Source organism: Rhamphochromis sp. 'chilingali' (genome assembly GCF_963969265.1).
Source record: "Rhamphochromis sp. 'chilingali' genome assembly, chromosome: 6".
Lineage (NCBI taxonomy): Eukaryota > Metazoa > Chordata > Actinopteri > Cichliformes > Cichlidae > Rhamphochromis > Rhamphochromis sp. 'chilingali'.
Genome location: NC_137933.1, coordinates 36683226 through 36755314, shown reverse-complemented (window position 1 = coordinate 36755314; position 72089 = coordinate 36683226). Strand labels below are relative to the sequence as shown.

Sequence of the window (72089 nt, the reverse complement as noted above, 5' to 3'; positions counted from 1 at the left end):
CACAGCCTCCCAGACACTGTTCAGAGATGTGTACTGTTTTCCCTCCTTGTAAATCTCACATTTGATGATGGACCACAGGTTCTCAATGGGGTTCAGATCAGGTGAACAAGGTGGCCATGTCATTAGTTTTTCTTCTTTTATACCCTTTCTTGCCAGCCACGCTGTGGAGTACTTGGACGCGTGTGATGGAGCATTGTCCTGCATGAAAATCATGTTTTTCTTGAAGGATGCAGACTTCTTCCTGTACCACTGCTTGAAGAAGGTGTCTTCCAGAAACTGGCAGTAGGACTGGGAGTTGAGCTTGACTCCATCCTCAACCCGAAAAGGCCCCACAAGCTCATCTTTGATGATACCAGCCCAAACCAGTACTCCACCTCCACCTTGCTGGCGTCTGAGTGGGACTGGAGCTCTCTGCCCTTTACCAATCCAGCCACGGGCCCATCCATCTGGCCCATCAAGACTCACTCTCATTTCATCAGTCCATAAAACCTTAGAAAAACCAGTCTTGAGATATTTCTTGGCCCAGTCTTGACGTTTCAGCTTGTGTGTCTTGTTCAGTGGTGGTCGTCTTTCAGCCTTTCTTACCTTGGCCATGTCTCTGAGTATTGCACACCTTGTGCTTTTGGGCACTCCAGTGATGTTGCAGCTCTGAAATATGGCCAAACTGGTGGCAAGTGGCATCCTGGCAGCTGCACGCTTGACTTTTCTCAGTTCATGGGCAGTTATTTTGCGCCTTGGTTTTTCCACACGCTTCTTGAGACCCTGTTGACTATTTTGAATGAAACGCTTGATTGTTCGATGATCACGCTTCAGAAGCTTTGCAATTTTGAGACGGCTGCATCCCTCTGCAAGATATCTCACTATTTTTGACTTTTCTGAGCCTGTCAAGTCCTTCTTTTGACCCATTTTGCCAAAGGAAAGGAAGTTGCCTAATAATTATGCACACCTGATATAGGGTGTTGATGTCATTAGACCACACCCCTTCTCATTACAGAGATGCACATCACCTAATATGCTTAATTGGTAGTAGGCTTTCGAGCCTATACAGCTTGGAGTAAGACAACATGCATGAAGAGGATGAAGTGGACAAAATACTCATTTGCCTAATAATTCTGCACTCCCTGTATAAGCAGAGTGCTTTACTCATTACCCTCGGTAATGTCTGTGGTTACAAGCAATGCCCAGGATATATCAGTGTTTTTATCCTTGGCATTAAAAACACAGGAACATTGTCTTTCTTTATACTGTATCTCTCCTTCATTTCTTTCACGTATTTTACACAGGTTATGAAAGTAGGGTATAATTTCAAGCCATAGAACTGTAGCATATCTGTATTTGGACCTGCGCTGCATCTTGTTGAATTAATGATTCCTGTGTTAAACAAGGGGAAAATGCCTCTCTGCAGAAGTGAGAAGTAATACAATATTTTACTCCAGTAATCACAGAAAGATCAAGTATCACTTGGCAATCTTAAAATCTCCAAATCAGAAGCACCCAGTACATACTATTGATTAATTCTGATACATTTGTGTCATCGCATAGTTCTCAAATCAATGTAGTGGAACAAAAAGCTGCTTTGCTATACAGCCGAAACAAAAAAAGAAAAGAAAAAAAAAAGGATGGATTAGTGAGAATGAACGTATTTAATTTTAAAAATCATGGCTACACAGTAGATAATACCTTAGCCAGTCAAACCACTACCTACCTCCTGGAAATGCCTTTCAGAGATGTGATAGAGCAGTTTTATCTAAATTACTTTTAAAGGCTGGAGGAAGTAAAATGTTTATACAATGTCTGGTTTTCTGCAATATATTTTCTTTTTTAATTTTCTGCTCATTGTTCATTTTTTTATGTTTGGCTCAAGCCAGTGTGTGATGGATTCTGGAGTGCTGGAGGAGGAGGAGGAGGAGGAGAGGGAAAAGGGCAGAGTATTAGGTCAGGTTGATAGAGATGTCAGCACTGCTTCAGTAATCTTGTGACGCGCAAGAGAGCGGCAAAAAAAAAAGCCGGGAGGGAAGCGATCGGGACAGCTGAAAGACCAGCAGCTTGGTGACAGTAGAAGCAGAGACCACCCCAACAACAGCAGCAGGGGAAGCTAGGAGGGGAGGGGAGAGGAGGGCTGGGATATGGGGGAGGTGGGTGTAGTGGTGGCGGCAGTGACGGGGGGGTTGGGAGGGTGTGAGGAGTAAAGCCGGGGGGTTGGATCTTCAGTTACACATCATAGCTGATGGTTAACCCGCCTCCTCTCAGCAGTGTGTTAGAAAGAGAAAGGGTAGTGTGCCAGTTATCAGCACAGTGAAGGATTTAAGCCTTGTCTACCTCATTTAACATCTCCAACAGACTGCACTTATTTACTGTTGTGCCAAATGTAATAAAAGCAAAAGTACGCGCACTAATGGAAAGTCCTTAGGCGATCCTTAAAAATAATGAACATGGATTTCTTACTTATCTATGAATTAAATATATTCTGCAAATACATTTTACAGAGCATACTTATACGCTTAGTTATACACACACTGTTGCCCTTTCAATATGCACACGAACAGTCAAGTTGTTACCTATGTCATATCCACTCATAAACGTTAAATCTACTTACAATGCCATGTTGTGTATTAGGTTTAAGTGGAGCTTCTGGCGTCCAGGGTTCTGCTCAGTGGGTGACCCAGTAATGAAATGTGATTCAGGTGGTAGATGGATATCTATAGTGAAATATCTCTCCCAGCTCACTGGCTGCAGCCCAGACGTCGCCTTCTGCTCGCTCCTGCTGTAAAGTGTGATTTGTGGTGTTTGGCCTTTTTGTCTAGGACAATTATGTTCACCATTAACAAGCTTTCTTCTGTTATTGTTCATATCAATTAGAGGTGGATGGTAATTTGAGCTGATGGTGGAGACAGTGCTGAGTGATTTAGTGCTGATGTTGTGGGTGTATGGGGGGCAATTAGTGCCGCAACAAAGTCCATCTTTTGTTCAGCTAGTTTGTGGCAGCATGTGGAGCTCAGAAACATTCCTCAGTGTTTTTTTCTTCCTGTCTTGGCTGTTTTTGGAGGCAGTGCACCATGTAGATAACCACAGTTATCTAAGGTCCACACACTGCTTTGACCTCTGGAATCATGCACTTAGTTCTTCCTTGGTAAATTTGTAACAAGAGAGATACTTTGTAGCATAACTATATTCAATAAAATTCATATTTGTGGTTCATCTAATTGGACGGTCAGCTGGGACATTATTAAAAACATTCCGTTAGAAGATAATATTGTCAGATTTTTCAAAATATTTTGGGGCCTTTTTTAGCCCTTGCTATAACAGGACAGTTGAGAATACAGGAAAGCTCAGAGAGACCAGGGGAAGACCCACAGCACACAGCACAATCAATTTAAACCAGGACCTCTGTGGGTCGCGTGCTGTGCTCATCCATCTATATCAGGCTTTGTTTTCAGATTTGAATAAAGTGAATTGTGAAAATTGACAAATGCCTAATAAACAATAACTCAGTAACTTGAGTGAACAAAGCTGGTCAACTGTTGGGTTTGCCTGCTGATTTATTAGGCAAGAACCTCCTTAGTGTACATTTGGAATGGACCAGTAATCCCAAGACCAACTTTTCTCTAGCAGATCATGTAAAGTCCATTTCATCCAGCTCAGTTAGGCACATGTGAACCTGGGATTGCTGTGAGGGGCATTACCAATTAGCTAAACTCACTTAATTTTTATCTCTATAAATGTATTAATGTGGCCCTCTACAACAGTCCTAGTTTTTCATGTGGCCCCTTGGGAAAACTAATTGCCCCATGTGGAGTAGCATCTCCGTTAATTGCAGCAGGTCTGGGGTCATTTTGCCAGTATGTCCGATACTCGAGTTGATCAGGATAGACCAGAGCATACTTCTTTCATATTACCTTGTGTTAGTTCAGAAGGTTATTTTAAAAAATTATTACATTTTTCTTATTTTTTTAATGCAAATTTTATAAATTTAATATACTAATTTTAAACTAATTATTTTAGGTCCGGTTACTTCAATGCTGTTCAAGATGCCATGGTGGGAAAGAACAATTAACTAAAATCTTAAATGATGTGCATCACAATGCTTCCAGTCTGTGTGTGTCTTCTCTTTAGATGTGTTCAGGCCCTCCCCAGATTGCTTGTACTTTATTTTCTCCTTTTATTGAATTTGTACAGGTTCCTGTTGGATCTGGTCCAAAATTATGCACTCACAAAGTCCAAAACTGCAAATCTGCCAGAAACTTAAATTCACATGACACCTTGTATTAAAGACGCTTTAGAAAAATATACAAAAACCTGCAGACTGCATCTCATGTCCAGATATAAATTTAACATTGCATATCTACCTTGTGCATATAGCCAACAGTCTCCACCAAGAAGCTGAGAGAGCATTCATGTGCATGAGAGCTCATTTTGAAAAAGAAAGAAGCCACTTGCTGCTGCTCATAAAGGTTTATTGTCAGTAATAACCGAAAGTGACTCAGACGAGTGTGTCAACATTTTCATAAACTCAGAGCTTCTCTTGATTATAGTCACAGTGTTTAGAGAGATCTGGCTGAGCAAACAAAACTGAAGCTTTAAAAGTGGGCAAAGGCACAAAAGTAGGCTTTTGAAAATGAGAGGGACCTGTCCCCCATCCCTGTTAGAAATTATACCTTTGTCTTGGATCGTGCTTCCTCTTCAGACCAGAGCGTGCAAGAACACACCAACACATTCCATTTTTAAATGGAGTGCTAATTTTAGTCTGACAAGCTCTCTTATGGCTGCAGTGGTGCTGCTTGCTGCTTTTCTTTGGCATGAATGACTCCTCATACACGGGCAGCATTCCAGCACTCAAACCTGCTTGTGCCCTCTCCACCCTCTTTGTCGGAACTGCAGAGAGGGCTGCTGGACGCCCATCAGTGGAATGGCTTAGATAATGACTTATTGATAGGAAAGGATGCTGGGTGCCCTGTGCATATTAGCATGACGCCAGCTGGTCGCGGTGCTGCTGCTGCTGCTTTCATCACCCAGAGCATTGCTAATGTAATTACCTGTGGATGGTCTGCATACGAAGGTAGCTTTGATGTTATTATCTGTTTCTATAAAATTGTGTCATGCAGTGTTATGGTGGTATGGTTAGATCTCCCCCACCCCCCACCAAATTTTTAAAATAGACATCGACTGCATATAATCTAAGACAAAAGCAAGGTGTAATATGTTATATGTCACCAAATAAATAAGTTACAAATAAAAAATTGGTCAGTATAATGATTTAATTTACATTCTTTATCAATCTTTAGAGTACTTAAAAGTGAAACTGATGATTCTGCAATATCATGACATTGTATATCTGGACAGGCATTACAGATGTATTCCTCTTTGATGCTTTATGTCTCATAATGATAACCGAGGCTCAGTAAAGCATAAACGTGGAGTGTTCCCACATGTTACGCAGCTGACATCTTTGTACTATACTCTGAGATGAAAAATGTCTCTAACTGGGCCAAAGAAATAATTCTGGCATATCAAGGGAGCTTGAGAGAGGGGAAGGAGGGGAGGTTCCCAGCATGTCCACATATGACAGGCCTTTACCCACGGCTGGCCGACGCAGCGACATTGTGCGCCTGTCATAGCTGCCCTTCAACAGCAGATGAAGCTGTCAGCAGGACGATGACTTTATTCTGACAGCTGCTCCACCCTCTCTCTTCAGAGCGTTGCAAATAAATATGTTGGGTTTCAAAGCTGCCAAGGCAGACGTTGGACAGTGGGTCAGGGGGCCAAACGCAGAGCAAAAGCATTCCCTTCCCCTCGTAACCTGTTCTCAATGAGCTTGGTCACCTCTCCAGGGCACCCATTCAGCGTGAGCCATCCAAAGGGCCCCAGGGCCCCAGATCTCACACACTGCCTACCGAGAGAGTCCTGTGAGCCTCTCTCTCTTTTCTCTCTCTGTGCATCACTCTGTTTGCCACAGCAGAGTGCCAAAAATATCCTCCACTGCGAGAAATCAAGAGTGTACCAAACAGTTCAAACCATTCATGACAGAGTGTGAGTCAGTCTGATGAAGATGAAACGACTCCTCAGTCAATCAGGGTGAAAAGAAATATTTATTCAAAACGTTTCCCTTGACGATAAAGTCAAAATGTCATAATAGGGGCAACATACAGGTAAGATAGAAATGCTGTTTTGTGTTCTGCTGCTTGAATGGAGTTGACAGATCTGCTGTATGGGACCTTCTGAATCTTTCGCCACTCTTCTCCTTTTTTTTTTTTTTTGCTTGAATATAATGATCATCATCTTGTCAGCTCGCTTCGTTGTGTCGAGCTGTTTTGTAAAACTATTCACGCTTATATTTACATTTAGAACAGCTTCATATTGTTTGTATTACATCATGAAAGTTTGCTATAGTTATGTCCAGTTATGTTTATTTCTAAACACTGAACTATAGCTTGAGGCCTTTTTAATTTGAAAATTCTAACATATTTGGGGCTTGCAGCTGCCTTCGTCCAGCTTCTACAATCAACTGAATATCTTTGCTTTTTATAGACTTTTGGTTAAACAGAACAAGAAGTTTCATGATGTTACTTTTGGAATATAATCAGCCGTTTTAAAGGAATTTTTTGAGTATATGGTTTATAAAATAAGAGGAAAAATTCAGCAGGTTAATCAATAATTGTCAGTATCAAACTTAAAAAAATAGAAAATTTCCCCTTCAAATATGTTTCCATCAAATTATTGAGCTCTCAAAGTAGGTTAGACTCTAGCTTTTTAAGTGTCTGTAATAAATGCTTATACATTATGATGAAGGAAAAATTTAGTGCAGTTTTTTCTTAAATGTAATCATCCCAAGACTAAATTCCCTGACTGCAAAAACCCAACATTTAAGTTTGTTTTCTCTACAAGACCTTCCTTCAACAAAGAGATGGATCAAAATCCAACACAATCAATCCCAGTGATTCCCACTACACCCTTTGCTTTAGGTATAAACCACATTCCAAGCGCAAAGGTTAACGATATTTAAGCAATATTTCAAGTTTTAAATATTCAAAATCTTACAGATGTTGGAAAGAACAAGAATTCTGTCAGAGGTAAAAATCAAATGCTGGAATCTTCCAATTTAAGAGTGTTACATTTCACTTTCTCTATTGTTATATAACAGATTATAACCCCCCCAATCCCCATTGCATAACACATCTAAAATGCAAGAACCCTCTTTGCATGCAGTCACATGCAAAACTGATGATAGTTTATTGATTAAGATTTAATTCATTAATTTAAATTGTGTGTGTGTTTGACATTAAGACTTTGTTGGCAATACCTAGAAAACCACTGTAAATGAAAAGTTACCTATGGGACTCTAAATCTCTAAATGTACTTTAAACACAAACGATCAATGAAGACTTTGCAAACACAAAATAAATCTACAGTTTTCTGACTTTTTTAAAACTTTTTTCATTTTCACATTTTTAAACTTAAACTCTTTATGTGTCATGTTTTAACTATAACGCATACTGTTGTTAAAGTAACCCTGATAGCACATTAAATAAGGCCTATACCAAGCTAATGTAATGTACGTTAACTATGTAATGGAATTACAAAGCTCAGCTCAGAGGACTAATGCATCAACTGGCACTGCAAAGATGCAACATGTGAGTCTTGAGCTAATCTGTCTCACTCAAGTGACCATTATCCCCTCTGGGTTCTCTTACACTGCAAGTGCGTGTACAACTCTAATGTGTTTACTCGTGAAACCAGCTACTTTCACGTTTCTCAAAAAGCCATGTTTAAACAATGTTTATTCAAACCAATAATTATGTCAAGAGGCCACTTTCATGAGAAAATCGTACTGTAACATTAACATTTACAAGTTTTTTCTCTCTACCCATCCCCCATATGGACATGTCTAATACACACTATAGACTCGTACCCTTTGAAATAATGGATAACTTTTTTGAGTTATATAACTGTAACATAGGGAACAAATCCAGCAACAATCAGACAGTTTTGTCTTCCAAAATTGTGAATGATAAACCAGTGGTAAAACATTTTGTCTACATTTCATTGAACTGAAACTGGATAAAGACTTCATATAATCTTATGAGCAATGGATACAGAACATGGCAGGGTGCAAAAACATTTGTATTAAAACAAGCAAAATTTTAGGAATTCCAATGATTTCATAATCCGCTGTCATCCAATTTCCTAGATCAGCAGATTACAAACAAACAGCAGTCAGGAGATCAAGAGGTCAAAGGTCACAGCACACGGACAATATTCCAGTGACCTGTGAATGATGATTAAGAAGTGCTAAGAGAGAAATCAAAGTCCTCTTATCTTTGTTAACAGCCATACAACAAATAGGCAGAAGGAAAAGCATGGGAGGGATGTATAGTAGTATTTAACAAATTATCAATGTTTAATTACGCAGCTTTATGTAGCTAGTGAGTTGTCAGGCACACAGATAATAATATGAATAATAAAATAAAAATAAATAACTGAAATAATAAGATTATTAGACTCCTCTTGGGGAAGCAAATGCGTTTAGGACAGGTGTTAAAAATAGAGAAGTTAATCATCAGGCAGCGCCTTGTCTCAAAATCTATGGACTTTTTTCTGAAGCTTTCAGCAAAGCGCTATATGTGAAGTACATAACATTTAAAGAATGCTGAATGACATACAAATGTAGAATGTAGACTGGGGAATTTATACTCAGGTGCCTTATTGTTGATGGTACTGTACTGTGCACAGTGTGAGCAGTAGCGAGTTGTTAAAGCACTTTTGACTCATCACCATAGGAATGATCGAAACCTCTATGACCAACTTGTAGATATGTCTAAAATGTGCAGTGCTGTAAAAGTGTTCTCAGCTTTGTTTTGAATTTTCACAATTTTCAAACAATAATCGCTATAGTGGACCATCTACCTGCATCTTATCCTATCCCTAGCATCCTCCTCGGCCACACCAACCTTCTGCATGTACCAGCGCAATTTTAATGGAATCTGGATTAATGAAAAAATGCTCTTTTTGTCAAAATGCCAACATCAGTGAAAACAGCTGAAAATGATGCTAAGAAAGCAATTAACCAAAATAGTGAAGTTGCAGCCCAGCCAGCAAACCAATGATCTCACTAAAGCTTTGTAAAGCTCAGAGGATCTGCTTAATGCAACTATTTTTACACTGACATACATTTTTTTACACTATTAATTAAAACTGCTGTAGCTGAATATTTCCTTCATCACTCTCGACGTAAAACAGTTCGTCTTTATCTTTATTTCATCTCTTCTGTACAACCTTGCAAGACTGAACTATGCAGACTGAAAAATCTGAGAGACAAAACAAAATTGAGATATTTGAAGTTTCCTGATCCTATGTAAATCCTCTAAGACTTTCATTTGTGTTTGGCTTCGTCTTTGTGCCATAATATCTGCTTTCTTCATCCCAGTATGATTTTTTCTTTTGCCCCTGTTGCCTTTCCAGTAAAAAGGAAAAAAAAACTTTTTAAAAGGAAGATTTGCATGTTAATGGATCTTAGCAACAGCAGAGGCCCTCTCAGCACTGTGCTTTTCAGTTTCCCATGCTCTGCTGCAACAGTACATAATAAAAACAAACAAAAAAGTAGTATTTCACATGGCCCTAAAATTTCTTCTGCCCTCAGTCAGATTAAAACCCATTCCAGGAAGCTTGTTTGGATCGGGTTGTAAAAAGAGATCACTGATAGCAATGTATTAGTGGAGGATTAACATGACTTTCACCCTGGTTTCTGTGCACAATAAAGCTTTAATCTAGGCTCTGCTTGTGAGGCAGGGCTGCCGGTTGGGCCAATGAGACGCTGCCGTGTCTGCAGAATATCCCCGCACATGGGTGTTTCCTGTGGTGGCGGAGGTGCTGGGGCTGGGCCTGGCAGCAGACTGCGGTGACAGACGCGCCCCTGGGATTCCACCTGTCAGCCACACAGGCACTAATCGACAGGCTTCCTATAAGCTGAACTCTCTGTCACCTCTCTGTCAAATCTTCACCATCTCATTTGTCTGATGACTTCCCTCTGCCCACCCCCATCCTCTTCTTATCCAACGCAAACTCCGCCCATCCGCCTGCCTGTATAAAACACACCAACACCAATCCTCCATGCCTGCTGCTCCCAAACAACATTCAGTCTCATGTGTAAAAATAAAGAAAATTGGTTTCTTTTTGCTTTAAGGAATAATCCAAAATCTTCTATGCAGCTTCTTATTAAAACAAACCCCATGAATCCCGCCCCTCCCTCAACATCCCTGCTTTTCAGCTTTAATGTGACAGAGGTGGGCTTTAATGTTTGGTAGTAATTGGGTGGGAGAGGGAGAGACTGTTTGGGAGGAGGAGGAGGCGGAAGGGTCATGGTCAGGTTTCTCATGGAGGTTATTCTGCATCTGTCTCTTAGCAACGACAGACCGCTCTTTGTACAGTCCTTGAGTTGATTGGTGTGTGTGTGTGTGTATTTTTTTTCCCTCCTTGGTCGCTGAAATGTTTTGCGAGGGGGGCTCCTCAGCAGACAGGCTTCCTCGCATATTCAGTGCTTTTAAGATTTTGTTTCCATGAGCGTCAGATGGGCTCGCTGAGGCGTGGCGCTTGCTGTATCTTCACCTCCACGGGTTTACATTTGCATTTCTCAAGTGAGGGTGAAAAAAAAAGACAGAAATTGAATTTTTTCAGTGAGCATTTGAGACCAATGCTCCTTTAATGATGATTGTGCTGTGAATCTTAATAACCTTTGCCGGCATAAGTTTTGGCAAACGGTGTTAAATGATATGGCTGCACGGCTAAAGTTTGGTGGTTTGATGTTGTCATGTCTGCCTTCTCTTTAGCTGGTATAAGGTGAAAGGGCAGACCGGGGTCAAAGGTCATTGAATGGATCCAGGGGAACCTCTTGAATCTTGCCATCAGCTTCAAGGCATCTAAGCAGGGAGCTGGAGTGGCATGATGTCAGTCTGAACAGGATTAGTAGGGCAATTCGGGGACAAGGAAAGGAAATAAGAAGGAAAGCCAGAACTTGGCCCCTTCTTCCCACAGCTTAGCTTTGCCCACAGATAAACAAATGAGTACAGTAAGCAAAGTTCACCCATTTCCATGTGTAGAAGCACAAAATGATGTCAAAACTGTGCTTTAGTTTGACCTAATTTACTGACCAGAGGGAACAAACATATCTGAAACAAGGCGTTTTTCACAGTATAACGTATTTCTGGGACTTTATTACAAACAAAAGTAGCAGCAATTCTAAACTGCTGCTTTTGATCACTTGCAAAAGATTTAAAAATATGTTTCTTTGATCCGACGGGGCTTCCGTGTTAAATGTGTCCCAGAAACTTCGCTTTTGAACAGCTTTTCCGCGCAAAATGTGAAACTTGTTCTCAGATGTTTCAGGTCCCTTTAATGCCAGTTTCCAGACAGATGGAGCCCCATTTCGGAAACAAACGTGCTTTTAAGTCTTCCGATCACACTTAATCTCTGTACCAAGCCAATGGACTCTTTACTGACTTGTACAATCATTTATGTTCTGTTAGCCCACTGTATGGGAAGACGTTTGTATTTAGAATTAAACACCTTGCTCTCAGTAGAATATAAAAATGTCCTCAGAGAAGAGGAACTGTTTACCTTCACTCTGAGTCTCTTTGGCGGTATCAAATGCAGCCACTGTATGTACGCTGAAAACAACTCTTTCCTCAACGGGACAAAGTTCAAGGCTGCAGTTCTTTAAAATGCTTCACAATAAAAGCACAAAGTTACACTAAATATTAGGGGGAAAATGGATATATCTCTTACAGAAAATAAGATAAAAAGTTCAGGCGCCCATAAATAAATAAAATGAACGACTGAAGTAAATATACAGTAAAGATCGAAAGATCGATTAAAAGACCAAGCTTCCTTTACTCGCACATAAACCCTGCCTCACTGTGGGAGCATTTGTTTCTTTATTTTTCTTGTTGTTTTCCTGCTCTGAAACTTCTTCTGCTCCCTTTTTCGTTTCATCTAGTATTTTGCTTTGTTGTTTACAGCGTTATCACAAATACACAATAAATTTTTTTTATTAGGATATTTTTCCAAAAGAGAATTTTAAGCAGACACGTTCAAAAGTCTTGTATTTTATTTTCACATTATTATTAAAATAAAATTTAAGGAATGGTCAAAATTGTTTTGTTTTTATGTGGCTAAAAAAGTCGGTGGAAGTTGATTTGAGAACTGAAGGTTTTGATGTGAAATTTTAACATAAATATGTAGAGGAAATATATAATATAAAGTGTGCTGTAAAACTTGTCAACACATTCACCTGTAAAATGTTTAAATGCACAGAGATAACAGTTATTAACTGGGCTCCGTTTCAAGAAATATTTGAATTATCAAATCATTCCAATAGTTAATTTAAGTGTCGCAGTTTCTTCCCGTTCGGCGTAAGAACCCACTGAAGTCCCACAGTAAGCGGTTCAATTCAACCAACGCAGAGAGACACAAAAGAAAAATATTAGGGATCCAACAGAAAGGCGCATTCCATAATATATTGACAGCTTTCCGTTTTTCAAAGTAAAACCACTTTAAAGGTGCATTGCCACCAAAGAAGAAGAGGAAAAAATACAAAACTGAATATATTAATTGTTTGTTTCTGGCGAGAAAACACAGGTGACAAATTTTCTTTAAAAGAAATAATATTTCAAATATTTTCTGGATTTCTATAATGTTAATAATATATCGATATTATATAAAAGTTAAGAGATACATTTAAATGTTTAACTTATAAAATTCAAAACAACATGGTAGCTTTGAAAGTGAAATTTAAAATAAGAATCCCTTCAAAATCATAGTTGATTAGAAAGATAATTAATTTAAAGCGCTTTTATTTAGAAAATAAAGGCGCAACGTTCCAGCAACTCAACTGAATTTCTCAGGAGTTGTGTTTTGTACTTTTATTAAATCAACCGTTTTGTCCACCAGGCGTTCTAAAAATAAATAAATAAATAAATAAAATGTGAGAGGAAAAAAAGTCAGTCTTGGTCTTTTCTTTAAATAACACAGAGCGGGTGGAAAACTTGCAACAATACAGTTTTTTAATCTTTTTATATTTTATGCACATTGAGTTACCGCGTGTTTAAATGTACCATATAAGAAACAGTATGTACGTGTATGTGGAATTATCGATCATTCCAACAAACGGGAAATACATGAGATGTTATGCAATTTATTTTTCTTCGCTTCTTAAATCTTATTTTTCTGGAAACTATTTGGTTAGACATGTTTTTAACATTATATATATATATATATATATATATATATATATATATATATATATATATATATATATATATATATATATATATATACTCAGTTTCAGAACTTTCTAACAGCGTCCACATCTTGATTTTTTTTTTTTTTTAAATCAAGCATTTCAGGAGGTTTCTATTCGAGAAGAACTGCGCAAAAGCTTCGTGAACTACATTAATCACAGCACCGCGCAGGAACCCGGACAACAGGTAGGTCAGTGTTATTTCATTTGTTCAGTAAACTATTTATAAGCATTTGCGCTGCATTTCTTAAAAAGCTATAAACACTCCGACAGTAATACTTCCTGAGGGCTTGAGCATCATGGTTCACTACTTCTCACTTGACGATGAATATTAATATTTTAAAAAAAAAGATCTCAAGCGATATGACTGGCTGCACGCTTTCATCCTCGAAAGCTGATTGGCTAGATACAAACCACGCTGCTTGATAACTGATCCAGCTCCTGTGCTCGTAGAAAACAGCAGAGAGATGTTTCCCCCCTTATTTATTACTCCGGTCAAGAAAAAAGGCAAAAACGTGGCCGCGAAGGAAAGTCCATTTGAGTAGTGTCGCGTATTGATCTCAGGCTGAACTCTTTTTTCCACCACCACATAAAGCCTGGACACTCTTTTCTCATTATCGTCTCTTTGGAGCTGTACCTGTGTGGGAAAATGCTCCATTGTTTTATGTTGGCCCTTGGGCCCAGAACACCCAGGGGCCGACGGGCACCCAGCTTCGGCCTCCTCAGGGTAAACTGTAGTGACAGAGCACGCAGGGCCCCCTCATTAGCTCTGTGTTCATTAGAAGCAAAGAAGCTGATTTAATCTTCTCTGTCCTCCTCAATCTGGCACCACAGTCACGGTTTTAACTCCATTTTCATTCTCTTATGAAGAGTTTAACCAGCTTTTTTTTTTTTAACTAATAGAAGATTTAATAGCAAAAAGAGCTGTCAGCGGGTGCTACTGACAAGTTGGAAAAGCAGCTTTACCTTATTTGAAGACAGACTTTTATTGTAGTATTCTAAAAAGAAAATGTTTTTATATCATACAGTTTTCTTTTGCATGTGTGGATGTACTGATACAGCCATACTACAAGATCATACTAGGTTTTGTCTTAATAGTTAATTTAAAACTATTAATAAGTTATAAAAAAAAAAAAAAGCACAGCTACAGGCTACAAGCTGCAAGCTACAAGAAAAGGATGTAACGTGACACTCTTTGTTCCCTCCCTTTAGGTGTTTTCTTAAGTTGTAAAGATGTTAAAACTGAGTGATCAAGCCCAATATAAGATAAGTGCAGGAGAAAAGTTAACTGTTTTCCTGCAGGTTGTTAAATAAGGCAAATGTAAATACAACCTGACATTCACATAAAGCTATCACTGTCAGTGGAAGCAATTAGTTTGATTAAAACGCCCAATTAGTGACAATATTATAGTAAGAAATGGGCTCCAGAACACCAGACAGACTCCACTTGGCTTACGTTTCCTTACTCCATTGCAGTACAAAAAAATCAAAATTATAACGGATGCGCTCCCTTGTGTAAACACACTTGATTCCTGTTGGAAGGTGACAAACATGAACACTGTTGAGCTGAAATGACGAAATAAAGCAAATACACTTTATTTATAAATCTTGAGTTATAATTTAATACGGTACCAATATGTTAACCAATATGCTTTCACAGTACATCAGAGTGGTTGTCAAAAAGAAATAAACACAAATACACTCACACACACACACACCCACACACACACACATGCACATACACTCTAAATTCAGCAATACCCTGCAGTGGTCTGTTGTGCCATTAAGTGGCCTGGGCTCATTAATGCATGAGTTATACTGAAATAAATTTGTTTCTTGGCCTGGGAAATTAAGAGATTGTAGTTCTTATAGACCCAGTGCTCTTAAAATCTCTGAGGAAGTCAGTGTAAAAGTCCAGGAAACATAAATTCATTAGAAGTATTTGGTAATGCATTTGTCCTTAATCTCGTAGTGTCATTCGTGTTCTTCTTACCTGTCAAGGGAATATGATTTGGACTTTAACCCCTCTAAATATAAAAAACATTGGATTAAGCTATCCAACAGTCAGCTCACTGCCATGATTAGCCTCTCAGTTCAGATGAGGAAAAAAACAGAAAAGTTGAAGTGTGACAAAAATCCGGGAGAGACAAATTGCTTTGAAATAGGATTTTAAAGAGTTTAACTGGAACATTATGGCAAAAGGGAAATAATCGTATTAGCCAAGAAGTATAACGAAGAAATGACTAACGCTTGGCGCAACCGAACACTGAGCATGAGAAGTGCAGTTCTGAAATGTTTTTGCTGTTCTCATTCTTTGCATGTCAATAAGAAAACCAGAATAAGAAAACAAAGTAACTAAAACAAAGCATCAATCTCACCTTTCTGTCTCTATGCAACCGAGCAAAAAGGTTGAAGTCAGAAGAAGTCGGGTTTCAAACAATCATATTAAATCTTTCTGAAATGTTCCTTTAGTCCAAAGTGCTATGTCTGGAAGGTATGAAAACAACAACAACAACAACAACAAAAAACAGATCAACACAAGACGATCCCTGCAGTTTTCTCACTAGCTGGGGTAAAAATATGTAAAACATAAAAAAAAAGAAAAAGGGAAAAAAAAGAAAACAAAAAGGATCCAAAACATAATTTACAAGCACGATAAATATACACACAGGTCCAATAAATATTGTTTGTTATCCCAAAAACCATAGACTGTGAGAGGTCACCACACTGCAAAAAGATATCCATCTTAACCAGTCATTTCGTTTACTGACATTAGTTCCCTTTAAACAAGTGAAAATTTCTGCCAGTGCGGTCAGATCATTTCGTCATTGGTAGATTTCCTGTATTTTATGGACCCCTCTAAAAGTGGCATAATGGAAAATAAGGCAGCTAATACCTCCGGTATGATGAAAAAAGCAAATTAAATTACATTTTTACCCTTAAGATACTTTAGAGAATTTAATTCCACTGGCAGTTTTTTCTCTTGTTTAAATCAACAGAGATTTTACTATTTGAAATGACTTGATTTGAAAAGTGGGACCCTTCCTGACCTTAGTAGCACCACAGCAGCTTTTATTCTCTATTGAATAGCCATGTAAGGCCAGTTGAAGCTGCTACCAGAAAGCAGCATGTCCCTTATCAGAGTTTCTATGGGTGTTTTCCCCACCAGACGGACGAAGAAAAGCTGCTCTATGACAGAAGAAGAGACGCTGCGGAGGGAAGGCAAGCGAAGCAGCAGCTTCCCAAACCTGTTAGGCTGGTTGGGATACTGGCTCCTCACATACTCTTCTAAAGCACACTGCGATTTCTCCTGGAGACCCTCCACATGGGCCACATCTGATAGACCACAAGCATCTACAGAGAGAATGTAACACAGAAACAAATAGGCAGAAGAGAAGAGGTCAGGACCAGTGGTTCAACTGGGCATCTGAAAAATACTTCAGTTTCACGTTTATTCAGTGTTAATACAAAATCACCAAAACTCGCGATGGTACAGTCTGAATGTGGAGTTAGATGAAAAGTTACAGTGATCGAAAGTCAAAAAAGCACCAGAAAAAACAAAAATCTGTAGGTATTACTATTTACAGATATTATTTAAATCCCTGGGTAAGACATTAAAGAAGAGGTCAGGGCAGCAGAATGCCAAATATTAGTGGATGCATTTAAATATTTTATTACTTTTTAAACAGATTTGAGTGAACCTCACTAAGATGGTATCAGAACCATCAACCATAAACACAGAACACCCAATAAACTAGTTAGTCAGACATGGTTGGGTAAATGTAGAGGTTTAAAAATGTAAAATTGGATACTGTAAGAGCGCAGTGGCAGGTTGAAAATAAAACATATAGGCAAATAGTTGAGGTTTGTCAATCTGATGCCATCTGGGATCAACAATGGTGCCACTGCTCTCATCCAATCAAAAAAAAAAGAATACTCAGGGCCCAGACAAAAGGAAGGAAGCACGGCAAGAGCATTGATTGCTCTGAGTCATTTGCATTTCAACGCACACCAGACTCTTCTGTCTGTACTGTAAAACTGCAGGCCGGCTGGAAACAGGGGTTAAAGCAGGACTGTCCCAGTTTAAAAGGCACGTGCTCACATGTGCTCACGGGGACTAAAATAGACCAATAGGAAACCTTCTTTGTTTATTTTTTTACTCTGCTGCTACTTGTCCTTTTGAACCCACTCACAATCTAACAACCAAACATCCCTCTGTCATCTAAAAGGCTGTGAAGAAACTGGCATACATTTTGCATTGCAAAGTCAACTAATAGTTCCCATTGCTTTATGAACAGTACAAAAAAAGCTTCTTTATGAAGATATTTTCAAATTTAAAGATTTAAAGAATAAAATGTATTATGCAGTTACATTTACATGCTATGATCATTTTTAAAACAGTGGCAAGATTTAAATATAAAAATTTTCTTTTTAAAATAAAAAAAAACCCTCTAAATTTTAAGCCTGAAAACAAGTTTTTTTTCACTTGAAATTAATATATATATATATATATATATATATATATATATATATATATATATATATATATATATGTATGTAATAAATCACTCTGCTGAGGCACCTTTTATGTGAAGCAGCAGTGGAATATAGATGCTGTCAAATGTTTAACTCAAACCCATTTGCATAACCTATTCAGGCAGAGTATTTCATATTTTAAGGGCTGTAAGGATTTGATGCCGTTTTAAGACCATCAAACTCACTCACTCACACTTCCTCTTCAGTATTATTTTAATGCAGATAAACTGTTGCTTCAAGATCTGACAACTGTATGAGGTCACTTAAGTTCACTATGAATTCTATCAGAGGTAAAGCAGCTGGCTCAGGTTTAAAGGGAGTACTTTTCTAGAGCAAATCCAACATATATGATTTGTATTCCTTTTTTAATGACCGTTTATAACGATATCAGAGGATCATCAGACTTATGATCATACTAAAATCTGCAAAAGAATTATTTTATATAGATTTTGCTTTTAAGGTGTTTCAGAGTTTTAATACAAATTATTGATTTTTCTTTTTAGCCCCCCTCCCCAACCCCGAACGCACAGTTACCGAGTGTTATGCAAACTATTATGCCACGAGCAATAAAAAAAAATCTGTAAAATTATTTTTATAAGATTTTCTGTCGTTTTTTTGGAAATATTTATTCCTACGTTTTTCGGGCGATTTTTAAGTAACGTTCTCGTCCGCTCGCATTAATTTTGTTTTCGCTACATTTGGAAAATAATTTATTTAATTAAAATAGGATTTTAATTTTGATAGCGGTTGTTTTCTTCGTGATGGTGGCGGCACAATTCTCCTTAGATTTTAAGCTTGCGTGATTTCGCTAAAATGTCAGCCACAGCGTGTGTGGGGGTGAAAAGGTAAAGTTTACCTGTGGTGAACAGCACGATGGCCTTAATGCAGCTGTACTCCGCCGAATCCACGTGCAGCACCTTCAGCTTCTCCACCTGCTCCTGGAAGACCCGGATGTGGTCCATGAAGGCCACCACCCGGTCAGCAGACATTGGGGATGCGTGGAGACCAGCAGCGGCCAGTAGCGGGGCGGCGTGGACGGGCATGGAGCACTGGGCGGCGTTCAGGACGAACAGTTCGCTCCAGGTGAGGCGAAGAAGGGCCACCTGGTCCGGCACCTGCAGGTCCGGGAAAAAAGGGATGTTGCGGGCCCACTCCACAGCGCTGAAGAGCATCCGAGCCGCCAGCTCGCAGATGTTCTCAATGCCCAGGATGTTGTTGTTCTGCAGGCACTGAGAGCCAAACCTGGAGGTCGGGTAGGGTTCGGCCCGCAGCAGCAGAGAGATGTACCCCGACAGATAGGAGTGGCACTGCAGAGGATCCCCGTTTGTCAGAGCAAACTGGCCGTGATATGACTGGGTTGGTATTCTGCCTCTCTGGACAGCTGGAAGAAAGAAACGGCAGAAATGCCACATCACGCTAGAAGGCGATTAAAACAACGAAGATGACATTTAAAGAACCCTAAAACTAGACATCACGCACGGGACGTCATTTACAACAGCATATGTGAATTAAAACCTCGCGCTTATTTTAGTCAGATTAGGCTGGGATTCCTTTCTAATGTCAGTAGTGAGCTAGCTTATGGTTGGCTGGCTCTTCAGAAGTGGACATGGATAAGTGTTGTGGACAGCTCCTGGAAAGAAATGTCACATTCAGCTCGGTGTTGGGAGATCTAGAGCACAACCTGCAGATAATGGCGTGTGAGATTTTTTTTCCTTTCCCCCCCTCTTTTCTTTTTCTCAGCGTGTTTCTGGGTATTCAGTAGCGTTGCATTTTTTTGTTTCAAATGTATAATTGCTCCAGTTCACAGCCCAGATTCCGTTTTCAGTTAATGCTCTCTAATATCATCAAGTGAGTAGGCTTATTGTAACTTAATTATTTATTTTTTGGCTGTGAAATCTCTAATAGCCTAAACTTTAATAAACTTTCACATTTAGACAACAAAGCAGACTCTTAGTAGACTAGTGTAGGCTGCGGTCTGGGCCTAGTGCTGTATATGAAAAGCATGCATAATGAATAAGAGCAGACACACATGGTCCGCACGAGCACATCATTTAAAAATGTATTTTACATTTTTATGGCTACAATTTAAACGAAAAAAAGGCACTGAAACTAAAGTTAAATATATCTACTGCCGAATGTGAACTCCTGACATTTAAAGCTTCTGCAGACTCACACTCACCGGGGATGATGGACATAAAGCGGAAGGGGAGCAACAATAGTGCACCTAACATGCTACAGGATGCTAGCGGGAACATCTGTAATAATGTGTAATATTACACACTGAGGTCTACACAATATAAAGCTATAGTACCCGAGACAAAATAAATAATTATACACCGCGTATTTAAAAAAAAAAAATATAGACATTATTAAATGAATAAAATATCCCTAGTGTCAAACAAAGGCAACATGTGGCGATGGTAAGGCTCCTGGGTCCACAAAGAAATATGTAAACATAAGCTAGGCTACACATATGTAGCATCCACACAACTAGATATGGGGCAGATATGCGTTCAAACATAAAAGAGTGCTGCATGTGAAAGTGTTATGGATGTGATAGTACCAGTAATAACAGTTTGATGCCAGCGCGTACCTTCTCTCCTCATGCCGACTTTGAGGCATTTCTTGAGGCGACAGTACTGGCACTGGTTGCGGTGGTGCTGGTCTATGGGACAGTTCCTGTTGGCCCTGCAGGTGTAGGTCAGGTTTCTCCTGACGCTGCGTTTAAAGAAGCTCTTACATCCTTCGCATGTGAACTGTCCATAGTGCTTCCCGCTGGATTTATCCCCGCACACGATGCACTCGATCTGCTGGCTCTGCTGTTTGTCCATGGACAAGGAGGAGGAGGAGGAGGAAGAGGAGGTGCTGTTGTTATTGTTGGTGGTGGTCGCGACGGTGTTGCCGGACGGATTGGACGGCGGTGCTCCCTGAGGTGCAGCTGCTGTTTGGGGTATTTCCAGAGAAGGCGCCGGGTTCATGTGTCCCGTCAGCTCTCCGGGCAGAGACAGAGGTGCAACCTGAGACACCGGGGAGGAAAGAGTCCCCTGAGAGTCCCCGACCGCCTCGGTGTTTCTCCACGCTACCATCGCCATTTCGACTTTCTCCAAAACTTTTTTTGCGCCCAACTTCGTTTTTACGCGATAATTAACTCACACGTACTGTCGGCATCAATAGCTAATACACAGTCATGGGAAACTGCGGCATTGTTTGACGAAACGAAATACAATTTCAAATAAAATAAATAAAAGCGAGCTCATAGGATAACGGCAGAAAATTAAAACGAGTTCACAAGTGAAGATTGAGCAGTCACCCAGAAGCAGCTGCTGGCGCGGACAAAATCCAAAAAGACAGCTTCATTCAAACCGTCATAGTGCGCTATAGCATCCACAGAGGGGGGGAAATAAAGACGGAGCCATCCACACAGGGAGGAAACGTTATCCCCAAAATATACAATCTGATCCTTTCTGTTCTGTGTGTCCAGCTTTAAACAGAATGCCGTGCGAGCAGATCCTTCATTAGGGATGGAGTCACGCGACCAGGCTTTCCAGACGCTCCCTGCTCTCCCGATCAGTAAGAAGTTACATTAAAAAGACATCAGGGCGAGAGAGAGAGAGAGAGAGAGAGAGAGAGTCAAAGAGGGGGAGTGATGGATGTTGATTTTGACGATGCTTTGCTCCGGGACGGAGGAGGAGAGTGATGCGCCCGCACGTCACCGGCTGTGAATCGGTGACGCGGGTTTGGGGCGGAGTTAACGCGTGGAGAAGCTGGTCTCGGAGCAGCAGTGCGGGGGTTCAGCTGACTTTAAAGAGGGTAAGAGTTCACATCCTCCCTGTTATGTTTTCTGCTTTCCCTCCCTGTCCAATCGCTCGCTCTCTCTCTCTCATGTGTGCGCACACGAACGGGTTTTTTCTGTTTGTTTTTTTTATTTTGTTTTTTGCACTATGACTACTTACTTGCCGTGAATCGGTCAAACCACAGTTTGCATCATATCACCCATAATGTATATTATGAGTACTCATGTTATACTGGTACTGTAACGTGCGGTGGAGATGAAGCCAGCCGCGGAGGTGTGCAGGTGGATAGCGAATGAGCAACAGCTTCTGACTTTCCAAAAAGTACTCATTTATTTACAATATCAAAAATAAGTGCTACCTCTACCACACATTACTGAAGAGCACACTAGTCCGCGTACACACGGGAGCATCCATTACAGGAGGAGTGCGAAGAAGAACAAAAAAGGGGGTGACACCAGTCGTGAGACAGGAGGCGCCGCCATGTGGTGATACACTGCATTACGATAGCAACTGTTACATAGTCCCCCCTGGTGAGAAAAAGGCTGTCCTCAGCCATACACAGCTGGAAAAGCACACACCACACCTAACAGTACCCTATACATAGAGGTTACAGCTAAGATTAGTGCACACACAGGGCAAAAGACCATTTAAAAATGAAACTGGTGAAAATAAGACGAACATGTACAGTGGAAAATCAGTCTTCTTAGTTTTTTCACTTTTTCTTTTTTTTTGTTTTTAAAGTAAATGCCAAGAATGAACCTTAACGCACTAAAGAGCCATAAAACTGGATTAAGTAGAGCAAACAGAAACATCTACATATCATGACTCAAAGTAGCAATGCAACAAGACAGCATCAAACAGGTTTAACCAGAACATTTCACTTCAGATCAAGCCTGGTTGTGTGAAAATCATTAGTCCATCTTTTGTTGCTCCAGCCAGACGTAACTCTGGGGCAACGTCTGAGCCTGAGATTGTAATGTCCACCAGCAGCTGGGTGCTGGACAGATCTGGGTGAAACACTCTCTGGAACAGCGCCCACACCAGAAGAAGAGTCAATGTCCGGTAAATCAAAGGGGAATGGCTCAGAGCCAATGTCAGTGTCTGCAGGGGGGCCAGGGTGGGCCTGAGAGTCAGAGTTCAGACCCTCTGCGGTCTCTCTCTCGGCAGGCGATGAAACAGAATGTTCTTTGGAAGTGAGAGAGTCCCAGGTATGGAACGGTTGCATGTTCACAACATGATAAACACCTGCATCCACACCGGAGTCCACCCAAGTGAGCCTGTAATTAACATCACTGAGTCTCTGAGATACACACAATGGTCCCTGAAACAGTGGTGCAAGTTTAGCAGTAAAGTTAGACTGAGCATCTGACCTGGGGTGTGTCTTAACTCTCACAAGGTCACCAACACGAAACGTGGCATGTCGATGTCTCAAGTCATAGTAATGTTTTTGTCTGTCATGGCTATAGTCCAAAGCTGCTTTGGCGTGGTCGTGAGCTTCCTGCAGGGAGGCTCTCAGAGTCTCAGGGTAAGGCACACCCGGTTCATCAACACCTGCTGTAGAAGGCTGAGTGATAAGGTCAAGCGGGGTGTCTAACTCACGACCATAAAGCATCATGGCAGGAGTCAAACCTGTACTGTCATGAGGGGCGGTGCGCAGAGCAAAGCAAATCTGAGGGAGAAACTTGTCCCATGATGTGTGCTTATCACCTACATAAGCGCGGATTGCAGTTTTCAGAGTCCGGTTGACGCGTTCAGTAGCATTTGTCTGAGGGTGATATGCCGTAGTGAGTCTGTGCACCGAGCCTAATGCAGAAACAACATGTTCAAAAAGCTCACTCACAAAAGGAGACCCTCTGTCAGAAATCAGGTAAGTGGGTGTACCATGTCTAGCAAAAATGTCAGTGACGAATTTACCAGCTGCTACCTGAGATGTAGCTTCTTTGACAGCACTGGCTTCAACCCATTTAGTCAAATAGTCAACAAACACGATCAAATAAGCATTACCAGTGGGGGTGCGGGGAAGTGGCCCAACAAAATCCACACCCACATACTCCCAGGGTTTCTGGGGGACAATGGGAACCATAAGACCGGCTGCTTTTTTTTGACTTGGCTTGGTGAGTTGGCACACTGAGCATGAAATCACATAGTGTTTCACATCAGCTGCCATTTTGGGCCAGAAAAACCTAAAACGCAGTCTAGCCAATGTCTTAGAAACACCCAAGTGACCTGCTGTGGGGTGGTCGTGGTAATAGTCCAGCAAGGTGCCTCTAATGGAAGTAGGGGCAAACAGTTTCAGCTCTTTCAAAGGGTGCAAAGCACATGTGGACTTGGGTTCTCTGTGATACAAAAGAGAGTCATACACAACATACTGTAACAAGGTGGCATTGTCCGAGCTGTTCAGAGAGTCTGCTTCAATGTCTCTGAGGAGTGGACCTGTGACATGATCGTCTAACTGCAGCTGTCTCAATTGTGAACGGTCAGCCAGAATGACGGGGGGCAGAGTACGAATGTCCAGGCTGCCCATAACAGCATGATCTGGTAAAAGATCAGTCGGCCTGTTACAGGTCAGAGGCAAAGGGTTGCGTGACAGTGCGTCGGGAACTTTGTTCTGTGCACCAGGTTTGTGCACTATTGTGAAATCAAAGTCCTGCAAACGAAGTGACCAGCGGGCGAGTCGGCCCGTTGGGTTTTGACGAGACATGAGCCACCTGAGACTGTTGTGGTCAGTGAAGATAGTAACATGAACACCTTCAACATACAGGCGGAAGTGTTCCAGAGCCCATATCACAGCGAGGCACTCCTTCTCTGAAGTGCAGTAGGGGAGTTCAGCTTTGTGAAGGGAGCGACTAGCAAAAGCCACAACGTACTCACGACCCTTGTCATCCTTTTGCATCAACACTGCCCCAAGACCAATGTCACATGCATCGGCGTGAATGGAAAAGGGACGGTTGAAGTCTGGAAATGACAGGATCGGGGCTGATGTGACATGATCCTTCAAAGTGTCCATGGCCCTTCGACAGCTGTCGTCCCAGTGGAAAGCATTGTCCTTTCTGGTGATGGCGTGAAGAGGTTCGGCATGGCGGGCATAATTCTGAATGAAGCGTCGATAATAGCCAGTCAAGCCAAGGAACTGACGGACGTGTTTCACTGAGGTTGGGGTATCAAACTCCTTAACCGCCTTTACTTTGTCTGGATCGGGCTTAACACCTGATGATGTGATGCGGTACCCGAGAAAGGTGAATTCATCGAGGCAGAATTGGCACTTTTTGAGCTTCAATGACAAGCCAGCAGCCTGGAGTCTGCCCAGCACCTCCTCAAGATCCACTAAGTGCTGTTCAAAGGTAGGTGAGGCGATAACAATGTCATCCAGGTAGACTGCGCACGTTTTGTAAATGAGGCCAGCAAGCACAGAGTTCATGAGTCTCTGAAAAGTTGCAGGTGCGTTGCAGAGCCCAAAGGGCAGCACCCGAAACTGGAAGAGACCGCAGTGAGAGATGAAGGCAGTTTTAGGCTTCGAGTCCTCTGCTACAGCAACCTGCCAATAGCCTCGCGCTAAGTCCAATGTCGAGACAAACTTTCCTCTTGCCAGAAAGTCCAAAGACTCATCTACACGAGGCAGGGGATAAGAGTCTTTTCGGGTAACTTGGTTGAGCCCTCGAAAGTCCACACAAAACCTTGGTTCCGTGGCCGCTCTATTTACAATGACTACAGGAGCTGCCCAAGGGCTTGTGGAAGGTTCAATGATGTTGTCCTTCAACATTTGTTGTACTTGTTCTTCAATCACACGTTTCTTAGCAGGTGACGTGCGATAGGGTGGGAGATTGACAGGTGTTGCATTGCCAGTCTCTATGGCGTGCTCAGTGAGAGCCGTTCGACCAAGTTGACCATCAAACAAGGAGCTAAACTTGCTGAGCAGATTGAGTAAAGCATCCTTGTTGTTCTCTGAGAGACTTGCTTCAGACAGTTTGGCTGTTAAGTCTGAGCGAACCAAGTCCAAAGACATCAGTGTTCCAGGTGAATGTGAGTAATCATTTTGAAGGTCCTCTTCATCGTCTGCGAGTGGGCAGGGGATGTCCTCAATGTAGACGGTTCTAGTGGGAATGTGAATAGAAACAGAAGCTCTTGCCATAAAATCCATTCCCAGAATGAAAGGAGAGGACAAATCTGGTATTATTGCAAAACGCTGGTAAAAGTTCTTGTTCATGAATCCAATATTGAGCCAAATAACACCGTCAGGGATACAGGGAGCATTATTGGCAAGGTTAACTGCAGGACCATTCCACTCACTTGTGTTTCTAGGGTGAGAGTCATTTACTTGAATGAGATCTGTTCGTACAGCCGAGAGGGAAGCACCCGTGTCGAGGGTAGCATCCACAGATGAAGCATTGAAGTTCACTTTCGTTCTTAGTGGGGTATTCCAGTGGACTTGTGAAAAATTGTCTTCCAAGTGTCCAAGACTGTGTCCACCCTGTAGTGAATCGGGCGTGTGAGGCTCCGTTAGTAACTGGGGGAAGGTTGGCCTCTGTGAAATGTCCTCCCCCCCCTGTAGTTTCCCGACTGCCTGTATTGTGGCTGGGATGTGGTGCTGCTTAATTCCACCTTTTCATGGCCAGGGTCAGAGGGGCCAGGTGCCGGCAATGGCTGGACTGGGCCATGCCTAGCGGTGTTCGAGGCTCGTTGTGGCAAATGAGGTTGGGTGTTACAGTTTGGGCAGGTGCGTGTGGTGAACCCTGGCTGAGAGCATTTGAAGCAGTAAGGTTCAGGCTTATAGTTGTCTTTGCTACATAAAGCAGGCTGTGGTCTTTGTGGTCCAAGCACTGAGTGAAGCTCATGAGCACGTAGCAGCAGGTCCATTACAGAAGTGACATTAGCGCCATACAGGGCAACTCTGTATTTTTCAAGAGCATGTTTACTAATTAGGTCGATTCTGTCTTTTTCAGGTGGAGGACTCTTCAGTTTGTCAAACTCACTCAACATGTGGGCAACAAAGGTTGGGAGTGGTTCGTCCTGAGCCTGAACACGATCCAAAATTCCTCTCAGGATGCGTTCTTGGTTGTCGGAGGGCAGAAAAACTGTCTTAAACAGTTGACAGAATTGAGCCCATGATGTGATGTGGGAGCTCAATGCCTTGAACCATTTCCCGGGCTCTTTTGCAAGAAAGTGTGGCAGTTCGTTTAGCAATTGCCCATCGGTTAGGTTCAATGAGGCTTTGTATGTGCCAACTGCATTTAACCAGTCCTCAGGTTGCACTTTGCCGTCCCCAGCATACACAGGAGGCTCCAGTTTTGCGTGATGTAAAGCTGCCGCAATCACTCTGGAAGTGCTGCTGAGCTCAAGTGAGTGAGATGGGAGAAAAGGATTTGTAGGTTGAAATGGGTTGCTGGGCAGGAACGGATTGGTACTGTTGGTGGGTTCAGTTTTGTCTCTCGCAGGAACATGAGGTGTCGATGTGGCCATTGGGAAAACAGGAGACTGTGGGACTGCAGGAGGGGGAGAGCTCCCCATTGTGAGTTGGTCCCACTGCCTTAGTAAACTCTGCTGTATGTTCAGTGAGTCACGTAAACAATCACTAAGCTTATTCACCTCAGTTCTTAACTCCACCACTTGTTGGCTAAGGCTAGGAGTCACATTTTCAACTATCTGGCGCATAGGTAACGAGGTAAGTTCCATGTCTGAGTCAGAGTCGTCTGGGCAGTGTGCCATTGTGATTTCAAAAAAATTAAGCCGCTCCAGGGCACAGTGTAGTTATTGATATAGTAGTAAAAGAGTCAGATCAGACTAGAAAGACAAAAATGCAAAGATTAATTTTAAATCGTTTCGTTATACTGAGCCGAAGACCAGCACCAACGGTTGTAGTCGGCCAAGTTCTCACTTACATGTGCTACAGTCAGTCTCAGCAGAGGGAAAGGGGAATGGAAAGCCAGCAGAAATGTTCATGTCCAGGCTCTCCACAGAAGAATTAATCCTTAGAAGACGAAACCAACAGCACGTCCAAATAACAAATCCAAGGAGTCCATTCGCGTCGCGGAGTCAGCTTCTCTCTTTTTCTTTCTCCCAAGCAGAGCAGCGGCACACCGCGGTATCCAGAAATTAGTCGGGTCCCACCTGAGCTGAGGCTGCGGCCATGGCTGGAGAAAACGTCCGAGCGTCCGCAAAACTTGGGGGATTTCCGAGACAGTTCACGTGCTAGAAGAGAAGAATCCTCGGCGGGATGCAAAAATCGTCTGAAGTCCAAGGGGAAAAAGTTCGGGCGCCAGTTGTAACGTGCGGTGGAGATGAAGCCAGCCGCGGAGGTGTGCAGGTGGATAGCGAATGAGCAACAGCTTCTGACTTTCCAAAAAGTACTCATTTATTTACAATATCAAAAATAAGTGCTACCTCTACCACACATTACTGAAGAGCACACTAGTCCGCGTACACACGGGAGCATCCATTACAGGAGGAGTGCGAAGAAGAACAAAAAAGGGGGTGACACCAGTCGTGAGACAGGAGGCGCCGCCATGTGGTGATACACTGCATTACGATAGCAACTGTTACAGTACATAAAGAGACTGCTTCTGCCCGCCAATTCAGATTCTAAATGCAGTTATTTGATGCCACCTAGTGTCGTCAGTAAATTACGCAGAAAAATTCCCTTTTTTAGATCCACTTCACTCACAAAAAGAGATAGATTTTATACATTTCTTTTATAAACAATACATTTAATGCACCTCTCCTCTGCCCTGTCTTAGCTGCAGTCACTTTGTGGACTTTGTAATCACGTAATCATCCACTCACACCAAATGATTAATCAGATAAGAAGACATTTTTAGAAATTACTAAAACCTTTTCTTTTTTTCTTTCTTTCTTTCTTGAGAGAGAACGTTTACAAGTTAGTTTATGTATGGGTGAGATACATATTGGACTTTTAGCTTTCATCAGTAAACTTGCCAAACATCCTCACTTCCAGTGCAGATTTACTGTAAAAAGATTGTTGTGAAATGCTCAGTATAAACACACAAAAATTATTATTTTAGCACAGGCTGTAAAATCTATTCTAAATATAAATTAAACAAACCGAATAAATAAACTGATGTTATCCCTCCTCAAATAGCAATAATACAAAGATATATGGGAATTAAATATATACAAGAAAACCAGTGGCTACATGTCTAGCTGAAGAGATGACACCTTCACATGCGCCTCTGCCCTTTCTGTCTCTCATGTTCATGATCTATTGAATTTCACTCAGAGCAGCTGCATTGGCGCATACACTACTTGATATCCATAAAGCTACTGCATTTTTCAGAGTAGATTTGGTGACTTTGATTATGGTATTAAACTCAGTGTTGCTGTGCGTCTCCATACAGTTGCATTGTTTGATTTTGGTGTATTTACGTGTAGCACAACCATTCTTTTCATTTGTTGTGGATTTCTCAAATGGAATCAGTCTGATGTCCATGGATGTCTTTGATGGCAAGTCAGTGCCATGTAAAAATGTCTGTATGGCCATTTCACTGTTGACTCATGCTCCATGAGTCCTGAGGCTGAGTGTGCTGTCACGTTCTTCCAGACGGCCAGAGCTGCAGTCATCCAGCGACTGCTCGCACACAAAACAAGCCTTGCCCCGCCTGCTAACAAAACACACGGCTGATGTCCAATACCAATCAGCAGTGGAAGGTCAAGGCTAAAGTGTTTACCACACTGAATGTGGATGATGCATTCCTTCACACTGTTTATTTCACTGACCTCTCCCCTCCCCCGCTCTCCCTCATGATGGGTCCGGTTAATATTAATCACAGATTTAGGAGTTTACAGATGATAAATCCCTCCTGTTTTTGGTGATCTGGTGCCCTTTATGACTTATCACCAGTGGGGGAGCTGAAAGCGAGATAATTGGAAACAAAATGAGGGAGAGTTTGGCCAGGAGAGACCTGCTGTGTGGGCAAAACCACCAGGATATGACTGTTTGCAGTGCAGTGGGAGGCAGCTCTGGCTTCCTGCTCAGAAATCTGCAGAATGTTTCTAATGCAAGCTTGATGTCACTTTACTGAAAATTTGCTCTTATAATTCTGAACATGACAAACATTGGTCAAGCTAAAATCTGAAAAAAATATAGTGTGAAGGTGGTTGATGAGTTTATATGACATGAGAAAACTACGTTCAGCAGGTAATATGATGAAGCGTATTGTCAAGGAATTACTTGACCAAAAGAGCTTTTAGAAAAGCACACATTATAGTCTTCTAGGAATATCCGGTAGTATTCTCAGCTTTGGCAGTGAATGGGTGTGGTGTAAAGTCATTACGGTAACAAGATTAATGGTTGTGAGCTAAAAGTGCACGGTAGCCTTTCAGATCCTGCAGTGGATGTCTTCTGTTTGTGTTTTAGCAGTGACTGTGTGTAAGTGTGCAGATTCCGAAATGTCATGACCTGACCCAGAGGCCATGATGTAGAAACAAACCATTGCAAATCAAATTGTCCAATTTACCTGCAAAATAACAACTCAATATCTGAACTGTACCCACAGCAAAGTGAAATGTGTAGTGTCTGGATGTGGTTGGGCGAGGCAAAATACATCAATATTTTAAAAAAAATAATCAGAATAAAATAAAAACAAAGGGATTGTGCATGTGGAGAAAAGGTTATGGTCAGCATATAACCAGTCCTAAGTTCAAAAGTGAAATATACATGAGCATTAGCATGATTTCTGGAAAAGAAAGAAACATTTGCCATTTTGTGAGCGGAAAGCAAATTAATTATTACATCTAGCTTCTACCAGTTATTTAATTATGTGGAATAAATGTGCATCCACTTTTATTTCAAAGGATAGTCCCTATATCCCTGTGATATTTCGATTGTTTAAATACTAATGAAGAATTAATCACAGTTTGTGTCTAACCAGATTTTTCTGAAAAGAAACCTAATCCAGTTACACAAGTTTCAACCTTATATTTATCAAACTTATCAACAACCTAGAATTTTATATCTGATAACTTACTTACAATCTTGCAAAATAAGCTCAATGTGCTTTTGTTAAAAAAAAACAATTAACACCAAAAAATCACAGTAAGCTCCGGAGAATACAGAGAATATGATCCCCGTGACTCTTCTGACTGCAATTGTGTGGGAAGTGTCTAAAGTGCAAGCCTGTCACAATTAGTTTGCTTTAAATTTTATTTTTGAGAATACATCCAACTTTTCTGACACACAGAACAACTTCATCTTGAATAAAATTTCTAGAGTTTTTAACCTGAATACAGTGGGAATCAAGTTTCTGTGAATAAGCAGATGTACACTAGACATTTACTGAATTTTACATGTTAAATTAAACTATAATAAGAAGTGTTAACAACAAAGTTTTACTTATTAAAACAAGACATTTAAAAAATGAGCAAAAGTTGATTTTCATGCATTTTACAGTTAAAGAACAAGGAAGTTTCTGCTACAGATTGTTGAACCGGAGCAACAATTAATATTAAAATCAGTATCTTACATTATCATTTATAGCAATTGTAATTTTTACAGTAACTAGTGACTAAAACCTTTTCATGTTTATGTCTCTGGTAATAGATGCTGGACAGTAAAGAGAGCCTGTAGATTGTCACCCTGCTGTGAACCTTGGCAGCCACTGAAACAAAGCTGGTACCTCTTAGGCTCTTTAGCCGGTTCACATCCTGGTCAGAGAGCAACAATAGTTAGTGAGTTAGATTAACACGGCACAGCATGTGCACACCTTTTATTAACCCCAGACAGCTGACCTCTGACTCCTTCAGGCCAACTGCAGAATTCTTCATGAGGTGGATTTCACGCTTGAGAGACACATTGTGCTACAGGTCAGTGTGCAGTTATAACGCACCGCTAACGCTCGTCTCACTCATGAACAGATTCATCCTGGCGAAATGTTGGGATCCTCATTAGGAATTGTACAAAATCCTACTTAACCTTTGACCTCACTCAGACTAGCACTCATTATCTCGTATGAGATTAACCCACATTGCTTTGTAAATGATAGAATCAACTCAACTCAGCTTTGAACTGTAAACAGTTTTGAAACTGATCAAATAAGATAACATTTTAAACAAGACATATGCTTTAGTCAAACCTTTTAATGTGGACTGCACACATTTCTGACCTGTTTATGCATAAGAGAACTAAAGATGACTGTATTATTATTGTAACATTTTGCAGTATTTTAATATTTAAGTGCAAAATTTGAGGCATATTTGCTGGTAGCCTTTCAGTTGATGCTGATAGAGGTCTTTCGAATGAAAGGATCGCATAATTAGTTTGACAGGTTTGTTTATGCCATTACAAAATATTTTTATTGTCCAGTCTCTAAAGTCATGGATAATGAGGGCAATAACATGATGAGTTTCTTACATTGTTGTGTTTTGTTTTTCAGGTGTTAAGGCCAAATAAATTCCCAGGGGGGCGCTGTGCACACCTTACCGTCCGGGTGGAGGCACTAAGTGGTTAATTAAGTGGAATGGAAGAGGATAAAGACATAATTCAAACTTTACTTTAAGATAATATACTTAAGTGTGATTTTTTTGTGCATTTTTATTATTATTTGTGCATCTTAGATTTTTCTTTAGCCTAATTTAGCAAATCATATCACATTCAGTTCATGGGTTAATCAGTGGCAGTCTGAAAGGGCTGCCACTTGTGGTTAACAGTGCTTTTAGTTACCTTAGGACATAGGATTGCTTTCGTTTGTTTATTAACAGCTTTGTTTAAAAGTTTGGTACTGATCTTGAGGAAGACTTTACCAGAGGTGAGGTTCAGCTCAACTTAGAAGTGATTCATTTATAGAGCTTGATCTAGTTCTGGATCTACACATTTCTGAGATGCTCCTTTAGCAATGTGATCAAATTGCGCATTTTATGTAATTTCGTCACAAAGAGAAATACGCCCCCCAATTTTTTAAAAATTATTTTAAATGAAAACATAAGAAACTAATACAGATCTAAATGTCTTTCTGATCCAGAAGATCATTTAGCCTCAATGAAGATTCAGTTAAATCTTTAATGTTGATGAATAAACACCTTGGTCTGCACTTTATCTCTCTTGTGTCTCGTGCTTTAAGTCAAACTCTGCTTACCATTTTATAAATTCAAATTTATCTACTTTTACTTTTTTACTTCTGACTTTATTTACCCCATAGTTTTATATGCACAAGTCAACGTTATATACAGTTAAAATTGTGACTGACCATAACAGTGTCGTCAGTAATCTTTTAGTCAGTTTACATCAGAAAACATCTGTGTTAATGAGTAATTACTACAGTTTTTAACTGTAATGTACAAGAAGCTGAATCACAGTAACTAACAATAAATAGTGAAGTTAAGAATACAAATATATAGAGAGCAATATTTATGATTAACATAACAAACAATGCAAAAAATATTACAGGTGTGATTTTATTATTATTATTATTATTATTATTTATCAGGAAATGAAGAGTTTCAAACACACTCACTTTTCATGACAGGCTTTTTTTTTTTTTCAACATGGCATCAAAGAATTAGTTGAGTGTTTTAACAGCTGTCATGTGGCTGGCCATGTGTCATTTATGCTGGTGGTTTTTCTTGCCCTAGTTAGTGAGATGCAGTGATATTCTTAAAATGCAGCTGTGAGGCAGGCTGGGAGGATTTGCTGTCTCTAGGAAGTTTCTTTGTGCTTGATCAGTTGATCTGTGGCCACTGCGGGGAGGTAATGCTGGGATGTTTTGATGTACTGGATGCTACATTAGTTCAGACGGCAGTGTGAAGGCCAGAAGGGACATGGACAGTTGGGGGCTAAGTGTGAATGAGACAGAAATTTAAAGAAACCAAAGAGTCTTTCTTGGTACTTTCCAAGGTCAGGTGGCATACATGACTATAATTCAGAGAGACTGTGCTTTTGCATCTGTCTGCATCGAAGGAAAAGTTATCGAAAGCAGGCTGAAAGTGTAGTCCTTTAGAAAAAAGGCATTATGTATTGAAAATTGGATAAAGTATAATGTTTTTTTTTTTTTAATTGGCACTTGAATTGTGAAATGGTGAGATTTTGCAACCACTTTTTTCTCCACCACCCACTTAGCACTGACTTGCTTCTACATTTTCGCAGCTCAAACACACCAGACACAAACCCTCCCTCTCACTTTTCTACCAGAAGACCAAATGTCATTCACAGCAAAGACATTTCTTTTGTCCTTCACAGCACCACATTTCCTCAGACTGAGAACACTGTCCGGTATTTTGATTGATCATGTATTTGTATCTATTCATAGAGGCCAGATTCATCATTCCAATTTGTCAAGTTGCTGGTGTGCCAAGTTAATTATGTGCAGGAAAGCCAGAAAAAAGAGGACAGCCTCCTGTTTAGACTCATCTGAGGTTTCCCTACCTCACCTCGTCTCCAAACGAGCAGCCAAAGCTTCACTGGACTGCTGGAGCTGTTTGGCACCATGGGTAATTAGTGTGATGAATGCTTTAGTGGAACAAATAGTGGCAGTCGGCTGTCTCGCTCATCGTGTGGCTGTGCTGTCATAGCTCTGGGGCTGCGAGCTCATCAGGGTAATGGATGATTCTGCAACAGAGCCATCCCTCAAACAACAGCGCCACCACTGAGCAGGAAACGGGCCTCTTTTTTTAGTCGACAAAAAAAAACCTTGAGTCTTGAAGGTATATGGATGTCAAGTGCTTTTTAGAAGGTTACCAACAACCAGTAACAGTTAAATCTGGAAAAATGAAATTGAAGTATCTCGTGAGGTATAATCGGGTGAAATGTAAAAGAATAGCCCAGTGCATTATTCTAAATATGCATTTTTTCTCTCTAAATAGGGCTAAATATATGGATATTCAAACATCTTACTAATCCTCTGTGGGATTCTGTCCTATGCCTGGGCTGTAGAGCTGTCGCCGTAGAAATGATGGATCACATTATTAGATTAGGGGAAAGCAAGGACGGGCTACAACTGGATTTGCAATTCAGAGTCTCTTTTGTATATGGACCTTTTCTGCATCAAAGGAATGGCCCTAATTGGGCCTCTGTCATTGAGTCAGAGATTGTTTTTTAACAATGCAGGAAACCTTGCAATAAATCAGGTCAGCTGTCTGAGCCACGTCACTGGACAAGGCATTAGTCAGATATGCAGAATGTTCTCTTTGCATACAATGTAAAAAGAATTCATCATCATTTACGAGCACAGTTGCAAGCCCACATCTCCTAATTCTTCCAACAAACGAAGGACATATGGTGATTTTTGTCTCTTGGATGAACCCCAGGGCAGAGGCAGCCTTGAAGGTCTGGCTCTGTGTGCTGTCATTTGAGTACCAGCTAATGGCTTATGCTTACTCTGTGCTTTGACTTTTCAACCCACTGTGACAGAATAATATGATTCACATAAGGGTGAATTCTCAACCATGTCATCCATGTAGCGGAAGCTGCCGCAGACAGGTAATCCATAGCTGTATCAGGGAAAAAAACACCAGTTCACTGAATTGTTTCGATGGCAGCCAGACCCAAGGCTAACAGAGCATGAGAGACAGGCGAGGTCGTGGAAAGGTTATTTTTTAGGTTCAGGAGGTGAGACTTTGGGGACGTGGACACGTCAGTCTTGCAGAGTCCGCGGGTCAATGTGAAGACAAGTGGAAGACACATTTCTCTGTCAGCACGCAGAGAGCCCGCACGGGTTCAGGCTTTTGTCGTGAAGTCCCAAGTCATTGAGTCAATAGCCAAGGAACATGACACAACCTCTCACAGTCACACGGCATCAAGCGGAACAGGGAATGGCATGCTTTCCATTTCACTGCACCGTGGCCCTGGCGAGACCTCGTCTGCACTCGAGAAACAGGAGAGCTCTCAGCCCAGGCTCTCGCATAAAAGCAACGCAGCAACCTGGCCCCGAACACGTACCTGGCTCGCTCACAGCAGCAGTACAAGATGATTCACCGGTCAATCCATAACCCCGGCTATTATCTCCACTGGCTGCTGTAGCGCGGCGAGATGCCTGTGGATAACCAGAGGGCTTGGATGAAAGGAAATTAGATCATGGCAAAGCACCAGCACATTTCGATTAAACTGATGTCAGGATTTATCTTCTTCCGTCAGTGCATTTAGATGGGAAAAGAAAATGTAACCTTTAACCCCGGCTGATCAAGCACTGACCGAGTGAATAGCCCTTTATCACAAGAATAGCGTTACATGCAATGTAACAAACTACATCATTTTGTCTGCGTGTGAGAAGAGTGAATAAAAAAATACATATCTTGTATGCTGCATCATTATCTAGTGCTGCCTTTAGCAACATTCTATTTGTGACATTTAAACAATACAAACGTGTTCTCTTCACAGGCTGCATGTTTATAGAGCATTGCTTATTTTTCATCCAATTAACAGTGCTAAAAAAAAATCACTTCTATGTTTTTAATCATAATATGATAAATTAGATTTATCATGGGCCAGGCTGGAAACCAGCACCACAACAATGCTCAATCTTTAGACCACTGCTGTAGCATCATAGCAATGTGGCTCTTTCTGTTTCAGTAACCATATTTAGTTTACACATGGATAAATCTACCACTGCTTTTGTTCAAAAGGAATTCCTCAACAACTATTAGATGTATGTCCATGAAGTTTTCTTTTATCAGTTCACCCCTGAACAATATCTGTTCAAAGACCACATGACCTGAAGAATACAACGTTTCCATCAGCCAGTGGGGAAAATATGCCTTCAGACGTTTCTTTTCTTTTCTTTCAAATAACAAAAAAGAAAAAAATTCTACTTATGGAATGTCTGCACAGAAGATCATTATTTGTGCTTAAAATAAAGACACCATTTCTGCAGGGTTGACATCTTAAAGAAAACCTTGAAGTCTAAAAGAGCTGCTAGCACTGCTGTAGTGAATTCTCAGTCAAGGCATCTTTTAATAAGTGCAATATCTCTGGCTGGATTAAGTGGCGGCATGCTGGTGCACCACCACTCTCACACTGAATAAGAAAGTTAACAGCTCATACCGTTCTGTAGCCCTTATGTGTGGAGTTTGCATGCTCTCCCTGTGCCTGCCAGTGTTTCCTCATACAGTCCGAAAACATTCATGCTAGGCAATTGTTGATTCTAAATTAGCTGTAAGTGTTATTAATTAATAATCCTTTGCTAACTCATCAGACAAGTTCGTATTACAAACAAAAATAGTATATTTAATGTATTTACAATAAACATACAATCATGTAATTTCCAAGAAATATACAGAACTAAAGCTTTTAAATATAAATTTATCAGAAAAAAATTGAAAACAAATACCAAGAAGCAACAGAGCATATCTAAAAAATCTTTGAAAATATAGGTGATATATTCTTATTTCATTACCCTTTTCTTTTGCAAAGGTCCCTTACAAAGAATCCTACAATTCTCATTTTGACTACCACCAACAGCATAAGCAGACATGTCATTTTAAAGCCGTCACTGTTAGCATAATGTTTCTCTCAAATCAAAGGCAACATGCTGCCTAAAGGCTCAAAACAAAGGATTATCAATCCGTATATGAAGAGTTGTCTTCCAAAATGTCAAAAAAAAAATTCCAAAATACATAATAGCAACAAAAATTTTAAACAAATTATATCTTCTTTTTTTTAAACAGGAAACCTATTTATTGTTGGCGAAATGTGTCTTTAACCACCATAGATAATAATAATTTTTCTTTGCAGATGTCATATTTTGATAGTGAACTCTTCATAGGTCAATACTCCTGCCACTAAAAGTCCTTTATAAAAGTCAAACTGTTGTTACCACACGGCAAGGCCATCAAAAGAGATGAATGAAAATAATAGGATGAAAAAAAACATTTAAGCTTTAAAGTTATTTTCCATCACAAGGCAAAACGTCTTGAGCACATTGAGGTGCTAAAAGAAAACAGTCCTGTTGCCACAGGTCAATGCAAGGTCAAGCAAATGCTGCTGCCCTTGCACTTGTCGGACAGACCTAAAATATGTTGTTTTCTTCTTTGCAAGTGTTGAATGTTACAGTGCACAGGTTGATATGGCACAACATGAGCTCCGATCATAAAGTCTTAGAGTAGAGCTTCGCATCCAGGCACAGTTGCAGGACCGCTATCAGTGAAGTTTGGCTGATCTTCTACAGTCAGCCTCATCTACTGTACAAATTCAGACTACAGCTCAACATCGGTGCCACAGTAATAAAAACAATACGTTCAAGCAAAGTATTGTTTTCAATTGTACCAAAGCAACAGTATCAGCTTTGTCACTGATGGAAAGAGAATTCAATCTAAATTCGACAATACCTTCACTAGTAGAAAACTTCTACATATTAACAGTTATTACATCCTAAGTGTTACTGTTTTCTAGACCAATGTACAATATTCTATAGGCAATATATTTTTGGGACACTTTAGGATGATGTGGTGAAAGTAAGTTGAGGGATATCACAAAAAGGCTACATACAACCGGAGGATCTGCTTTGAGCTCCAGCGTGTTCAGACAAAGTTCTCTGCAGGACGTCACAGAACACTTCTATGGTGTCACTTCGGCACTTTTATGGCACTATTATGTACAGAGGAGTCAACACTAGACACACTGGGGTGCTATAAATATCAAAGACAGCGCCGCCTGTTTGGGATTGCTGACGAGGAGATGGTGGCCAGAAGGTGCCCCACCCTGTTTCTTTTGAATTATTTGTACAGCTCAGCATTATCCCAAATATCCCGTTTGGAGCCAATATTTCCATCGTCGTTAGATTTTGAGCTTGAAAACAGGCACTGACTAATCAGTGCCGAAAAGTTCTCTCACTATATATATAAAAAAAATCTCAACTTGTTTATAGTCTATTCTAAGAAAATCCACAAAGACAATGATGTGATGTGGTTTAGCGTGTCTCTGTGGTCAACATAGGTTCATAAAGCACTGATCTGTTGTTTTATTTTCCCACTGTGATTTTAGGATTTTTGAAGCTATAGCAGCATCAATGTAGAGTTTAAATCTTATTCTTTTGGTTAATTATTTATGAAACTCAATATATTGCAGACCTACAAGTAATGCGCATCCAAAATAAAAGTATTTATTAGTGTAGAGTTTATATGTAGAGTTTAAATCTTGTTCTTTTGGTTCATTGCATATGAAACTTAAAATGCTGTAGACCTACAAGTAATGTGCATGTATTTACTCTTAATAAATGACTCTTGAGACACTGGTGGTGGCAAAAAGAATTTGTGAACCTTTTCAAAGCTAGCTTAAAGGAACAGTTTGAAATTTTGGGAAACAAGCTAAACATACAGATTTTCTTATGTGAATCTATAACCAGTAGTTAGCTTAATTTAGCACAAACAGATAAAGCAGAGCAGCTAACTGGGCTATGATGACATAATCTACTGACCAGCACCTTTAAAGATAACCTATTAACATTTTTGTTTCATATATGCAACAACTAAGGCATAAAACTAACAAGTTCTAATTTCATGGGCATTTTTTTGGTTGATTTCCAGGCCCAAACCTGAGAAAATAAACCCCAATTTTGACATTTCAGTTTCTGTATACAAAGTATACAAAGACAATGTAGGTCTAACATGTTAGTATAATAAGATGACTTGAATAGACTGATTGTTTCGATGTTTGGACTGAGCCTGGTACTCAGTTTTATAAAAAAGCCAAGCTAACTGACAGCTAGCTCTACCTTTGTACTTACTGTACAGCTGGCCAGAGTATTATCAACCCTGTCTTTCTAACTCTGGCTAGGAAAAGAATTTCCCAAAAGCGTATTTCCCAAAGCCTCAAAGGGTATATGCATTTTAAAAATGAAACGTATTGTGATGATTGCTCTCTGGATTTTTGATGCAAAACATATTAAATACTTACAGAGTAAGCCAGAAGAAAAACACTATATATAAAGTGGATATGTCAAAAATCTGAATCCAGCTGAATTCTTTAACAAAAAGCTGTATTGTATCTGCATGTAGACAATCACTTCAGTGTGAGTGATTGTGACAGCTGAGGTTTGATTTAAAAGAAGAAGAAAAAAAGTCATCATCACAATGCAGTATGCATTATAAAGCTGTTCCATGGTCAAAAATAGAATTTGGAGGCCATTCGAGTTAAATGTATATTTAACCATTACAATGGCCAACAAACCACAGAGTCTGTGCAATATAGTGACATCATTCTGAACATATTTTATTTTTATGTGCATGCATTACCAGCATGCTTTTTAATGAACTCATTCTGGCTGGACACTGTGCGTCATGCTATGCTGTGTCTGTTGACAGCTAGCCACTACAATCAACAGTCTCAATACAATGACTTGGTATTCCACATAAAGGCCTTCACACTCTCACTTTCACCCAGTGTGAGCTCACTAGTCATACTGGTGCTCTTGGTAAAAGCTTCCTTCCCCACAGCTGCCACCTGCTATGGCCCTCCTAAATAATGTACCTGGAGTGTCTTATTTGCAGTGTCTCCTGCTTGTTATATTTGTTGCTTTGTATTTCATGCATCAATGCTGCAAACGATGTCCCCAAGAGTGAAATTACATTACAAACTCTTATTCTGCATCTGTTTGCAGTTGGCATGAGCATTGTTGAATCAGTGATTTAGGAAAGGTTACAGGTTCATTTACTGAATCTGATCATGTGCATCTCGTCTAAACATTAATGAAAAAGCCATCTTACTCTGTTCCTTTGAGTCAGGCTATTATTTAAACTTTAACAGTTAAGCTTTTATTCTGATTACCTGTCAGAAGCTGCATCTAATTTTCATAAATGTCAAGTAAAAAAAACAAAAAACTGAAACATTTTGTGGCTCCGAAACTAAAATATAATCTCAGACTTTGGTCGAGTATCAGTGCCAAAACTTCACATATTTCCAACAACTTTCTCGACTAAAGTAAACACTGAAAGCTATGATGAAAGAATTTGTTTCTTAATTCTCTGAAAAATGTTAGAAACCTCTTCCACATTTTAACCATTTCAAAGTGGGATAATCCATGTTTTGTGGAAAATGTGACCTGCAATAATTGGTGGCAGGAGCTAAATAAATAAATCAGTTTTCTATATTGCTGTAAACTTCTGCACCTTTTGAACCATTTGATTCCTTTTTCATTGCTTGTTGTATGTCTGTTTGAGTCACTGCCGGGGGTTAAGGTTGAAGAAACGTACAGTAATTGTATACTGGCTTTGAAATGGGCCCTTTTCATAGCAGCCACACTGAAATGTTATTGCAGGGTAAACACGGATGTGATTAATCACAACAATAGTGGCTCTGTTCCATACGTATACATGGGCAGAGGCTCTGGTATTGTGCATGCTCAATATCAAAATGACTGCAGTGAAAAGGGCTTGATAACTGGTTTTGGATGGAGTCGAAACCTAATAAAGGCTTTACAACAAATGTGTTAAGAAGTCTCCTGTAGGGATCCCCAGATGCACTGCAGATGGACTGAAAATTGATTACTGTCACCCTTTTTGCATTTTCTGATATACCATACCTGAGAAATACTAAAGGAAAATAAACCATTTCATAAACTCTGGTATAGTAAATCCAAAACTTTGAACTAAACTTTCGTCAGCAGTAATCTATTGCATGTGATTTTTCCCCTCTTTCCTCGTCACTTTCTATTCCAACTTTGCAAAGAAAAAGTAAAAGCAATTTTCTTAAAGCCAGCTTAATTTCAGCTGACAAAAACGTGGGCGTGGCAAATTTGGGGAATCTTCTCTTTTTCAATATGTGTCATGTTTTGGATGATAAGAAGACTGGAACTTTACTGAGGACATTTCTCTGAACTCAGAAACATCACGCTTCAGGTCTGTTGCACATTAATGGCTCCGGTTTGCAGCCCCAGTGCAGACCAGCACTATAAAACAGACTCCATGTTGTCACATGTCTCACGGTCCTCCAGGTTGTATATGAATTTTGTCCTGTTGGTTGGGTTCTGCGTGATATCTTTTCCCAAATTGTCCAGAGTCACGTTGGAGGCGAAGAGTTCGGTGGGCGTGAGGTACCCCTCGTTGTTTTTGATGTATTTCCTGTAGTTCTTTCTCAGACACTGCCATGTGGTGGTGTACAGGAGGAAAGCTGATGACTTGAGAACGATGGCGATGCTGACATACAAATGCCTGTAGGCCACATTGTCGTACAGCATGCAGGCTCCCTTCTCGCCGCAGACGGAGCTCCAGAACAGACAGGTGGAGTCGATGCCCATGCCGAAGATCAGAGGGGGAGGGATGAAGCCTGGAGCAGGTGGGGATTGCGGAGAGACAGCAGGTCACAAGGTCAAGAAGAACACCAGTTTGAGTTCATGTTCCTAATGTATCCAGGCAGACAGACTGATGAAGTTCATTTCAAGCAAGGTGAAAAATTGCCCTGACGTTTAAGTCACAGAGTAAAACTACAGACCAACAGCTGTTGCACAAACACAATACAGAGTGCCAATAGTAGTGAAGTGTTTCTTACCTATTAATCTTAGAAGCAGGAACAGAACACCAAGGGCGTAGGATTTAAGCTCTGGACTGACAGTTCTGAAAATTAAGAGAATACTTCAACCCTTTAAGTACTGTGGTGGAAAACTGTTTTAATTGGTAGACCTATTGAGTTTTAAATTACATTATTTTGTACATATCTCTCTATCTTACCTATCTAGATTACAAGCATGATGTATACACACACACACACACACACACACACAATGTGCATATAATGCCTTTAGTGTTATTTGTCATTATATATGAGTTAATATACACTTGCGTGTGTCTGTATTTGTCCGTATCACTGTCAGCTTGATAAATCAATCCTTTCCATTGAAGAACCACCGGTATTTTGAAATGTCGCCAGCTCCCTCTCGTGAGCAGTTGATGAATAGCAAGTGGGGGGGGACGTGCTCATACCTGATAAGGATGATGACAGAGGGTGTCTGGGCCATAGCTCCAATCATGCTGCACACACATATAACACACAGGAAGGTGAGGAAGGCTTGCTGACAGCCTGGGCTGGGACACTTTCCTGGTAAAGCCACTGCTTCTTCGCTGTTGCTGGGTATACACGCACAGTTGGTCAGGTTCTGACAAACAAAAAGAAATGAGGTGATAATGTAATAATGATATATCAAGTAAATCTGCAGTATTTATATTTATTGTGAGCCCTTCAGGCACCGGGGAGCAATGATTATCAGCAGTAATGTCCCAACTCACTGGTTTGGTACAGCCAGCGAAACAGGCTGAGAGGTAGGTGACTCCATTGGAGCCACAGACAGGGCTCACCGATGCAGTGTAACAGTTACAGTTACTAATGCATGCTGACTCAGGCTGCTGCCAAGACTGCAACGTCCTATAGAGGAAGTCAAAGGTCACGTTAGGGATAATGCTGCATATGTACAATTTGAAAATCTAATGCAATTTTTCTGAAGGATTTTTTTAATTCTGGGATTTGTTTAATTTTTTGTTTGCATGGACCTACAGTATATCCCTGTGGGGAAAAGTACTATACAGAACTAAAAGTTCCTGGAAAGACTCTTCATTCACATCAGTAAGTCATCACTCTTACTCATTGCCGTAGGCCACTGTGACCCCAGCGACAGGTCCAGTGTCACAGCCTAGGAAGAGAAAAGAGACATAGCAGGCAGTGGACACCAGGTTGACCAGCATGGCCATGCGGACAGCACCCAGAGCTGACAGGTTCAATTTCTTAACCAGGAGTCCCCCGAGGAAGATTCCCAGACAGGCACAGGGGATGGCCGTCATACCTGGAGAGGGAAAAACAAGTAAATTCTATATTTATAGAGCAACATTCCTCATGATTTGACAGTAAAAAAAAAACATAAATAATTTCCTTTTATTGAGATAAGAGTGGGACCCCTCTAGGAGAGAAAGGAAACCTGCCTCACCATGGTAACCATGATGGTAAGTATTTTGCTAGAGTACTGTTAATGCTACAGAGCCCAATATCATTGAGATGAGAGAATGTAAATGAATATCTTCATTTAAGTACTTTATTTCAATACAGTTTTAATGGAGTTAAGTGTTATTGTCTTATGCTACTTTCTACTTTTACTTCACTTATTTTAACACTTTAGTTATCTATTGTTTTCCAGTTTTCGAAGCATAAATCCACCATATTATTATCTTTAGTTACGACACATTTTTACTTTTGGTTATGTTACTACTCGCAAGTTTAGTCCTGAGTTTTGTTTAAAGAGATATTAAAAAGTTATTTAAAATTCTCAGTTTACCCCGCTCATCAATCCTGGCAAGGTTTTCTGACATCAGCCTATTGCAAAACAATAAAGTCAAACTCTTGGCAGCACAGCTTTACAAGCCTTTTTCCTCTGCTTTACAATGTGTTCCCACTCAGTGATAATTATGTAGCTGTGTTGATGCTTAAAACCTCTTGGGTGTACTCTTTCTCCCACACAAAAAATTGTGATGGAATCTACGAATGTGAGCTGTAAGCAGAACCGATAATGGCCCTGGTATCAATAAATTCTTATCAATATCCATCCCTACTGCCTACCTAGCAGCTGATTAGCTGAGGATGTTGTAAGGTTGAATTGCTGCTCTAAGTATTTGCCCAGAAAGGCAGCAAAGCCAGCAACCACAGCGATCTCCATGCAGGCTGCCAGCGTGATGCAGCTGAACACTGGATTGGAGAGAAGGTGCCTGGTAACCCGGGGGATCACTGGGTCAAAGGAGAAGAAAATTAAGTAAAAAGTAGAAAGGATGAAGAAGGATTGAGAGAAAAGAGCAGAAGCATGCGTATGAATTTAAATATTCCATTAAACAATCTTGTCACTTATTAAACCCCCTCCACTCTTCTCTTGACTTCCTCACCTCTCAGATGCTGACAGACTGAGAGTCCGCTGTTTATATCAAAGCCATGAATGGCTCCATTGGGTTTAGAGCCCTGGAACTCCAGGCTCAGGGAAGAAGGCAGCATGGCCTGCTCACTCTCAGCTCCACTGTCCATGTCCTGCTCATCCAGCGCCTGGGGGAAACCGAACATGAAGAGGGCGGACAGGAAGAGTAAGGCACCACACAGGAGGAAGCCGCCCCACCACGCCCCGATCCAGCGAGGGTCATCTGGGGTGATGTCCAGCTTACCTTGGTTGGAGGGTAAGAAAATTCACAGCAGTCATAGAGGGAAGGATGAGTATTGGTGTACTAGTAGAGGTCACAATAAAATTACCTCTGTTTCAGTGTGGTATAATTTTGCAATATTTTTAACCATTTATTTCCCAACTTACTGGTATCAATGAAAACAGCATCAACATAAACTTTGGTACAGACAGATCCTAAGATGAAGCCACAAGCTGGGCCGAACACTAAAGTTGAAAATAGGATACCTGCAAGACAAAACAAAGGTATAGAACAACAAGTCTGTCAGAAAATGACAGTATGCAGCAAAACCCCAAAAAACAAAAAACACCAACACATTTCAGTGTTTGCACCATAAAATGACCCAAGCCAAGAGGACACATGCATTTCACTTCATTGTTCAGCAGAGGGCAGCCTTGCATCAAGCTGTTTATTACCAGCACCTTCTATTCTATTAGATATGATGCTTCCTATTATAAAGTATACTTGTTAATTGCACTTTGTGATTAGGAATCAAAGGTATGTTGTTTAAAGATTAAAGATTAAGTATGAAATCCATGCCAAGAGATTTTATAATTTCATCCGAAGTCTTCCAGCGACAGATTTATTCACCATCACTGTAATATGCAGCCCATAGGTTGCACAGTGTAATTGATCCAAGGCTAGATTATCCATCAGCATCATAAATAATCAAGCAGGAAATGGGTTCTTACTGTAAGAGCAGTGGGGAGTGACTGATGCACTTTCTGATTGACATTCCCCTGAATGTAAAAAGCGGCCCGCTTTTGGCACTGAGGCTGAGAGCTCTCTATAAAGCATCACACTGTGCTGGACTGTTTGTGTGTGTCTGTGTGTGTGGCACTTAATCTGTTACCCATGCTGGTGGTAAGTGGAACAATAGGAGTGAGTTCCAGTAGCCTGACTGCTAATAATGGATCCCAAAGCAGAGGAAGCGCTGCTCACTCCTGACAGGATGAGAGGGCCAGTCAATTTCTCTGTAGGCGATTTAATGATTACTCCTCTGGACATCACCAGTTATTGTTTGTGAGAACAGAGTAGTATTATAGGCTCATATTTAGAGGTATAAGTGCAAATAATAAAAAATATAGATCAATCACAAGAAAATAAGAAAGCATTTATTACAGTTTCAAGTCTATAAGATTGGGATCAGAGGTTCCAGATCAAACTAGGGTCTGGTATTTCCTTTGCTTATGAAGTGTATAATGTTATCGTCATGCTAAGGTGTAAATTCAGGTCTTCAGAGTAAAGGATGTGGATGCTTATTAGTCTGGCAAGATACTACATCAAACTTTCCTCACGGGACCTGCAAAAAAGTCTTGCAACTGTTGTCATTAAAGTGCATGCACCTGCAATCAGAAAGAGCACAAATTTAACCCACGTAGCAGGCATACTAAAGAAAGTCTGTTCTGTCCATAGTTTGGAAACTAGTTTGCCAGCGTTGGACATCAAGGTAAGGACTGGGCTCTCTGGAATTATGTGCTCTGCACAGACCAGTCAAATGGCTACAAAAGCAGTATGCTTGTTGCAGAACAAAGACAGCTTGGTGATTAAATGCAATCACTGATTAATCTGAATTCTGGAGATTTCTTAACGGTGAAGCCATGAGTCTGAACTAGCCTGAACCAGGCCGAGCCAGGATAATGACGCCAAGTGCAGTAACAAATCTACCAAAACAAAGGCCCAAATCTGAATCTCAAGAGAACACCCTTGAAAAACCACAAACATCTTGCAGTGAAGGAATTTCATTATAAATAAAGCACCTGGAGGTTACTGTTGCTGTGATTTGGCACTATATAAATAATTGAACTGAATTTTATAAGAAATGAGAGTTCACAAAGCCAATTTCAGAGAATTGTGCAAAGGTATGCAAACACAGCTTCAGTTTTAAGAGGTACAATACTAGGATCTGAGGCCTTCTTTTAACTCAATTTACTTTTTCTACGACACTTTTACACACTGTAATTTCACTTTTTTCCCCCTTGTGGTGTTGTTCAGCTCCATTTGTAAAACAGTTCAATCATTCTTGAAACTTTTGGCACTGTTTCAAAGAAAATCAAATGTCTCCCTGCCCACTAATGTCAAAAAGACAATTTCAAATATAAATTTTGTTTTTATCTTTGCATAATTGTTTATGAAGAGAGACAGGATATCGTGTGCTTACTGATTCTGGCGAGGAGTCAGTCTTGCCAGCTCTAACTTTCCCTGTGTGCTATTTTTATTTGACCAGAGCCATTGATACCGCCGGGGCTTAAGTCAGGTAATAGAGGAGGTCAGGGGTAAGAGCAGGGCCAGCTCAACAAGCAACCAAATAATGACCTCCGATATCCTCTTCTGCCTTCCTCTGGGTTCCAATCACAGACACACAAAGGGCAATTAATCTATAATGTATGTGATGTAGTGAGGCTGGCAAACACACACAAACATGGCAGTGAACCAGCAGAAAATATTGGGCCCCTGCCAATCTGATCTACAGTACACCAACGCTCAATACTTTGAAAACTAGTGTGGGTACAAAAACCTCAGTGTTTCCAGTTACATGAGACAAAGAGCCGGAGAGTGGTCGTCAAAGTGAAAGTGCTGATGACAATAGCAGCAATAAGCATGAAGACAGAGATGTGTGATGCCAGTCTGCTGTCTGAACTCAACAGTTGGTACTTCCGAGACCATATCCATGGAGACATGACTGAAAACCCAGTGAAAGAATGAGGAGTAGTACTGAAGCAATAATAAACATAGCAACCTTTACCTTACAGTATATCATTCACTACTGTTTAGTCATCTGCTCTATTCCCATGTTATTTATTTGACTCACATCCGATAGCAAGTGGACTTTACTACAGAAAGACTAAATGATCTTTATGTGGAATCATTTGTGGGATTTTACATTTATATAACAAATATATGCATATATATTGCAATTTATTTTGTACTTTTAGACTAGTAGAGCAGCATTGCACAATTCATGTTTCAAACCCAATCTTAAACCAGCTGATCCGACATGGTTTTTCCCCCTTGTAATTTACACTGAGTTGCTGCAATGCAATATGTGAACTACTAGAAAAATCAGCAGTTGCCAGACTTATGTTCCTCCGCAGATATTGATGATGTGCACACATTTTTAACTACGCTCTTAAAAATAATTATTCTTCTGACATACAGTAGATTAACTTTCACAGGATTGGTATAAGTTCTGATTGCTCATTATAGATGGAATGTAAATCTTTCATGACTTATTGACTTTGCAGTAATTGTAGAGGGATGGAAGATGCTCTTAGTATCTGCAGTGTACCTGCAAGCATCAAAGCACTGATAGCTTTGGAACGGGAGCGGAAAGTGAGGTACAGGAAGACTGTCGCCACTATAAAGTGGGGCTCTTTGAGAGCAATCATACTAATATATGTATATATATTATAGTGTTTTCATACACTTAAAACAGAATATTTGTCAGGGATTCCTTTCCAAATATAGCCCACACAAATAATAAATATAACCTTACACTAAAATGTCTCAGTCCCTTCTAATTTACACTGGCTACAGTGTCCTATGGTGACAACCTTAATTTACTTCTATTGTTTGACGTAAAGCTGTTGTTCCTTCCTTCTGAACACCACCTGCTGAGATGAGCTAGACGTGAAGCTAAAGGTAATACAAACCTGATGGCCAATACTAACAGAATGTCAATTTATTATCTACAGTACACTTATTTATTTTACATAGAGCTGTAACTTTGTGTCACATAAATGAAGATGACCATCCTGGCAATAGAGGCACTCCACTTAAGTCAAGCTTTTGCAGAACAACAACCTCCTTAGTGGAGACCATGAATACTCAGCAAGAGGTACCATTTTCATTTATCACAAGTCTGCAATATGGCACCACTGAACACAGGTTTGTGTTTAAAATATTGAGATAAATATTAGAATTAATAGTAAATTATTCAATTAGTATAACTATATTGTATACATATACCAAATTAGGTACGTTTTTCTTTCAGTTGTTCTTTAAAAACAACCACATGCACTGTTAACTATGGGACCTTATACAGACAACTGTGTGCCTTTCCAACACATATCAATCAACTATATTTACCACAGATGGACTCTAGAGTTTTATTTTTTTAAAGAAATTTGCAAGAATTTCAAGCAAACTCTATTTACATTGTCATCATGGGATATTGTGTGTAGAATTTTGATGTTTAAAATGAATTGAATCCATTACACACAGATATAATAGCCTTAAGTGGACTATAACAGCCTTAAAAGTATCACAATTCTTAAATAGAGCAGGTTTCATATTTGCCACAGTTTAGGTTTTCACCAGACAATCGAGTCCAGATCTCCATATTATTTTGACACACGCCATATCAGTCCTTTTTATTTTTCACATTTTGTTATTTGTGTAATTTAGTCAGTGATCAGTTACATTAAAAAACTGCAATCTACTGGGGTGAGATTGATCAATAAGCACGTAACCATGGATATGACAACATATGGCACAAGTAGCTGATACATTTAAAATCATGCATGTAGATGGAAGCAGCAGTAAAAGCAGTACTAAACCGATTTAAATATAGATATGTAGCTTTTTGGGGGGACAGTAATGTAAGTAAATACAGATTATAGTTCTTTTTTAATCCTGTAACCCTTGTGCAAAAAACAAAGAAAAAAGTGATAAAAAATTATACTCAACCTCATGGTAGGTCTAGCTCCATATTGTGCCTTTTGTGCCTAGCAGTAATGAATGCAGCAGATGCAAGGTCATACTGTGTTAGACAAGGCTCTTCTACCTGGTCACACTGCCAGCGCATGAATAATTTCACACTCAGGCTCACATTATGGCACAGTTCAATCGCTGGCACTTTGTATCTTGGCCAAGGTGCTCTTAAAAGGTGCTCATATAAAACAACCTGTGCCGATCTGAGCGGACAGTGTGTGCTGAGTCAGCGCCCATTCCCTTCCTCTGCTGTCCTACAGTGGAGGAGTAATAACTCCAGTGGAATAAAAACATTTTTGCTGCAGTGGACTCTAAACTTGCAGCCTCACACTGCTTCATTACACACATTAAAGCGATGAATAGAGGCTAAGATAAGAGAAGCTGACCCTGCAGCTATAGAGCTGGACTCCATGCTCCTCCTAGGCTGCTCTTTTACTGTACTTTCATTTATTGTTCTGTACGGTGCTTTAAAGCAATGTGCTGTAATTTGTTGTATTTTTGTCACCAATACAACCAATGCAATTCTCTGCTGCATGCTTGTAATATTCCTGTAGTCCAGCTTACTCTGAGTTGCTTGTACATTCGCTTGATATTCAGAAAGCGTAATCAAGATTGTTGGTTTGTCTGAATATTTGCAATCTTCTCTTGACCTGATGTTAAGAAATCCATGATGATCATCATGGATCAAGTGCGCTGAGGGCTTACAATCAACAGCCAAGTACTTAAATGGTTAGTTCACAAAATAGTAGTATCAAGGTCACTATGATCATCTTATATATACCGTCCTGTTATGTGGATAATACTAGTTCAGTTGTACAAACCTACAGCTGGGACTGATGATAATGTAGTGAGTTGTAGAACAATTGAGTCATAAACCACAATGCTGCACAAAGTAACATTTTGACCTAAGTGTGCTGGCTAAAGTACGGGATTATCACAATTTATCCTGAGGTCCAGATGAATAAATGCTCCAAATCCGAATTTTGCTCAGACATTTTATTAAAACTCACAAATGGCATGACTCAAAAAAGTCAGAGGATCACCAAAATCAGTAGAATATTTTTTCTCTGGGAACGTTTGTACAAAACTTCATAGTAAGTCTTCAGAGATACAGTATTTCAGTGTGGATCTAAAGTGGTAAGCTAACTCCATCCTTCTACTGTGGCCTAAAATGAGTAATAATGGTCATAGCATTGAATTTTAACTTGAAAAATAAAATGCGAATGCATAGAAACTAAATAAAGCAGGAGGGTCTTTGGCTAGCTTTGTAACTCACAGTGTTTTTTTTTAAAGATTTCATTATGGACGCAGAAACATTTACTGCATCGTGTTAAGATGTAGTGCAGAAGCGATTTGATGCTACATACTTGTTAAAAAATGCACACAGCATGAAGGCTTCTAACTGAATAGCTGCTTTACTCTAAGACCCTCTGTGGTGGATACAATTGATAGGAGGGTTAGCTGCCTTCACATGGGGTATCTGTCAAGCAGCTGACAGCAATCAATTATACAATTACAATCTGGCTTGGACTCACAGTCCACAGCCCTGAGGAGCAGGCTGGTCTTTCTGAAAGAAGCCATTTTCTCCTTTTTTCAGGAATCTTTCACAGCTGCCCACACACATCCAAACTTTAAATAATAGTTTGACATTGAAGGGAATATATTTTGTGCTTTATCACATTTATTCTGTAACAGTGGCGGATAACTATTTTAAACATGGTCAAAGTTTCAGATAAAAAGGCCCGTGTATATACAAAGATCGCTGTGAGACAAAAACTCTTCAGACTGTTTCAGATTCCTTGTGGCTCTGCTCTTTTTCTACTCTTGGCTCAGTGTGATGTCAGTGGTAAGGGTTATACTTAATAAGACAATCGTACGCGCACAGTTCTGTCCAACTTTTCAAAACTTTAGCTTTTCAGATCTTATGATCAGAAGAAAGTTGGCTCATAGGAAGAAGGAAGGGAGCAAAAATGCTGCACTAAGGCCCAGTAAAAGATAAATGAGGATTATACTGACCTGTGAATCATGAAAAGCTTCTCTAATACAGTTCAAGACTTTAATGTGAGTTATAGCTATAGTACGCACACACGCACGCAAAATATTATGCATATACAACAGCTTCAGTGAGTTGTAAGCTCACCAATACGTCTGTATGATAATTAATGGCTAAACTGCTATGAAGTGTTACCAGCGATGGTGGTGCACTGAAAGCAGTGCCGGCAGAAAAGAGCAAATTTTTACAGCCAAATCAATCTTAACAACTGCTGGATGGATACAGATATTCATGGGTACCACAAGATGAATCCTAATCTATTTTATAATAAAGCACTGCCATGTGATTGGCATTTCATTTGCCTCACTGTTAGTCAAACTTTCCCATCAGCCATATCTGTTCTTTTTTCCTTCAGCCATCATAGATCATGACGGCGACAACTCCAAACATTATACATTGTGCTAATGTTGGCACGCAGGCTTTGGCACTTAGTTCAAAGCATTGCTAGTGCCAGAGTGCTGCCTCACAGAAACACTTTTCATCACACAGATCTCACTCTACTACTGCAGGTCATCATGGCTGCATTGCCGCCATCCCCCCCCCCCCATAAACTGCCAGAAAGCACAATGATTTGATGGTCTGATCATTGTGGTCTGATGGGCAACTAACTGAACAGTTAGCAGCAGTCTCTGATTTTTTTTAGCTGCCTGCTGCCTGAACTGTTGCTCACAATGATTAGGACAGGCACACTCATAGAGGAAAACAAACAGAGTGAAGTACAAGACACACACAAGAGAAAGGCCACATAACATTTGAAGAAGAACAGGCACATGGAGCAGATATATCCTATGACAAGTGTTTAATGTTTCCTGCATTACACTTGAGTATTCTTTCGTGCCCTTCTCTTCCAGGCAGTATTGATCTATTTAGGGTGAAGATGTGGCCACAAAAGAGCAGCCTCTCCTTCAATCCTCTGCTTTGTTAGCAAGCCTGTGGAGAGCTGCCGCTTTAATATTTAATCATTTGGTTAGATGTTTGCTAAACTACACCTAACCGCTTCTCTGTCACACTGCATTATTCAGGAGGTTTTCTTACAGTCTAAATGTGCCTTCACACGTCAGTCTTGTCAAACAACACCACCGCCCTGAGACTAGAAGAAGGAAATACAAAGGAGCACAGAACACATACGTACTGTGTAAATACCAATAACACAACAGCAGTCACATTGTAGGAGGTAACCATGGCAATCAACATGCCTGGATTGTCAAAAAATGGAGAACAGAGACAGAACAGAGAGGGGGTGGTGGATAGAAAAGACTAATATAAGAGTACTATCTGTAAGTGTCAAAGGAAGAAGCTTGGGGGATGTTATGAAAGAGAAAAGGCTGGGGCACATAAAAGTAGACTTCATACCAAATCAGGCTCAATTTTAGTCTGCAGTGCAATTTATTAGAGCTAACCCCATTCAGGAGAAATCTAAGCTTAAACCACTGCTATGCCAAGTGATGTCCAAATTAGCAGTAATTCAAATGCTTTCTGTAAGCAACCAATAAAATAAACAATAATAATAATGCATTTTTCATTATATCTCGGGACTAATTATTATCCGTTATTTTCCAAAAATGATATTTAGCCATAGCTCTCATCTAACGATCGAGATATTTCCAAAGAGGGGGACCGTTGGTGGCATCAAAATTCAATGGTGTATTTCCAATAGAATTTTCTGTTTCACTTTTAGAAATTGCAGACTTAAAACATACAGTAAAGCTTAAAGCCAAAAAAATTGGGTGCCTTTAGTTTATTGTCTAAACCTATTGTTGGCTGCTCCTTCAGTTAGAAGGGGTCGCCACAGCAGGTACCTCCGCATATTTCATTTGGCAGATTTTTAGACTAGATGCCTTTCCTGATGCCCAAGGGATTTTTATCTCCTGGAATCAAACCAGGAAGCTCAAACTTGTTTTGTAAATCTGTAAACCACTACAATGTAAAGTCACTTATCCAGTTTATTGTCTTTCAAAATTTGCAAAGATGACAGTGAAAAAGTCAAGCCATAGATTTCACAAATCAATGAGTTTAGCGTGACGTCCAAAGTCTGAGCTAGCAAATTGGACCAGTTTTGGCACTTAGTCATGACTGGATTGATTGCAAGAAATGGTTATAATAAAAACGATGATTATGAATGGCTTTAGTAACCTCTTGACGTTTTCTCTAGCAACACCCTGAGGCAGACATTTGTGGTTTTGACCAAATGTCTCAACAATTTCTTTCACCATGAACTGTGCCATCAACAGATGAAATACTTTGGATCATTGCCAGCCATTGCTGTCCTTTGTGTTTAACGCTAATTAGTAAATGTTAGCCATATAACATGATAAACTAAAGTGGTGTTTATTATATCAGCCCTGTTAAACATCAAAATGTTATTATGTTGGCATTAGTATTGGGCTAACAGCATTTTTGTTCGTCTTTAATATGAATGTGTGCAAATTCATCATTTTGTCAAATTAAAAGAAATTTAAATAAACAAGAATAGTAACCATGAAGCATTGTGAGACAATACTGATTTGTGCTGTCCAGTTAATACATATAATGTATCTAAAATGTTTGGTAATTGCTATAGTTTCTTTACAGGGGGTATTACAATATTTCACAGATGTTAAATATGACTGTGATTGTTCACATGGATCATGTGTTCATAGTGGGATATTATCTGGCTAATAAATTACATTTACACTGAAAAACATCAGGTATCTGGTATGAATAGGCCTCTGACCAAGCAGGAGGGTAACTCAAGGGTGGATTACTTGATGCTGCGTTCTCTCTTCCTTTCCTCCACCCTCTGTCCATCCTTACCTCCCTCCCCTACACCGAGGTCTGCTGGCAGAGACTGTGCAGATCAAAGCAGGCACAGAATCCGCAGGCCTACTCACCCTGCAAAGAGGTCTGTGCTGAGATGTAAGCAGAAAAAAAATGCAACAAACCAAGGAGCTTGTGAGGAGGAGCAACTACTGTAGCTTCAGGGAAATGAAAACTGAACAGCATATGTTTATTTCTCAGTACCTTTGTTTCCATTAAAGCAACAAACCCATATGCCGCCGGCTTTGCCTTATTGAATCACAAAGCTTTAATGTGTTGGTGATGCCTGCATCAGACTAAACACCACATCTAGCTGAAAAAAGTTGTAATTTTTCAATACTTCTTGATACACTAATGCCAAATATAAAACGATAACAACATATATTAACTGATATCAACTGATAATAACTTGTATTTTTAAATACTAGCTATTATATTTACCTACTGTTGTTACAGGTTCCTGAAATGAAGTGTGGTTAACCTATAAGAGCTCTAATTTGTACATGAGGAAAGTGATTAAGATCAATATAAGAAAATAATTTAAATGCCTGGATAGCCCCCACGTATGATGGCTATATACACTACATTGGCAGTTTTGCCCACCTACCTATTTAAGCAGAGTAGTTTGAATATCACCAAGGGGGAGTCTTGCTTGCAGACACCAGGTATATCACATACATTTAACAAAATGTTAAATGTACCTATGCAATATGTGCATACATTAATATACAGGTTAACAACCCTAATGCCATCACTATATCAGCAAACAACCACAGCTAATAACAGGACAGATCTGTCTAGCGATAGAACCTCAGCGTTGATGGAAGCAATTTAAACTTACTACATAAAAAGATGCTGAGAGTCCAGTTAGGTGGCATGTGCCTGCTGAATCTCTCTGATATGATTATAAGGGCCCCTGTTACCCACAAGAGTGGAAAGCTGACCAGCTTACTCCGACCAGCTTAAAGGTGTCTGTGGCATGGTTTTGACTCCAGATTATGAAAAGACATAGCTTTCAAAATAAAAGTTGTATTAAACTTGACTGTGGGCTCTAAACAGAGGAAAAAAACTGGGGGGAAAAAAAACACCAAAATTGCCCTTTACATATATATTTCTAAATTTTGTAGCAAGTGATATGTATGTTTCTTAAGTTCTCTTTCTCTCCATCTGCCCAGATAGAGCTCTGCTGCTAGCAGGTCACACAGATGGCACATAGCTTCAGTCACTGCCTTTGAACTGTTGCCTTGGCAACTTTGGCACACAGGGTTATTTCGACCTCTCGGTTGCTGCTGTAACTAAAACCACAGCCTTTTGCTGCTGACCTTCAAATGCTTACTAAAGTTGGGAACGCGTGCTTTGCCAAAGAACCCCTGCAGATATGAAAGAGGGCAACATCAGACCCAGAATTTAATCTAAAAAAAAATCAATATTCCTCATCTATTTTTGCAAATGCCCAATTCACACTTAGCAACAGTGCAATGTACCATTACTGAGCATTTAATTAATAAAATTTACTAGCAGCATTCTCATCTCAGAAAATCAAATCGTGCCAGTGTCACGGAACAAGGTCTCCTTTGGCGTTGTTCTTTGGAGCCATAGCAATTTTGGATGCTGTGAGATAAATGCCTTGTTGTAAAGTGCTACACAGTCCACATTACGTGACTCAAGGGATAACAGCAGATTAAGACCAAGCAAAAACCCTCAGGGCAAAAAAAAAAAAAAAAAAAAAGTGCCGAAATCTGCAGTTCTTCTTATAGCCACTTGAATTAGTCCCCATAGACGCTAATGTTAAAATGCCTAACTAATAGCATTAAAAATATGTTTACAGACTGGTAGAAGGAAATGGTACTGGACTCAGGGCATGAATTTTTTTGTTCCTCATTCGTTAGGATACTGGAGTTAGGGGTGTGTCTGTTTTGACTGACAGCTGTCCTGACACAGGCAGCTGAATCTTGTCTGCCAGCCCTCTCCTCTGCAAAGTTGAGTCACTGAACTAGATCTCTCCACTGTGTTTGTACTATTGGCATTTTTAATGGAACTATATTATATGGTTTACTGTGTGGAACAGCCCATCCAAGTTTGTCCATCTATTCTGGTGAGTGAAATTCTAGTATTTTCTTTATACACTGTAACGATACTGTTTGCCAAACAATGTTGTTATTGTTAATTTTATAAGTCAGCATTTCATCCAACTACACTGATTAAATTCTGGCTTAAAAATAAAACAGCATGGTAGAAGCCAAATCACTAACACTGAGGCATGAAAATGCAGAGTCCAAAACCTGTGGGAGACTTCACGCTGGCTGCATCCATTTTTTATCCCATCCACCATTAAGCTGCAAGTTTGTCATTGAAGAGGAGGTTCATGTCCTCTTTGAAACCTCGTGTGTGGCCTTATTTTCCTTGCCTCGCTATTGAGGTTTAGGCACAAATATGACTTGGTTCAGTTGAGGAAAATAATGCGGTTTGGGTTAAAACAATTCAACAAAAATTTGGAGTGACAGCCCCGTCTTACTATTGCATAACTCAGATGCTTCGTGCCAAGGTGCCAAAGGACACCATGTATATCTGTGAGATGCCACTGACTCTGATAAAAATGTCAGCATTTGACACCCTTGGATTGCAAATGAGCTTGTACACATTTTTTTAATGCAACTATGCAATGAGTCTGTCACGTGAAACTTTTGCATGTACAGCAGATACCGGCTGGGAGCATCAATCTTTGTTCACATCAAGCATTAGAAACATGGTATGAAAAGCAAAACAAAAAACAACAACAAGCGAGATGCATGAAAACACCTTGAGAGGTCTGAGGACAAAAAGCAGACTGCTTGAAGCTGAGAGGTGGTGTTTGTGATCAAAGCATCAGTGAAAAGAGCTCTTCATCTGGCCACTAGCAGTAATTAGCCTGAGAATCCACAGTTACATTGTTCATGTACTGAATAAAAATTATAGCTATAAAAAAATACACACTTGATAGTCATGTTCTGTGTTTTACCTCTGCATTGACTCACCTATATACAGTGAGGAGTCTTTTCTGTGGACATGGTCATCAATGTAGGACACTCCTAAGGGCTGAACAGGTGTTGCCCCGATGCCCAGCAGGACCTGGGCTCCGATGAGCAGAAGGTACATCATGTTGGTGTTGGCTCGATTACCGCATTTAAACCCAGAGTCTCTGTTCTCTGACCTGGAGATGTTGGAGCAGACATCCCTGCCATCCTCGGCATGCCACGAGTCACCGGCCTCGTACTCATACTGATGAGTCAGGAACTCTGGCAGGGCTGACAGCAAGGCCCCCAACGCCATGACAATGCCACCGCAGCCAATCAGCCGGGGCCGGTGAGCCTTGGCGCCAAAGTAGCTGACAAAGAGGATGAGGGCCAGGTTGCCGATTTCAAAGCTGCTGGCAATGACACCCACATCTGCACTCTGGAGGTTGAAGCGTCTCTCCAGAGTGGTCAGAACACTTACCTGGCAGAAAAAGAGAGAAAAGGAAGAGAGATGAAGGACAAGTGCTACAACTAGCAGCCAATGGTATCACAGCAACTCGTTTAAAGTGAGTTTATATACTTGAGTTTAGTTTCTGTGCTATAAATTGCTGCAATTAAAGTTATGGGAGTATAAAGTTTATATATTTTCCATTTTAAATCTGTTTACAATAATACGAGTATTTAGCTTCAGGTGCTGTCAGCCATCTGTCACTACCTTAGAGCTCATATCAACCTGTTGATAACACACAAGCTGCAAATGTGCCTATCTCCATCCTCCTGCTATATAGCTGCCAAGAAGGTCCCCAAGGCTTAACCTGATACAAACCTGGGAAAAGGGAATATGTGCATATGTGTGGCTCAAGGCAAGAAGCTTCACGTAGCTGTTCTAATTAAATGGACACAAACATGTGCCAGCTGTGTTCAAGGTGCCTAAGTGTTAAAGTGGCTCCTTGCATCAAATGTATTGGATCATCTACAAGACTGAAGGTAAACAGCTAGCTAGAAGTTATTTTAGTAATCCTTCATCCACAGCAAAACTAAAGAATAAGCCCAGAGCAGGTCCGAATAAAAAAAGCGAATGAATCATGTTCATTCCCACAACAGAAGTGAGCTCAGGTGAATTATGCATAACGGCTTTTCATCCTGTGCTGTATTGTTTATCCTGTCACACAGAGCTCCACTGCAGAGTCAAAAACTGGATCATATATCTGCTGATGGATCCATGTACCAAGACCTCAGCCTAGTCATGCTGTACTGGTGTTGTCCTTGGAGAAGGCTAGAAAACAGTCACCCTTCCATAAAAAGTGTACAGTCGCTGTCTGACTACTAACATGAAAAGATCTGAGTCAAACACTGATGTATTTCAACTGTGGCAAACTAAGTAACAAGATCTGCTACCATATGCATCTGATTATTATTCAGATTTGTTTAAATTCACCGAATGCTCAACTTATTAAACAATTCCATTCAATAACATTCCAAGATTTGGATGACAAGGTTGAGACAAGTCTGTTGTAGTACATTTAGCAGCCCACTGTGAATCAATAAAACAGTATTAAATAGTGATAGCAAACTATTTCATAGGACAGGAGAGATGTTGGTTCTGTGATGCTTTTATTTGCAGATATTTGCTAAAGGTGCATCTTTGGTTTGGGATGTTTAAAAGAGAAAGCTCCACAACAGGCTTCAAGGACAAAAGCTAAACCAAAAAGTTGGCTCTAATGAAATGTTTGAACTCACCATTTTTAAATTAACCTTGCTGTTTTGACTAATATCAAAGAAGTGCTTCTAATTATCTGCACCTTTCAGAGTGTGTTTAGCAGACAGGTAAAAAAGATCCTGTCTTCCTAAGCTCATTAAAAATAACTTCCATTCCCTTCCTGTTACAAAGTTATTTATGGTATCAAGACTGTGCTGACATTTATCAAGGAATTGGCTTTGATAAAAATAAATAAAATAATGCTGATTACAATAGCGTATTTGTTCTTAAAAAACAAAACAAAAAAAACTGATTTCCAGTAAGTGGCTGAGCCAAAACCAGTGCTGACAGTTATTCTAAATGCTGAGTTCAAGGCTTTGTCATTCATTTCACTCCTGCATTAGCGATGGCTGATGAAATCTTTATTTATTGAGTCAGAAACACATTTTTCTCCCGTGCTCTTGCAACATAAACTTGATCTCTTATGTTGACATACATCTAATCATAACAGTGCAGTAACAGCTTATAACTCTGATCAAGCTGTCACAGGAAATGCAGTCTGGTTAATGAGGGGGAGAAAAAAAGCTGCTGTCTCCTGTGTTGTGGAGATCACGTCATCTCCTAGGCCTATATCCTCCGGTGTCAAAGGCCTCCTGCATTATTGAGACATATGGGTGCAGAGCGTGTAGCAGTATGGACCTCCTGACCAGTGTTTCGTAAGCTGCTCTCTAACAGACCATCCATATGAGCAAGTAAAATTTTCCATATATCGTAGAGTCTACTGCCGCTGTGACGCGCTTTGTGACATGCAGATGGCGCATAGGCCTGATGGATAATACGCAGCAAGTCATCAGTCAGTGGCTCCTGGAGGATGTAATTTTAGTAATGTGATCAAAATAATATGGCTATTAAACGCAGCAGCTGAGCACCCGAAGCAGCGCAGCGTTTTTTCACTGTCTGCCCGCGCCGGTCTGAAGGGCGCTGCGTTAACCCCATGTTACCTGAGAAACATGACGTTCCTTCAGACCAACACTGTGTCCCCCAAACTCACCAGATAGGCGCCCACGGTGCCCTGTGCCAACATGAGAGCACATTCCGACACCAGGAATATCTTAATGTTGGAAAAACACGAAGTCTTCTTCTGATTGTCATCTTGCTCCGGGTCGTCGTTGCTGCTCCGCTCTGTGCAGATCTGGTTTTTAACCTGCATCCTTCGGCTCAAGCTCCGGTCAGGTTGGACGGCATGAAACTGAACGGGTCCGGTCCGGCGGAGGGCATCTGGTTATGATGGTGATGACGAGCTGCACTGCAGAAGAAGTGCGAACCTGCTGTCAGGAGCCCGTCCAAGCTTAAATATACAGCAAGAAACCCTGCTGTCCACTCAGCAGTGCGCACAGTCCGTCAGCGACCTCTCTTCACCGCCTGTCCAGTCAGTGCCTATCGGCTACATCACATTTAAATACGTAACTTACGCTAGTGTTATATATGACGGCTTAAGCGTAGAACTACAGTACGCTCTGCTTCCCCACATCCGGGTTTTGTTTTTTGTTTTTTTACTCAAAATTTCCCCAAGCCGACTGGTTCTGGTTTCCCAGTCCGGTTCCAAGACGCAGCTCTGCGTCCCGTAAGCAATGTTATGATGCTCCTCCCATCCATGGACCACAGCGCTCTTACCTCACTGCCAACCCCATCTCTCCTCCCAGTTCCTCCCTTTTTTTTTTCGATATACGCATCATCCATTACAGATTGAATCATTTCCACAGAACACTGCATCAGTAAGCTTCGATAAAGCATTCCCGTAACTTCATCATGGCGTTTTCTCTGCACTTCGCTGGTAATTTTCATCCTTGCATTGCAGATTAATTCAACAATTCGCATTATATTCCATTCTGAGAAGATCTCTGACTCCTCAACAACTTCTGGCGAGTCGCTGTATAGAGTAGCTGATATTTAGATGTGTCAAGTTAGATTTTAGGTCCTAAGCTGCGTCACTGTGACAAACTATGGATGATAACAAATAAAGAAACGGTGGATGAACAGGACAGTGTTATAATGATGCACTCTTCAAAAAAGATCCTGGCAGCAAGAAAGTTTATTGTGGGAATATATACACTATACACATATAACCTCACAGGACACTTAATACACCTATACACACTTGTTGCTGATTAGTAATTACAAATATCTAATCAGCCAATCACATGTGAGGCATGAAGACATGGTCAAGATGACTGCCTGAAATTCAAACCAAGCTTCATAACAGAGAAAAAAAATTATTTACGTGACTTTAACCATAGCGTGATTGTTAGTGCCAAATTGGCCAGTCTGAATGTTTCAGAAAAAATAGGATTTTCCTGCACAAGCCTCTCTACGATTTACAGATTTGGGCCGGAAAAAGTGAAAACATAAAGTTAACAGCAGTTCTATAGGGAAAAATGCCTTTTTGATGCAAGATGTCAGAGGACAATGCCCAGAATGCAACACATTGGACCTTGAAGCAGGTGGCTACAGAGGCAGAATCACACTGGGTGTTCAGGTTCTAGCTTACAAGCTTGTAAGTTTGTTGGCTTACAAGCTAATAGCAGGAGCCTGAGCATGCGGTTTTAATCAGAATTGGTCAGGGAATTGGAAAAATTATGTTTTGTCTGGTTCTAATCTATGACATTTGCATAGTAGAGTAACAGATTTTAAGTAGACAACATGAAAGCAAGGACCCATCCTCCCTTGTATCAGCTTTCAAGGCAGTGGTGGTGTAATGGCATGGGGGATATATTCTTGGCAGACTTTGAGTCCTTTAGTGCCAGCTGAGCTTTTTTAAACACCACAGCCTATTGGAGTATTGTTGTTGACCATGTTCATGGCTTTATAACCATCTTCTGATGGCTGCTTCCACCCAGATAAGGAACCATGTCACAAATTGCAAATTGTCTCAATCTGGGTTCTTGAACAATGAGGTCACTGTGCTCAAATGATACCAACCAAGCCAATAGAGCGCCTTTGGGATGTGGTGGAACAGAAGATTCACATCCCAGATGTGCAGCTAACAACTATGCAGCAACTGTGTGATGCTATCATGTCAGTGTGGACAAAAAAGTCTCAGGAATGTTTCCAGCACCTTGTTGAATCTATGCCATGAAGAATTCAGACAATTCTTAAGGCAAAAGCGGTAGCGGTAAAAGCACTATCTAAGAGGCTAGTGAGTGTACACCATGATTGTTTGATGATTTAAGCTTTTTTAGCTTTAATTTACTTTGTTTTGTTCACTTTAAGTTTTTTAAGATTGAGAAGGTGGACAGTGTCTTCTCTTTTGTTTTTACAAATTTTCATATCCTGAAGGATGGGACCGTCCCAGACTTTTGTGTCACAATGAGTGCCATCATTGTCAAGGTTCACAATAGGAACAAAAAAAATCTACACAGCAGCATATGCTTGTATAATTGTTCTTGTGGGCTCCTGTTCAAAGCTGAAATTATTATAATTAAATAATTTGTGTCGGCATTGCTTAGATCTTGAATAATTTGTGAACTAGCTGTCCATACTAAAACAATTTCTCCTATTCAAATAGCGCAGAAGAAATCTTTACATTAACCAAAAAATTATATTATCTGTACCAGAACTGAACCAAGTACAGACACTATCTGAAGCATTAAAGTTTATTTTGTGAATTGCGGCATCTATTTATGCCCTGTCATGTGAATTTCCCATCTCTGGGACTAATAAAGGCTATCTTATCATATCCTGTCTTATAGCTTTGTACCTCGCACAATCAGAAGAGTAGTTCAAATCCCTGGGTATAGCATCTTATTGATTTTTTGTGAGAGGTACAGTCACATCTTTCTCCCTTAGTGCTTTTAGGTACAAGATATACTTCTTACATCCAAAAGTTGGGAAAGCCCTGTGTTGTAGGAGCCAAAATATTATAATCAATTTAGAGCAAAAAATAGCTTAAATAATGTAGAATAGCTCAAAATAAAACACAGCAAAGCAAGATTGCACCGTAAGGTAAAAAGAAAAAGTGCAATAAAATAACACAGATTGCAAAAACCTGAATATAGTGCATCCATAAATTTTCTTTAATGCTGATCCTGTTCAGGATGAAGCCCATCCAGGTGTATATATACTGGCTATACCCCAGACAGCTCACCAGCTGTTCGGCTGTTCTCCTCACAAAGGGTTATATTATCTACAACCACTGTTTGAATAGACCAAAATATATCTGGTGGTCACAAAAATGTATTATATTGCCATCCTTAACGTACCTAGCTCAGACACAGTGTATCATGTTCAATCATTTCCATTGAGAACTGAAGCCAGCTACTTGTTTTCTTTTTCTTCAATGAAAAACCAAACATCATGAAGCATGTTTTACTCTAAATCAAATCACTGTCTGGCTGCAGGGATTTGACTGATGACTTATTCATTCTGACATTTTTAAGCAGAAGAAATGAAAAGAGACTGGCAGGACACAGCAGCACAGAGACAGCTCTAAAAGGTTCTTCTATTATAACTCTAAAATAAAAAAGGAGTGAGTGCCAATGTCACTTACCACGCTCCCCTCAGCTTTTGGCTCGCAATATTCCTCGGACAGTTCGGATGCTCTATCAGGACCAATTCAATAGCATCTGAAGGAGCGCAATCCATCAGGCGAAATGTGGACTCAGCAGGGAGAACATCCATTTCTCATGGAGTCACCCTGAGCACCCGGGGTGATTTAAGATCAACCACAGTGCCTGCTGATGCGGTGCATGACCACTGAAGGCATTATTTCAGGACGCATCTTAATCACAAGGTCCGCTGAAAGAATGATTTTATGCATTTATCCAGTGGCAAACAAACACGTCGCCTGAACAGAGATGTGTTCTCTTGATGCCCTTTGAAGAATCTGGCTTCACTCAGGTATTTTATTTTGGCATTATATCTGTTACATATTTGCCCTTGCTGTTGTTTGGATTCTCAGCGAATATTGAATATTTTTGTAGAGTGGCTCTAAAGAAACATCTACTTGTATTTCAAGAGACCAAGAGAAAAAAAATCATTTTGAATCTGCACTTGTGTATTTTACTTGCTTTTTAAAGCTAAGAACATACCAAAATTAAAAATAAATAAATAAAATATCACATTGGTGTTGAGCTAAAGCAGTATGAAAGCAATGAAACATTATAACTTACCTTTATAATACTTGATAAACCTTACATCAGGTTATCACATGACTATACCAGGGGTGGGCAACTCCAGGTCTCGAGGGCTGGTGTCCTGCAGGTTTTAGATCTCAACCTGGCCCAACACACCTGAATCAAATAATTAGTTCATTACCAGGCGCCTGAAGAACTTCAAGACATGTTGAGGAGGTCATTTAGCCATTTAAATCAGCTGTGTTGGATCAAGGACACATCTAAAACCTGCAGGACACCAGCCCTCAAGGCCTGGAGTTGCCCACCAATGGACTATACAATGCAGAACGATTTTTAAATAGCATCATAAATGTGATATAGTGACTCATAAATATCCTTATAATGCATTATAAAAATGACCTCAGTGACCATGAAGTACCCTGACCTTTTCATTTCCACAGTGTGTTTGAATAACAGTTACCTTAGTGATCCACTGACTTTGTTTAAATTTTTGGTTTCTGACCAAGTGGCTGCCAAAGGTTCAGCTCTATTTTTTGTTTATAGCTAACGTTTGCATGGTAATACTCTGGAGAGATGACTGCTCCATCGCACACTATGAAAGAGTAACATTCTCCATCACTACAAATAGGACTCATCACCCTACATCCGGAACTTCTGTGACCACTTCAGCCAGAGGGAGGAAGTGTAAATTGATCTACAGACTTTTCCCACAGTCTATAATGATTGAAGAGCTAAAATAACTAGTGGATTTCCTCACAGAGTTTGGTTACGATTTTAAATTACATTTTCGTTACTGGCTTTTCATCAGTACTTTTGTGTCCAAAAGTAAACTACCACTACACATTTTACCCATTTCCGTACATGCTTGTAAAAAACCACACATTCACACACATTAGCAAATCGAAGAAGTTTGTCACAAGAAAGCAAAACTGGCTCCTGTCACTGTGTCTCTTGGTGGAAGTGGCTGCAAAGAGGAACACACGTCTCTCAGCGCGACATCTGAATAACCAGCCCTCGTTTAGCTCCACAATGAAACAGGTGTTCAGATCCTATAGCCCAGTAGGGGTGTGATTTGAGTGGGTGGGAGAAAGTGGGGGGGCTTCATCTGCTGTTTGAAAATATGGGACAGTAAATGTCAGCTGTATAGATAATGGATACAAACTGTGAGCTATTCTCTTAATAATAACACGAGTATTATTGACCATTATAGTTTTTCTTTGTTTTAAGGATCATGGATGAGCTTTGCTGTTGTAACACTTTTTTTTTTGGCCCTTTTCCACAGTGAGAGGAGCCGTTTGCATATTCGTCCCATCTGTTTTCGTCTTCCTGTGGTATCTCTCATCTCGGCTGCCTGCCTGCCAACCATTTCTGCCATGAAGTGGGGATGTTTCCGACAGGCTTTGCAATGCATATGGAGAGCCCTCTTCTAACATACAATATATAAGCCAAAAGCTGCCTCTAGCTCTGCTGAACAGCAATATAATGCTCTTTACAGAAAATTATCTGTAAAACAACAGTTTTGTGCCATTACAGATATAGGTCAAAATAAAATGTCAAGCACAAGAGCTTTGTTTTTATTCTTAACACCATGCACTTTGTGGGATTACTCAGTGTTTGATGGCAAAATAGGCGAGTTAAATTGGATTTACTGTATTATTTACTTTTTTCTACTGCCTGATGTACTGAAATACCCAAAATGAAGCAGACCTTCTCTGTTATTAATTATTACAAAAAATTATATCAAATATCGAATTGCACGGTCTATCACTGCCGTCATATTTTAGTCTGTTGAGAAGTGTGTTCAATATAAAAGTCAGTGAGTTCAGATTTTATAGCGTTCTGTAGTGCCATCTAGAGGCCATTGCAGTTAATGTCAGTGGAAATTTGATCCAATTCTCTGACGTGATCAGTGCATGAAACCATGTCTTGTATGTGTATGCTATTGGACTAGAGTACTATAAGTTCTCAACACAACAGGATAACAGCATAGATCCTACTATTAGGAATGTAACGTTCACTCAAAGACTAGGATTTCTATGTTATGATACTTTCTGCTTCTACTCCACAATATTTGTTATGCAAATATTGTAATTAGTACTCATTAAATTTATTTTAACACTTTAGCTACTTATTATTTTTCAGATAAATTGCATTATTATGGATTAAGTTACCCATCAGGTAAGTACTGTATATCATCAGTATATATGAACAACTGCAAAATGTATATGGTATACACATCAATCAAATAATATTCATGATGGCATCCAATTAAGTAGCATAATGTATATCATTCTGAAAGCGTCATTCTGTGAGTATATTTACTTTAGGTACTTTGATTTTACAATTAGTACATGCACTATATTATATACAGATTTTTACATAAGTAAAAAAAAAATGTTTAAACAGTTTTTCCCCCACCTTGCAAAATGATAACACATCATGTTTAAAGTCCTGTGCAGCACCAGTTTTAACATAAATTTGTAATAGGACAACTTGAAATGCGCCTGTCTCCAGGCCAACTCAGGTTTGCGTCAAATGTTTGTCCAAATTCGCTGCAGGCAACTGCAAGTGACAAATAAAAGGGCTTCATCAAATGTTTGTGGAGTCCAGGTAACGTGATGGAGAACTTCATCACTTGTCTTAGTGATCCAGTACGATTACAGTAGCAACAATGAAGAAGAGACCCTCTTTATTTTAAACCATTAATCTGAGGTGCCATCCATCAGCTGGTTAATCTAATGAACTACTTCCTCAGTAAATAGTAATAGTAAATAGAAATCCTGTAGGAAATATACATTCCTGTGCTAGAAAGCATTCATACTGGGGTTTTAACCTGTTTTAATTTTGTTTGTTTTCTTCTTAGCTGTGCGTATTTAATTTCGCAGACTTTTATACTACACACAACCCTTCAGGGATTTGTGTCTCCCCGTAGGATCAACGCAGGTCTTTTGTCTGTGTAAACCACTATACTATTTATTATAGAAAATAATCAATGTAAATAAAAACCCTTAAATAAATAGGTATGTCCAAATCTGTGATTATTCCTGAAAATGCCAGAAATTTACTCAAAACATGGTGCACCAGTAAACCATCAAATGTAACCAAACTGGTGCAAATGGCAAATTAAAGGTTGTAGTTAATAAAATTATCGATTGCTGCTTTGCTCAGGTCCTCAGTACTGTGGATGCTTTTATACTGTCACTGCATGTAGAGAGAATGTAGAGAGAATAGAGCCATCAGTAATGCAGTAGTGCTGACACTGGTCCTTGTTTTGCTCGATGTGTATGTGTTTGTGGACCTAATGCCACTAGATGGCAGTAGTTCCTAACAAGCTGTCCGTGGATTCCCTGCTGAACCTGCCTTCAGCTGTTGCTTGTTGCCATTTGTATGCACTCCATACATTTTTCTCTCCTGTCTGTTGTTATCTGTCTCTGTAATGGCACGATGCCCCCACCGAGATCATTAAACTTTAATTTCGTTTTGTCATATCCTGGTCTAGAGATCACAGGAGGCCATAGCTTCTAAGGTAGATTTAGGACTGGGGGGAAGGAAATTATAAACTCATCCCTTTCATCCTTTAGCATATATTTTACTGGATTATATTGCAATACTATGGTTTATAGACATACTGTTTAGAATATCACCACAGGAAAGTTTACATCATTATTATAATGTGGCATCACTTAAGGGGCTCATATTCAAAACATCCCTGGATTGCCCTGTGGCTCTATCCTAACATTGCACTATTATGTATCTACTGCCTCGTAAAGGAGATACTGAAATCATATTTTTTTATTTTAACAAAGTACCAAATATAACTAACAACTTTAAATATTAAGAGACATCAAAATACAAAATTGCAGAAAAATTGACATTTCTAAACATTAAAGACAAAGCAATAAAGAACCGGAAAAAATTAAAGACATGAAATATGAAGGAATTCAAAACCCCTGGAATACTAATCAAAATTATAGATCATAAAATAAACAAAGGCAGAACCAAAAGAATACATGAACATAAAATAGCAAATATTTCTCCTATTGTTCCTATCCTAAATGACTAAACTTAATAATAATTATTATTTAAAAAGATGCTTAATAATCCAATAATAATCCAAAACACAAAACTGAGAGTCCAGTCTGTCCTGAATAGCCCACATGTGTCAGGCGATTGATTTAATTGCTGTGGTGTAATTGGCAGCAGCTCTCCTCTCCCTAGTGATGGCAGATTTTACCAAACAAAATTACATCATGGCTCTTATAAAACATATTTAGCAATCTTTTGAGGTGTCAGTGGGAGTTATGTTGTTATCTTGTTTCCAGCATTTTTCCTAAAACTTTGCTGTTGTGTCAATAAATGAAAGTGGCTTTCTTTCTTCCCATCCTTCAAAAAGAAGGAGATCAGGGATATTTCCCAAAATTCCAAATAAGTGCTTGAAGTTGTCTTAACTAAAAAAAGCCTCCTTGTTTCTTTTTTGTTTGGGGTTTTGTTTTTAGTTCAAGTGAGCAATCTCAAATATTATATGTGTATTTATCATATTTAAAAGAAGAAAACATTTTCTACTTTCTGAAATACTGCATTCATTTTGTTGTTGTCGTGCAGCAAAATACTCCACGTGAGTAATTGATCCGAATGTTTACATCAAGTGTTCGAGCAGACAAACACAATCCTCGTGGGAAATTGACCATGAGTGAAGCACTGAAGTCATACTGTGTCCCTTTTTTGTCTGGATTCAGGTGTGTGCTAAGACAGGATCTGGATAAACAAAAAAATCAATCTGGTGCTAAGGAGAGACCTTTATCATGTTTATTGTTATTGGTTAATTAGACCTGACAAACAATAACACGAAAACCCTTACTGGAAATAAATCGATTTTCCCTTTTATTCTGCTTCAGGTCACCTCACATCTGGTGATGCACATTCACTTTATTGATAATATCAATAACATTGCCACTAAAGCTGAAAAATAAACATGCCTCTCTTAACCTGTTATTTTTAGTGTACTTACTGCTTATATTCAGTATAACAGTTTAACTGGTTTAAACATGGAAAGTCTAAACTGAAGCCACTGAACAACATCATCAGATAATATGGAAATGATTTCTTTATATGCACCAGCATGATCTCCAAATTCAAGCTGGGTTTTTTTTCTGAGGTACTAAGATTTCTGCAAGTATGCAAAAAACACACTGATTCAGCTAAGCTGCACTAAAGAATATTATATGTATATCCCTTCCTACACTTCTGTGATGCATCAGCATCTAAAGCACACTACCAGCCTTTGAATTTCTTTTGTGCATTCACAAGTAAATGCTAAGAAAAACTCACTAAAACTGTTCGGTGATTTCAGCCCACATTTTTAGTGGCTACCAGGATACAGACTGGTCACCAGTTAAGGAAGGTTGCTATATTTGCTATTGTTATTTTACACGTGGGTTTTGTACAAATGTTTACATTCTAGTACAATGTGTCAACTGACCAACCAGAGAGCACGTGATCAACACTGCTTGGAGTGTTTATTGTAACCAAATGGGTCAAAATATTTATTATTAAAGTGTTTAAAACATGCATTTAGCTTTGAGTTATGTAACTTGTAGCCAGTGGAAAATGGCGCTCAGACAAGTCCAGTTGTCAAGCGCCCATAGTGTATGCCATGCGTAATCTATGGCCTCAGCATTCAATTTCATGGTGTGTTTTCTGGGCAGGATCATTAGGAATCATTAGACCAAATGAAAACAATATGATATTTATTTTGTACATTATGACACCCATTGGATTCAAAAGGAGCGATAATGTTGGGTGCATTTAAAATAGAGGTCACATCGTAGTTAACAAGACACCATGAGGGTACAGCATTCCCCAGTTTCTCAGAGCATCTAGTTTTAAAGCAGCAAAATGTTCACCTCAACATGTCAACAAAATGGTGAACTTAACAAATCAATATGTGACATCACAATGAGTATGTTTAGCTTTTATGCACAGTCGTTTAACCAGGATCGCGCAATTTGGCATTAATGATATTGTCAAGTTTCTTATGTTATCTGTAGACAGAAGAGCTATGGAAAACATTTGTGTCATTTACCACAGTCACATACAATATGTGATTTGGAAAATTCACAAAGTATAAACAACCGTAGGGATGTATGTGTTTAGTGAGTTAACATCATTCATCTGGACCTCTGGTGGCTAAGGGGAAAGCTGGAAGGTTACCTCAGAAGGTGTCCACCAGGAGGTTATCAGCAGGATCATTTAAGTGTCAACCACTTCCAGAGTAGGTTAAGACAAACCTCGTAAAGGCTTGAGTTACTAAACAAGCCCCTATTGCTGATGTGCTGGGCAATGTAAAGAAACAGGTCAGATTAAAAGAGAAAAACAACACTTTATCTGGTCCTTGTGTTGAGAGGAGGATGAAGTCCAGACAAGTTGTGGCCTTTCTGAGGTAAGATGAGCAGGAACATTAAAGGATAAAAGACACTTCAAGGAAATTCTCAAATTACCAAATAAAGAAGCCGAAGAAGAGCTGAAATAAAGTCATATACTGCTAAAATATTCATAATTAGTTTAATTATTTATATTTACTATAAAGAGAAAAAATACGCAAATGCGTTAAAATGCGGAACTGATGTTAATTATGGGGGATCTGAGTGTCTCCAGGTTAAATTTGCTGAAGCTTTCAAAGTACAGTCAACTTCCTGACAGCGTCGGCATATTTGAAAAGATCACTAATGTTTAGCACCTTGAAATGACAAAACTATTTACCAATGATCGCAGCTCTCTGAATCTAGAAAATGTGGGCTGAGTGTCTAGTTTGCTCTTAATGACGCTCAGCTCTGACACAGAAATTGCATTAGGCTGTATGACAAAGTGGTTGAACACCAGCTAGAATGCAGAGTCTTTAATGCATCAAATCTGCCATTAAATGAAACTAACCTTTAAAAAGAAATGAGACTTGAGTCCAAAATGTCATCTTCCCTTTTTGGATAAAAACACACTACATTTGCTGACATATCAAATGAGATTTTGCAGACTGTGATTTCAAAGTGGCTAATAGATAACTGAGGCTCATGTTTCTTTTCAGAGAGATTTCTGAGGGTCCATCTATTAAAGACTGAAAGTATTAAAGCGTCAGGCTCCGTGACATGGAATGTGGTTACCTTTTAGTTTGTTTTGGACAAAAATGCATGAGACTGAAGTAAATTTCAAACACCAGCTCATTGACATTTGTTCACATAAATTAAAACTGAAGCAAAATTCCAACACCAGATATTTACATATTGTAACTGTTCTTTTTTTCTGTATATTTGTCACACATGTTTCAGTTCAAATAATTTTTAATATCTAATATAACCTAAGTAAATAGAAAATGCAGTTTTTAAATGATGATTTCATTTATTAAGGGAAAAAGCTATCCAAACCTGCTTCTATTAGTCTAGAAAGTGTTATAAAGCCATTTCTAAGACTTCTGGACTCCAACAAGTAATAGTGAGAAGTATTATACATAAATGAGATCATTTGTAACACAGGTGTATCTTGTTAGGACTGGCAGGAATAACAAAATTACCCCAAGAATGCACTGACAACTCATCCACAAGGAGAAAGAAACCCAGGACAACAGCTAAAAAGCTCACTTAAGATCAGCAATCATGGTTAAACAATGAGAAATGGACTGGGCAAAAATGGCATCCATGCGGGATTTCCAAGGAGAAACTGACTGCTGACCAAAAAGAACGGAAAGGCTCATCTCACATATGTGCTGCTGGTAGTGTGATGGTCTGGGGTTGCTATGCTGTGAACAAGTATAAGTTTTCTTTTCCATGCAGGTTGTATGGCCAGGCTGGTTTGTCTGTGGAGGCCTCAAGTTGTCTCAAGAACCTGGCTGATTGTTGTGTAATATGGGAGCTGATATAAGCTCAGTGCAGCCTTCTGTGGCGATCGTGGCTCAAGAGTTGGGAGTTCGCCTTGTAATCGGAAGGTTGCCGGTTCGAGCCCCGGCTTGGACAGTCTCGGTCGTT

General features: G+C 39.9%; 2 protein-coding genes across 3 annotated transcripts; both read right to left on the bottom strand.

Moving 5' to 3' along the window:
- Positions 1 to 15861: 15861 nt before the first annotated feature.
- LOC308397961 (COUP transcription factor 2-like) lies at positions 15862 to 21618 on the bottom strand. 2 transcript variants are annotated; one of them, XM_080884281.1, is made up of 3 exons: positions 20388 to 21618; positions 18681 to 19205; positions 15862 to 16642 (listed from the first exon to the last, which is right to left on the bottom strand). In XM_080884281.1, exons 1-3 carry the CDS (start codon positions 20914 to 20916, stop codon positions 16368 to 16370), a joined length of 1329 nt encoding a protein of 442 aa, XP_080740407.1. In that variant the 5' UTR covers positions 20917 to 21618; the 3' UTR covers positions 15862 to 16367. The 2 variants fall into 2 exon arrangements, with proteins under 2 accessions (XP_080740407.1, XP_080740408.1); XM_080884282.1 differs by having other exon boundaries at positions 20418 to 21471.
- A 15199-nt stretch (positions 21619 to 36817) lies between these two features.
- Positions 36818 to 60546, bottom strand: LOC308398608 (solute carrier organic anion transporter family member 3A1-like). The gene is made up of 10 exons (XM_080885356.1): positions 59997 to 60546; positions 57268 to 57727; positions 44820 to 44918; positions 44407 to 44676; positions 44090 to 44254; positions 43124 to 43322; positions 42772 to 42907; positions 42469 to 42641; positions 42038 to 42102; positions 36818 to 41815 (listed from the first exon to the last, which is right to left on the bottom strand). The coding sequence occupies exons 1-10, from the start codon at positions 60153 to 60155 to the stop codon at positions 41439 to 41441; spliced, it is 2103 nt and encodes a 700-aa protein (XP_080741482.1). The 5' UTR covers positions 60156 to 60546; the 3' UTR covers positions 36818 to 41438.
- Positions 60547 to 72089: the final 11543 nt, after the last annotated feature.

Coding starts and splice junctions, on each gene's coding strand:
- LOC308397961 (XM_080884281.1), bottom strand. CDS start 20,916: ATGGCGATGGTAGCGTGGAGAAACACCGAGGCGGTCGGGGACTCTCAG. Junction 19,206..20,387: donor GCATCAAACTGTTATTACTG/GTACTATCACAT, acceptor TCTTTCTTCCAG/CTGTCCAGAGAGGCAGAATA. Junction 16,643..18,680: donor CATCGTGCTGTTCACCACAG/GTAAACTTTACC, acceptor TTCTCTCTGTAG/ATGCTTGTGGTCTATCAGAT.
- LOC308398608 (XM_080885356.1), bottom strand. CDS start 60,155: ATGCAGGTTAAAAACCAGATCTGCACAGAGCGGAGCAGCAACGACGAC. Junction 44,677..44,819: donor TGCTGTTTTCATTGATACCA/GTAAGTTGGGAA, acceptor CCTCCAACCAAG/GTAAGCTGGACATCACCCCA. Junction 43,323..44,089: donor CTCAGCTAATCAGCTGCTAG/GTAGGCAGTAGG, acceptor TTCCCTCTCCAG/GTATGACGGCCATCCCCTGT.